The sequence below is a fragment of the Mirounga angustirostris genome, unplaced genomic scaffold (assembly GCF_029215605.1).
Source record: "Mirounga angustirostris isolate CCGP_5_RB_7025 unplaced genomic scaffold, mMirAng1.0.hap1 SCAF_22, whole genome shotgun sequence".
In the NCBI taxonomy this organism is placed as follows: domain Eukaryota; kingdom Metazoa; phylum Chordata; class Mammalia; order Carnivora; family Phocidae; genus Mirounga; species Mirounga angustirostris.
This window is the reverse complement of record NW_026991730.1, coordinates 1-72,089: the sequence shown is the minus strand read 5'-3', so window position 1 is coordinate 72,089 and position 72,089 is coordinate 1. Positions and strand designations below refer to the sequence as shown.

The window sequence follows — 72,089 nt, the reverse complement described above, 5'->3', positions numbered from 1 at the left end:
TCTCAAAGTAATGAGGAATATAAAACACACACGTACATAGCATTTCAGATTTCATTTTACCCTCGCCAAAATTATCTTCTTGCTAAAATGACCTAAATCTTTTGAATTAAAACAAGAGGAGTTTCTTATGATACTCAATATTCAATATTCTTGTGATATTAGTAATATGTGCCAACTCTAGAATTTTAAGTAGTGATATGATATACTTTTGCAAATGCGTATCATTTATTGTAGCAACAGATTTTAAGCAATTTGTGGGACTGGGAAGTCACAGTAGCTGCTTTACTTCTTTTTGTAACGTATATGTTAGGAAATTTAGTCCCACCATCCTTCCTCAGGCTCTTCTTTGACTATGTACACATACCCTTCCAACATACTACGCACTTTCTTGTCTCTGCATCTCCCCCTTAACTAAGTTTGCAAGGAAAACTTCTAATCATCCTGCAGGGCGTGATTTAAACATCACCGTCGGGGCAAGTATTCTCTGCACTTTCTGTCTATAGCTCTCTGAGCAGAAGCAATTTTTTACTTCCCTTTTATTTTTCGTCATATCACTTTGTAAAAACATCTAGCATTTTTATATCTGCTCTATTAGTAATTTCAGGCCTGTCACCCCAAGTTATCTGTAAATCCCTTTATGGCAAAAACTAGGTCACGTTCATAATCGTGTCTTTCTAGCACATTAGACAACTTCTCATTGATGACTGACATTTAGTACATGTTTGTTGTTGTCAACAAGGAATTTCAGTTCAGAAAAATGTGAGGAAAGTGTCAGGTGGTCCTGGAGTGATGGTTTTGAGAATTACTAAAATGTTATTAAATATAGTACTAGGGCCTTTTCTGGTTTAGACCTATTTTTTCGATTTATGATTTTATTAAAGCTTGCCAAAAGTTTTTCAAAGTAGTTTTATCAATTTCTATTCCAAGCAACAGTGTGTGAGAGTTCCAGTTGTTCCCTACCTTACCAACGCTTAGCATTTTCACATTATATTTTTATACTTATATACATACACACATATTACTCGATTTGGTTTGACATCTTATTCAGCACTTTTGTTTCTAATGTTTATAAGTGAAGTTGGACTAGATTAACTAAACTTTTCCTAATTTAATCATTTCCTTCATTCCACTTTGGGTACATGCTTCCTTTTTTCTAGTTTCTTAGAGTGAAAACTTAGGTTCACACAGATTCAATAGTCTTTCTGGATTTGTATATGTATGTGTGTATACACATATGCATGTATGTATACATATATTTATATATTAGATATCATTAGATATATATCTTAATATATTAATAGTATTTATAGTATATAATATCAATCTTATGTCTTACATATTCTTATTAATATCTACTTTTTTACTGTATTAATTAATATGTAATATAATTAGTATATTAATATTAGCTATAGTAATATCAGGAAAAATATATCTTAAGGTAGAATTATTTTCTGAAGAAGTTTAGGTTCTAATGATAAATATTTAATATATGCAATATATATGTAATATACGATACATATAATATATAATCTAATATATAATAAGATATATATTAATGACATAAGTTTATCATATATCTTTATTTATACATAATTAATATGCATATATTAAATATATATTACATATTTTATATTTGTATTTGTATGTATATTGTATATTTATATTGTATTTTAAATGTATATTATATATTTTATATATATTACATATAATATATAAATTATACATTAGACTATATAAGTAAATAATATATAAGAAGTTTAAGATCTAATGATATATATCTAATATATACATAAATATATATTAGATTTATGTATGTGAAAGATATATTCAATTATATATTAGACTATAATTTCATACTTATATGTCACTTAATATATAATGTACACATATAATGTGTGATTGATATATATTATATGCCTATACATTATATATTATATAATTTATACCTTTTGTGCAATCTGCCAAGATAGGTGGGATTCTTTCTCACCAGATTAGCTTTCTGTGCTTATGCTACTGTGTTTTCTCCCAATTACTTAAAACAAATAAAACCCAGAAGTTCCTTACTTCTGAGACAGCTAGGATTGCTTACAGTTACCCTAATTTCTGCTTATGTTCATTTATAAATATTGTGCCGTCATTTCAATTACCAAGAAACCAAGCTACAACCATTCATTGTTCTCAGGTACTTATGCATCCATGTTAGAAATCAAGTGACCAACCTCCTCTGCTAATGCTTTTGACTCTTCTCAAAGCCAGCCACAGAATTCAGGAAAATCAAAGGTGAATGAATAAGCAAATTCAAGATGCCTTTTTAAACTATTTTGTTTTCTTTTTTTCTTACCCTACAAAGGAAACACTACTAGAAATAAACTTTATTTAATATTCCATCTTTCACAATTAGCTCAATAGTATCATAAAAGCTACAAGGGAAGAACTGTGAAATCAGACAAGTTTCACCCTCATTGGTTGTTACATTCTGGTAAAAGTGTTATTAATTTAATGTATGTCAGAGATTATATACTTTATAGAAAAGCACTCATATATCATACATAATATGTTACTATCCTAAAGGGAAACTGATGTAATCCTTATGTAACCTTTGCATATTCTACCCAAAAAGAGGATTTTACTTTCCTCCATTCTGATGTTGTTGGTTACTGATATAATCAACCACAGTCATTCATCCTTATCCTCCACAGGTAAAAATTTCCTTTCCTGCTTGCCCCAAAGCTCTGACATTAGGCAGAGAGGCCAAACACTGTCTTCTGTAAGGAAGGACAGTTTCAGAGCCTCGTGAAAAGGATTGTACCAGGCACTCTAATGACGCTTCAAGGAATGGACTCAAAATACAGCCCAGAAGCAGCAGTTTGAAAGACACCTGGAAGGAGACTGATTTCCTGATCTTGCAACTTGTGCTCGGGGTATAGGGATCTTTAGGAGATTTCTCCAAGAACAAAAGAGCTGGTGGGTGCAATTTCCCTCCCCCGCGCCCCGCCCCCCAGTCTAAATATCTAGACAACTGCAGGATCCAGCATGAATACTCTTCACTTAGCTTGCTAACACCGTATGCCTCACCCCTGCATTCTCCTGCGGACCTGCCCACTTCAACACACCCTCAGCCAGAGTCCATCCAAAGCCGCATCACAAGCCTGGCAGTGTGCAAGCAGCCCTAACAGGGGCCAGCACCACTCCACAGTGACTCCTGCCCTGGGGAGAGGGCAAGAAAACCACATACACCAGTTTGTCTGCAGCCCCAGCAGTGGGCTGGGGGCAGACATATGGTCTGACTGCAGGCCCCACCCCCCAACAAAAGCTCCTCGGGGGACAACACAGGGAAAGTACCCTACAGTTCAGTGAGACTGAAGCTCTGGCAAACTGCTGATCTGAGTAAACTCAAGCCCAGGAGGGCCTCAGACTGGCCTATTAACAGCACAGAGACCAAACCCTGCCCACAACAGACAAAGAGAGCCATTGCAGATGACTGGACTAAAGACAAACACAGGTCAGCCACAACAGTAAGGCACATACAACACACATAGGAGACGCCTCTGAAGCATCAGGTTCTGGGCAACAGGGGACATTGCACTGCAGGGCACAACAGGAACTCTTCTTCATAAGGCCACTACCTTCAAGAGCAGGATATGTAGCTGACTTTCCTAACTCAAAGAAACAGAGAATTAGACAAAATAAAGAGATAGAGGAGTATGTCCCAAATAAAAGAACAGCACAAAATCACAGCAAGAGAGCTAAATGAAATGGAGGTAAGTAAAATGCCTGATAGAGAATTTAAAGTAGTAGTCATAGAGATACTCACTAAATTTGAGAAAAGAGTGGAGAACCTCAATGAGACTCTCAACAAAGAGATAGAGAACATAAAAAAGAACCAATCAGAGATGAAAAACTCAATAACTGAAATTAAAAATACACTGGATGGAAAAGAGGCAGCACGCTGGAGGAAGCAGAAGAATGGGTCAGTGACCTGGAGGGGAGAGTAACAGAAAGCGATCAAGCTGAACAAAGAGGGAGAAAGAAGAATAACAAAAAATGAAACTAGACTTAGGGAACTCAACACCACCATCAAGCATAATAACATTGCATAATAAGGATCCCAGAAGAAAGAGAAGAGGGGGCAGAAAATGTAGTTAAAGATATAATAGCTGAAAACTTCCCAAATCTGGGGAAGGAAACAGAGATCCAGATTTAAGAGGAACAGAGGGCCCCCAACAAAACCAACCCAAGGAGGTCCACACCAAGACACAGAGCAATTTAAATGGCACAAAGTAGTGGGAAAGAGAATTCTTGAAGCAGCAAGAGAAAAGAAACTAGTTGCGTACGAGGGAAACCCCATAAGGCTATCAGGTGATTTTCAGCAAAAACTTTGCAGGCCGGAAGGGAGTGACATGATATATTCAAAGTGCTGAAAGAAAAAAACCTGCAACTAAATACTCTATTCAGCAAGGCTCTCATTGAGAATAAATGGAAAGATAAATAGTTTCCCAGACAAAAAAAGTTAAAGAAATTCAGTACAGCCAAACCAGCCTTACAAGGAATGTTAAAGGAGATTCTTTGAGTGAAAAGAAAAGACCATAAGCAGGAATAAGAAGCACAAAAGCAGTAAAATCAAGTATATCTACAAAAACTAGTCAAAGGAGTCACAAAATAAAAAGATGTAAAGTATGTCACCATACACCTAAAATGTGGGGAGAGAGGAGTAAAAATTTAGTGCTTTTAGAATGAGTTCAAACTTAAGGGGAACCATCAACTTAATAAAGACTGCAATATGTGTATAGATGTTACATGTAAACCTAATGGTAACCACAAATCAAAATCTGGTAATATATATGCAAAAAATAAAGAGAAAGAAATCCAAGTAATCCACTAAAGAAATCCTCAAACTGTGAGAGAAGAGGGGTATGTTCCCTCTAGACCTACTTTGTTGAGGGTTTTTATCATGAACGGATGTTGTACTCTGTCACAACTTTGTCTGCATCAGTTGAAATTATTGCATGGGTTTTATCCTTCCTTTGTGGTTGTGATGTATGATGTTGATTGATTTGTGAATACTTTAGTATTTACCCTTGCATCCCAGGAATAAATCCTATTTGATCGTGGTGAATGATTTTTTTAATGTATTGTTAGATTCTGTTTGCTAATATTTTGTTGAGGATCTTTGCACCTATGTTCATCAGAGATACTGGCTTGTAGCTCTCTTTGCATTTTTGGTAGTGTCTTTATCTGGTTTTGGTATCAGGGTAATACTGGCTTCATCGAGTGAATTTGGAAGCTTTTCTTCCTCTATTTTTTGGAACAGTTTGAGAAGCATAGGTATTAACTCTTTAAATGTTTGGTAGGATTTGCCTGTGAAGCCATCTGGCCCTGAACGTTTGTTTGTTGGGAGTTTTTTTTGGTTACTGATTCAATTTCATTGCTGGTAATCAGTCTATTCAAATTTTCCATTTCTTCCTGATTCAGTTTGGGAGATTATATGTTTCTAGAAATTTATCCATTTCTTCTAGGTTGTCTAATATATTGGTATGTCATTTCTCATAATATTCTTATAATCCTTTGCATTTCTGTGGTGTTGGTTGTTATTTCTCCACTTTCATTCTGATCTTGTTTATTTGAGTCCTCTCTCTCTTTTGATGAATTTGGTTAAAAGTTTATCGACAAAATTGATAACTTTGTTGATCTTTAAAAAAAAACAAAAACAGCTTCTGGTTTCATTAAGAAAGACTTTTTGAGGTGGCAACCTTTGAATACAGACTTAAAGAATGAGAGATGACAATCTATGTGAAGACCTGGGCAAAGTATATTCCAAGCAGAAGGAATAGCAAATCTGAATCTCTGAAGCAGCAACAAGTTAAGGGAAGAGCAAGAAATCTGGTATGGCTGAAGCAGAGTAACAAAAAAGGAGGAAGTAGCAGGTAAGTTCATTAAGGAGGTAAGGACAAGATCATATAGGGCCTTGTTTACCATGGTAAGAAATTAGAATACAATTCCAACCAAGATTTAAGCAGAGTAGTAACATGAGGCAATATAATTTTTAATAAGATCACCCTGGTTGATATGTGGAGGACAGACTGCAGAAAAACCAAGAGTAGAAACAGGGAGATAAGTTAGGTAGTCCAGATGAAAAATGATTATGAACTGAGCCAGAGTGGCGGCTGAATAGACGGTGAGAAATAATTATATTCAAAATATACTTTGAATATAGAATTAGAATGGTCCATTTTAGAGCCCAATCCTAATGAAGAAGAAGCTCAAACTCAGAGAATTGAGTTCTCTCCTGCTGGCTCACAGGACAACCTTAAGTTTTCATGATAGGTTAAGGACCTTGCCATAGCTTAATGGGAGCTGAATTTCTAAAATATCTGGGCTGGCCATAGTGTGTCCTCAAAGCTGGGACAAGAGTTCCCATAGCTGCATATTTGACTGAGTGACTGACAATACTGTTCTCTGTGAGTGCCAAAATAAGCAGTTCTTTTTCCTCTCATTTGCCCATGAGGATCCATTATTAATACTTCATCTTTTTCATATACCTTGTTAATTGGTGGAGTAAATGATTTTGTAAAAAAATAATTTTCCTTTCCTTGGTAATGGAAAAGTCTTCGTGTTATCCAAGCATAATAACCATCATTTATTAAGTGTTTATATAAGTCAGACCACACCAAATTTCTTACATATTTTATCTCATTTATTCATCTCAATATGCCTATGAAGTAGGTATTGTTATGACCCTATTTTTTTTTGCACATGAGGTAACTGAAGCCCAGAAAATATAACTGACCTGCCCAGAACCACATGGCCCATAAGAGTAAGAGCCAATGTTCAAACCCAGAACTTTTTCCAAAGTCGTTACTCTTAACCTGTATCATATGCATACACAAAAATAGGCTGTGGATAGCAAGAGGAAACCGATATAAATATTGTGAGACGGAAGATTATTCTAGCTTTCCCTTCTCATTCACATGTTCATCCAAGTCCATTATACTTAAACAAAAAATTCCCCATTTCAGATCTTTGGGGGTCTTCTAGGGATTCTTTTACCTATCAGGAAAATTTTCCTACAATGGTGGAGATTTTTTTTAATAAAAAGGAAGAGAACAAAAGTTAGAAGTTAAAAATGGAAATGGTAGAGAATAGTTTCCCCTCTACGTCTAGGTAAATTCATTTCACTTAAGAGCTCTCTTTAATCTTGGTGAAGATAGAGACCCTGAGCGAGTAAAACCAGTATTCTTCCCAACACCTGCTCTCACACAACGAGGACTAAGGATAATCAGGGAAGAAGAACCTACTCAATCTGCATCACATGCTTCACTAGACTGGCATTGTTCCAGACAAATAAATTACTTGACTACAGAAGGAGCAGTTATATTGGAATTTCAACTAAACAACTACAATAAGAGCAAAAAATAACAATATTAACAACTATGGATTTGTGCACTTATTAATTGTTCAGAAATGTGAGATCCACAACTCTGATGTGTCTGTTGTCCAATGCTTGGTCTGTGGTATACAACAAAAACTTTTCCCTGAAAATTCGTGTGAAATTTACATCCAGTGAGATTCACAGAACCCAATTTTTTATTGTCCATTTTGTCCGGGACTCACTGCCTTATTAAAATCACCCTCTGTCAGCTATTTTTTTCTAATGTGTATTGGTTTCTTATTTAGTCAAACTTACACATTTTATTTCCACTGAATATGGAATTCTAATTCCTTATTATTTAACCTTAACTCAAATCTTACCCTTTTTTTGATAAATTAGGACACACTGGTCTTATAAAATATTATTTGTAATTATCTGCTAGTACATTCCTCTCTCTTCTCTCATTTGACAAGTGAGACATACAATAACTCAATCTTTATGTAAAGATATTTGATGAAATAATATAGATTTTACAGAATACTGTGTATGTTATTTCTATTGAATAATTCATTTTAGTGTTTCCATCCATCAAAATATAGCATTCATATAGAGTTTCTCGAATAAATTTTTTGCCCCTTATGAACAGACATATATAAATGAAGTAACTGCCTTATAACATGAACTTGAGTTGACTTATTTATTTGTATGTGGGGGTTTATACACTGATTTGTCTCCAAAGATCAGTTGAATTAATTTTTAAAAATGGAAAACATAAAAATTTTAATGTGAAGACTACAGGGAAGGTTTTAATTAAGGAGAAGGCTGACAGATTTTCCTGGTGATGACAACACAGACCTTGTTAAATTTCTTTGTGAGGACAATGAGAGAAAAGATAGGAAGGGTGCTTTTATAAAGTTATTGTTATTATTACTCAAGTCAATGAGCTGGTAAGTACAAGCTTAATTATGACCTCTGTTCGTCATCTTGATACTTAATAATGCACCAGATGTGCTTTTCCTGCTTTGTCAATTGCCTGATCTATCAGTTGACTGAGTATTCCCTGCCAAATGTGTAACTATCTTCCATCTCCAGAGGAGATAGATGGTTTATCCACATCTAGCCTCCAGGCAAGTGCCAACTCATTTTCTTCTCAAAAGATCTTGCTCCCTGGGACAGGTTCCATCAGAAATTAAGCTGGACATTTGTTGCTTACTCACCACATCTTAGGTCAGAAGAAACATAGGAAACAGTATCTCAACTTGATAAGTGATTGAGCTATGTCAGATGGCAAAATAACTTTAAGTTAAACAGTTATTTTTGACATGGAGTCTTTCCAGAAGATTCACTAGCTCCAGAAGTTAATGAAATGAGTGTCCTACACAGATACAGCAAAGGAGCACTACTAATTCAAGTGCTGCTCTGCAGCTAACAATTCCGTGGAAGTCTTTCATTTATTTCTCAGAAAAGTTGAGCTCAAATTGAATAAAGAATTGTATTTTTTAAAAGATAGAGAATGAAAGATTATAAAAAGGAGTATTTTAGATTCTTATAAATGGAAAGATATAAATTATCATTTTTTCATTTTAAACTATCCTTTTACTAATGAAGAACATAATTCTCCAATTTTCAAAGAGTAAAAACTGATATTAAATTCCAAATTTACTTACCAATTGAATTACCCTTCAGCTATTTCAGGTGCTCACTATTTTTTATTTTTGGTCTTCATAGGAAAATTTAGATCATAGTTTAGGTCAAACAACAGCCTTACAATTTTTTGTTTTGTTTTGCTTTGGTTAGGTAAAGTATTCTTTACTCAAAACTCAAGAGTTAGTCGTCAGTATTGTACTGACAAATACAGCCTAGGTAACATACACAATTATTTTTGCCTTTCAGAGTAAAAGACCTTTGTTCTTTAGCAGATACACACTCATACACACACACACACCTACAACTTGAAAACCGAGCTTCCGTTAGGCCCTTTCGCCATCTGTCTGTAGAAGAAATCAGTCATTTGATAGGCTTTGTCATATAGACTGACCATCTGCAATCCTGGTAACAGTATTTAAGCTATGAGATCCCAGTAGGAAATCTGTTTAAATGTGCTTTCTCAGGTCATCCAATGTTTCATGTTTTCAACTATTTTAAAAGTAAATAAAAGGGGGGCGCCTGGGTGGCTCAGTTGGTTAAGCGACTGCCTTCGGCTCAGGTCATGATCCTGGAGTCCCGGGATCGAGTCCCGCATCGGGCTCCCTGCTCGGCAGGGAGTCTGCTTCTCCCTCTGACCCTCCTCCCTCTCATGCTCTCTGTCTCTCATTCTCTCTGTCTCAAATAAATAAATAAAATCTTAAAAAAAAAAAAGTAAATAAAAGGGAAAACTTGGTTATATTGGGAGAAGTTTCCTTTTCAAGCAGAATGATCTAAGTAAACACTTCTGAAGATGATATCTGGATGCATACAATTTGACATTGTGCATTTCTGCAAAAATACGAGATTAGTTGAAGGTATCAATTAATAAATAGGGATTATGAAAAGTCATTTTAACAAATATAGAAGATTTTGATATATTCACAGAAATAATATAATTTTGGATATAATATTAGATAATTTTAGTTCTTTAAAATTAACATAAATTAACACAGTTACTTTCAGGAAATTTAATCCCAGAGCTGAAATAAGGCTGTCTGTGCCATACTATCAAATATATAGCTAGCACAAGCCGAATGTACTAGAGAACAAAATTAGAAGATGACTTCACGAAGAGTTCCATGGCAAAAGTCATTTCTACAAATTATAGAAAGAACTATTAGTTTCCTCTCATAAATATACAGTAAGAATATTTAGTTTAAGTTGTGAAAGGCTATCCACTCATGAAGGCTATTCATTAGATACTTAATTAAATATAAGGCATATTTTACAAAGGTACATTTTATGTGTAGCATATAATTCAATATTATCAAGATGCCTTAGTGTCCCTCAATCTTATAAAACTTAATATTCAAGAATGGGTCTGATTTCACTGTTTGTTCTTCATAAAACCAGGAAAGAGATAGTTGCAAATAATCCAAATTGTTCCTTCTATTATTAGGCATTACAGAGTCACTGAAGCATCTGTGGCCCCAACAGTCCTGCTTTCTAACTATAGACAGTCACCATGGGCTAGTGGGTACCTATATCCTCTAGATAACATAGAATGGAGCAGAGAATAAACACCTGTTCTTCAGGATCAGCACTCACTACCAGCCCTGGAGTCCTTCCTAGCAATTCCCCTATCCCTTCTACTCTACAGCTGGCCTTTTTTACTCATCCCTAACCTCAGCCAAGTTCCCTGAAGGTTATTCTTTGTCTCCTTAAATCTTTTACATACAGGTCTCTCCTCTCAGCCAGACTTCCTATTGAACTCTCTTGGCCATCTTGCCCAAATGCCACTTAACAGCTCAGGATGATCATCTGTGTCTTGTCTCTCCTTCTAGATTTAAAGTTCCTTGAGGGTATATACCATATTTTATGCCTCACTGTGATCTCATGTAAACCTACAAAGTACACTCAGTAAGTTTACATTAAGTTGATCCTAGGGCCATACAATTTCAGCATAAAATTCATTGGACTGGATCAGAAAGAGTCAGACTTGACTTTACATGTTTTATTGGAGTTGGCTGCCTGAAGAGCTGTGTGGATAAAGACTGAGCAGTGGTTATCTGCTGTTTCTGTAGGACATGAGAAAGATGACACCCATGCAAATAGTTGTGATCTTAGCATGAATTCGAGGCAAAGAGTTGCAGCTTCTCATCTAAATGTTTTCGAAAGATTCTGTAGAAGTGGTCTTGCGTGAACTTTTATAGGATAATATGTACTCTTGGTCACGCTCTGCTTCTGTATTGGTCAAATGAATATTTATTTATTTCCTTTAGACCAATGGGACCAGTCTCTGGCCAGGAATCTGGGAAATGGGCTAGGTAGCGCCCAAAATGAATGCTGGCTTTTGGAGTGTAGGCTTTTAGGATTGCATAATACTATCCTTTATAATTACTGCACTCCTAATCTGTAATGATAGGCCATGTACAAGGATATTCAGCGTCCACAAAAGACTGACTCTTCATAGTTCCTGGCTTAGTAGTAACAACCACAATGAGAATTTCTTGATTCAGAAAAGCAGAATAAAATTCTCTAAATTTCAAAGAGTAAAAATTATTATTAAATTCCATATTTTCTTACCAAGTGAATCACCCTTCAGCTACTTCAGGTGCTCACCGTTGTTTTATTGATTCCTTGCTTCAAGTTTCGTTTTATCATATTTAATAGCAATTATTGACATTTTTTATGACTTCTCATAAAACTGGAGGCCAAAGCAAGTGGACTCACTTGCAAAAATTCTGAAAGTAAGATTAGTACTTCCATCTTCCAGAACTTCCTAATCCTACATACACTAAAGGAACCTGAGTGTCACTAAATGTGTGCCTTGGGTTCTCACCTCTCCATCTCACATCCTCCAGCTGCACCAACAGTTAAAGCCAATCTTGATAAAAGTTCTTTATTAGTGTGTTCTCATCAAAAAACACCATACTCTACACTAAAAAGCTAAGGAGTCAGCCAAGTTACCATTTGCCTTTCATCACTGTCTTAAATCTTGGAAGTTTAGATTTCAGAAGACCAAACAGTATTCCATTTAGAATTATAAAGCATTATGAAACCAACAAGGTGCTTTAATTTCACTCAATTTACATTTAGGACCTCTCAGCTGCTATTTCTCAAGAGTTGCTGAGAAACAGTTTTTACTAAATCTACAGAGCATTTTAAAAAGGGTGTAATTTTCCTCCTACAACATGGAATGTAGAGAAGCTAGCTAATCAAAAGCAGGCTCTTTACTAATGTAACAGTGATACAAACAATATTAAATATTAAAAGTTTTATTCTTGGAGAAATATTTATGAGTTATGGGAAAAAGTAACACATAAAAAGTATAAAAAGTAACCACAGAAACTTAAAATATTAACAGCACATACAAACAAATGGGTTAGCCTGTACTGTGAAATGGTAAATGGACTGAACAAAGTATTATGTTCCATTTTCTCTTATCTACACTCATCAGAGTTAATATTGTGCAAAATGCTGGGCTATGCTATCTGTTCCCATTTGTAAAGAAGACTTCTGCACACTTTTCAATGCTCTCTTTTTCTTTTTGATAGGCAGAAAGTTTCATATATACAATTTGCGTATTTTTCTGTCAACGGTTTCTGCAGGTCAGTGTAAAAATAGAATGATTTGATCTTTTTAAAAGTGTGCTGCTTTTTGAAAGAACTTTTAAAGAAAATTTTTAGAACTGGGTGTTATACGCAACTAATGAATCATTGAACATGACATCAAAAACTAATGATGTATTATATGTTGGCTAATTGAATTTAAATAAAGAAAAAAATTTTTTATTTCATTTGTTTTTGAGGGAGCAGGCACAAGAAGTTTAGAAAGATTAGGCATACTTTATTCAATGTATTGAAATGATTTTATTTCTCTTCTGGTACACTGAGGTATGAGCCACTTAAACACTCAAATGGGGTGATCCTGTGGATGGTACAATGACAAATACCTTTTTAAACAAACATCTCATTGGTACTTAGCTGTGAGGGCAGAGTACCAAACTGAAGGCAGAACCTAAATTCCTTTTTCAGCATATGCATTAAGAAGTAATTGTACATCTAAAACCTTTAGAGTCTTTTCAGTTTCGTTGCCCTGTCATTATAAATATGCACTGTATGGTTTCTCTTCTTTAAGAGCTTAAATATAAGGCAGGCATATACAATTCTGTCAGCACCATCCCAGTCACATCATCTCTCTCCCACATATAAATACTTACATAAGGTTAATTTATACCTGCATTTAAGAATGTTTGTATTTTGTATCCATGTGATTTTAATTTTGTAGAATATTAGGTTACTTTACATTCTCTATATCATAAATCCATCTGTATCGCATCCCTCTGTCAGGAAGGCGTGTCTAGTATCTGTCCAAAATCCCTCCTGTTTTCGTGGACGTCCGTTTCCTCTGTGTGTGACCTTCGCTGATACAAAAAACAGCTGTTCACCATTTTCTATGTAATGTCTTTTTACATGGATCAGACTTTGTATGTCAAACTGAATTCCGGGGTGCCACAAGAGACTTGGGTAGAAAACCCTACGTTTGATTTGGGAAAGAAAATTCTCTGTACTGATGGGAATAATTGCACCATTATACAGCTTTATTATTCATAAGCTGGCTTAGTCTTTGAAATGGAAAATTATGATCTAATTTAAATTCACACATTTAAGATATTAAGCGGATCCCTGCTGTGCAACAGCTTGAAGCGTGTATTCCAACACTGTCCTCAGAAAACTATTTCACGTGAGGCCAGGGCTGCTAAGAGTAAAAGGTGATTTTATTAAGTGTGATAAGACTTCCAAAGACCATGAAAAGAAATAACCCTTCCTCAAAGATCAATTGCTAACATATTTACATACAATACACAAAAGAACTGCCGAAGTAATTTAAGAAAACTTTTTTTTTCAAATTGCCCCCACAAATATCTACTGGACACATGCTACATCGCACTCACTATGCTTTATGACAGTGTTATTCTAGAAGGATTCCTGAGGTGGCCTCCACGGATCCTTCTCCTGGTGTTCACACCCTGTTGTGATTCCCCTCCCCTTGTGTGAAGGCAGAAGCTTGACTTGTTCCCAACAAACAGAATATGGCAAAGGTGATGGGATGTATGTAATTATGTGTATGTGATTGCATGGTTATGTACATAAGATTATAGTCCCGTCTCGCTGGGGTCTCTCTCCCTTGCTAGATCCAAGGAAGCAGGCAGTCATGGTGGGATAATGAAGGCGGCTTCTTGAGGCAAAGGGGGGCTCCCAGCCAACAGCCTGTTAGGGTCTCCAGCCAGAACTCAGCAAGAAAAAGAATCCCTCGGTTCTACCACCACAAAGAATTGGATTCTGCCAACAGCCTGAGTGCACTTGGAAGCAGGTCCTTCTCCCACTGACCCTCAGATGAGGCAGCTCTGGCTTCCCGCCCGGTTGCCTTGTGAGACCTCCCCTGAGCAGAAGACACTGTTTAGCGGAGCCTAGACCCCTTATTCACAAAAACTGGGAGATGACAAATGTGTGTTGCTTCAAGCCACTAACATTGTGGTAATATTGTTACAAAGTAGTAAATAACTAGGTCCTCACTCTTTCTTTGTCTTTCTTGACCTTGAAGTCTTGGAAGCATACAGGCCAGCTATTTTGTACAAAGTGCCTCAAACTGGGTGTGTTTGTTTGGAAATCCCGCAATCCGATCCTCAGGATTAGATTTAGATTCAGGAATAACATAGAAGTGATGTTGTGTCCCTCTCAGAATATCCTATTTAGAGGTTTATATGCTTGGTTTGTCCCACTATAAGTGATATTAAATTGATCACTTGGTTAGAAAGGTATCCATAAGTTCTCTCCATTGTAAAGATACTATTTCCCCATGATGACTAATAAAAAACTTATGAGGAGATACTCCATTCATCATCAAACTCTCACTGATTAGTTTTAGTAACCATTCATGATCCTCTTACTACATAATTCCTTTTGTATTCATTAGTTAGCATTCTACTGTAAGGAACATTCTCTTCTTTCCTATTTACTTACTTATCTAGTGATTGATTTATACCAGAGTGAAATTACAGTTTCTTATTTTAGTCAGCTGTTAAAATTTGTTACTATTACTGTATCCCAATTTTGATATTTAAGTTGCTCTAGATTTGTCCATTGGAAGCTCCCTGCAGATATATCCTCTGTCCTTCTGACATATTGCCATCTTTTCAAGCCTTTCTAATTTTCTAGCAAAACAAGATTTTCCAGGCTTATCTAATACTTTCTGTGTCCTAGACCTGGAATTTTTTCTCCACAGACTTCTGATTCCTTTTAAAGTGAAGAATGGTTTTTAGACACCAAAATCTGGGTACTAACTGTACTCATTGCTACTGGAATGTCATAGCTTCTAGTACTTCTCAGTGACAGGGCTGAAGTAGATACAGAGATATATCCAACAAAATATGTGTAAGACAAATATACTAAAAACTACATTACTGGGAGAAATTTTAAAAGACTAGAATAGATGGATAAATCCACTATGTTCATGGATTATAAGACTCATCATTATTAAGTTGTCAATTATGAAAATGTCTTAGCATCTTACAAAGCTGCAAGTCTATATATTGGCTGGGATTGTGGTCACATCTGGGGCTCGAATGGGGAAATATCGACTTCTGCACTCACACAGGTTGTTAGCAGAATTTGGTTCCTTGTATTTGTAAGACTGAGGGATCCATTCTCTTGCTGACAGGAACTCCTTGTAGGCTGTCAGCTGGAGGGTACCCACAGCACTTAGAAACTGCCTGCATTTCTTCATCATGTGGGATTTCTCCCCGTGATACAACTCACACCCACACACAAACCCACATATTTAATTTTTAACCTCCAATTCCATTTCAACACCACAATGTACCTTCTAGTCTTCCCCCTTCAATAGTGAGGAAACTGGATCCCATTATAAGTGCAAATATATTAATTTTCTCAAGCCTGGAATACACTGGAAGGTTGCAAAGGGGACAGAATATACTGTATGGGATTTGAATGAAAAAAAAAGCAGGCCAGTCACTGATATGAGGAATTCTTAATCGCAGGACACAAACTGAGGGTTGCTGGAGTGGGGGGTGGGGTGGGAGGGATGGGGTGACTGGGTAATAGACACTGGGGAGGGTATGTGCTCTGGTAAGCGCTGTGAATTGTGCAAGACTGTTGAATCTCAGATCTGTACCTCTGAAACAAATAATGCAATATATGTTAAGAAAAAAAAAAAAAGGAAGAAGAAGAAGGTAGCAGGAGGGGAAGAATGAAGGGGGGGAAATCGGAGGGGTAGACGAACCATGAGAGACGATGGACTCTGAAAAACAAACTGAGGGTTCTAGAGGGGAGAGGGGTGGGAGGATGGGTTAGCCTGGTGATGGGTATTGAGGAGGGCACATTCTGCATGGAGCACTGGGTGTTATGCACAAACGATGAATCATGGAACACTACATCTAAAACTAATGATGTAATGTATGGGGATTAACATAAGAATAAAAAAATTAAAAAAAAAAAAGCAGGTCAGGAAAGATTTCATGACTCCTGTAACTCACATTCCTTTTTTTGAGAATTTGATCATCATTGATTTATTTTTTTCTAGTTGTATGATCAAAACCTCAACAGTAGAGGTAGGTAGAAGTCAAATCATGCAGAACTTTGTAAGCCACATTAGAGAGTTTGGGTTTTATTCTACTACGATGGGAATTGGAGGCCTTTCTGTTAGGCCTCCATTGTGCATTTGTTTGTTGTAAATAGCATTAACAGCATTTTTAAAGTTATTTCCTGATAATGTTTATTATTTACTCAATCTTCAACTCATTCTAAAACAAGATTGGGGATGCTTAGGGCAATCCATACCAGTAAGTTAAAACATTAAAAAATCTATCAGATAGGGATAAAAAATAAAATGGAGCTGGGAAACAAGAGGTCAGGGTGAGGTCACCTTTAAGAACTTTAAAGTTACAGAGATTTGTTACAAATTTTATCTGAGATCTCTGGAGACTAGAACAGTTTGAAATAACTCATCCCCCAAACCACTGTGATATGCTCACTTCAAGTAACCAGCCTTCACAAGAACCCCCAATCTGCCATGTATACCACACAGAATTCAGACTCGCTAATGGCAGAATCCACGGATTGTTTTTCTTGCAGTAACTTTTCAGAAAACTCTCTGGTTTCTGATAATTTAACCCTTTCAGGTTAAGAGAAAAATGGACAGTTAGATAGTGCTTGTTTATTTAATCAAGGCAGCCAGCTGAAGCAAACAATTCAAGCCAAAAATTCACTTCATTTTTTGTAGGAAAGTATAGTTTTAAATTATAACTGACCCTCTGTTAGGAGAAAGGCATGGATTTCCACAGGGAAAAACTGAGCACTGAGGACAAAGTCTCGAGTTCACGAGCACTGTAATCACACATCAGGATCACAGAACTCGCATTTTAAAATCTGATATAATTTATTGCACATTATTTCACATTCTACTGCTTTGCTTACTTTTTGTTGGTTTGTGGTTACTTGCATACATCAGTAAAGTTTCAGAAAAACTATAATTATAGAAGGACAATTATTTAATGCAGGAAGGATAAACCATTGCATTGGCGGATTGGAAGACATTTTTTAAAGTTCTTATATTATCAATTTAATTATGCATTTCTATGTAGTAATACTCATTCTATGAGTAATGTCTAACATTCTTGCCAAGAATAGTTTGAAAGGACTTTGTTAAAAGTATGTCAGCTAAATCACTATGGCTATATCACTGCTAATGGTGTCGTTCACACGTTGTGAAACATACAACTCCATATTTCATTCTGCCCCCAAATTAGGTCATTGCAAAATACCGTTATTAAAACTGCAAATTGCGGGACAAGGAGATGGAGATGAGAACAAAGCAAAAGGAAGACACCCATTCCTTTTTGGAAAGCATGATTGGGATAGGACAAAATAGAGTAGGAAAGCTGAGCCCTTTGAAACGGATACTTTTTTGTGGGGTGTGTGTTAATTCCATTTAAATATAAATGACTAATAAAACTTGGGCTAACCAGTCTGCTCTGTACTATCCCCGGGTAGCGTCTATGCTCTCTAACCTAATTGTACAGAGGTTCCCTTGTCTTCTGACTTCATACACAAACCATGATGATTATTTCAGTTTTACCTTTTCCTTTTCCCAGAAAATCTTGTTGCAGTCATAAAAAGGGAATGTTTGATGCAAAGACGCCTAATTTATAATTATTTGTGGTTATTAACAACATAGTAATTACGGAAATGCCTTTGTTGGAAGTTACCCACCAGGAGCCGCAAATCCGTGGCACACACCCCCGGGCTGCCTGGGCTCGGAGGAAGGTCGATCCCTGCACCTTCCAGACCCCAGCCCTGGGGAGGAAAGCGAGGCCGGTCGGTCACTGTTCACTCAGACCTGAGAAAAGTCGCCAGGGTAGCCGCACCTCTTACTTTTGGTGGAAGGTTCCCCTGACTCCAGCTTTCAGGACTTGGGATGGGCGCACACATCGCGACTCTCCCTTTCGTACTGCGGGGCACTCTGCGAACACACCCCCAGTCACCTCTGCGCGCTCCCCGGAACCCGCTCAGCCCACAGCGCACCCCAGCGGCCGAGCGGCCTCCTTCCAGCGGCGGCCACGTAGCTGCCGGCGAGCTCGCCAGTTGCCTCCGCCGCCGCCTTGGAATCTGGGGCCCCGACGGCCGGCGAGACCCCGCCTCCGCCCGACCCCGGGGAGGCCGCGCGGCTGCTGCGCCTGCCCCAGCCGCCGCACCTGGGAGCGGTGATCACCAGGAGAGGTGGGGCGTGGCAAGAGGCTGGCCGGGCGCCGGAGCAGCTTCGCCAAAAGCCAGCCGGACCGGCGCAAGGCGGAGGGGGAGGGTCTCGGGGCAGAGGCCGGCTCCTCCGAGGGAGAGACCCCAGCTGGGGTGGAAAAGGGCACAAAGCAGCTGCACAGACGCTGGGCGCGGATCATGGAGCGGGCCAGCCCCGGCTCCGGGGAGTCGAAGCTGCAGCGGGACCAGGATTCCGTGGAAGCGTGGCTGGATGATCACTGGGACTTTACCTTCTCTTACTTTGTTAGGAAAGCCACCAGGTAAGAAGAGGGCCCCTGGAAGACCCACCCGGGGCGCTGAGAGTGACCTGGGGTCTCATCTCTCTCCCTTACTGAACTTTCCTCTTCCTTTACCATTAAACGACCTCGGTTCCCAGGCCCTTTGCTTTTGAAGTAGGTCTTTGGTCCTGCTAGGGTGTAGACACCTCGACTTTATGGCTAGTACAGTCGAAAAGCCCAAGCGTGGGATTCGATCCAACTTGCTCAAAAAGTTCAATGCAAAAATGTACATGCGCACCCCCCCCCCCCCCCACACACACACAGCCCGGCTGCCCCGGTATTCCCTGAGAGCAAGATTATTTACATACATCCGCGCTCACGGGCCTTCCCCCAGCCCTTCTTTAGCCTCCCAGTCCCCCTAAATCTCCTCAGCAAAACCAAAACAGTTTTGAGCCCCTTCCCTGCGGCTCCGGAAGCACCATTTCCAACTCGGTCCCAGCAGCTCCGCTCCTCCCCCGTCCCCCCTCGCCCTGGCCCTTGGCGGGGCGGGGAAGTCGGGGTAGGGGCGAGACCACGAGGAGCCCAAAGGCAGCAACATGCCGGAATCTTCCCAGAGTAAGCGCTGTCGCCTTTTGCCCCTTTCCAGTCCCTTGCTTGGCCCGGCGCTTCCTTTCACTCTCTCTTGCTCCCAAGGCGGCGCCGCTGGAAGGGCTCCGCAGAGGGGTTCGCGGCGCGCACACAAAGGGCGCTGGGGAGGCGCGGCGGGAGCCGACAGCGGGGCGCTGACGGGTCCCGCGCAGCCCCAGCCGACCCCAGAGGCCAGCTCTTCCCGGTCGAGAGCCAAGCGCCGGGGCGGCCGCTGCCGAGGGCGGGGCGGAGGGTGCCTGTCCTTTGGGAGGTGGCTGCCCGGGGGGCAGTTGGGGCGCGCGTGGGAAACGCTCCCGGAGAGTTGGGGAGGAATTGAGGTGGAAGCCGAGGAAGGAGGGGCCGGAGCGGAGAGTGGAGGCGGGCGGATGCCCTGAAGCCTGAGGAGTTGGTGGGAAGCCGCTGGCGCGGGCAAAGGCTTCTGCACGCGGACTCCGACTGCCTCCAGGACGCGCCTCTTTGGAGAAGAGTCCCGAACCCGCCGCCGCCGCCGCCGCCGCCTCCAGGCAGCGGCCGTCGGGCAGCTGGGGGCTGCCTTGGCCGCCAGGAAAGCGCTCTCAAGGCGGTGATGGTGGAGCGGCCGGCCGAGGCCCGGCGCTGGGCTCCCCCCCGCCGGCGGTCGGCCTCCGCTCTGCCGGGCGCTCCCCGCCAGGGGGCGGCGCAGCGCGGAGCGAGCGGGCTGCGGCGGGCGGCGGCCCGGTGGCGGGGTCGGTAAGGGAGCAGGCGTCGAGTCACCGCCTCCCCTGGGCACGTCGTCGCCCCCCGGCGCCTCCCGGAGTCCAGAGTCTGCGGAGGCCGCGTGGTCTGCACGTGGACCTTCCTATGTTTGCTGTGTTGCCCTTTGGAGACAAAACAAGGTAGTCCCTTCAGCCTCCCCCCACTTGCCACTTTACCTTGGGGGCGCCCAGCGGGGGGCGGGGGGGCAGAGGGATGCTTCATTGAAAATGGACTGTCTGATATTTTTGTCTTCCTTTATGCTCTTACGGTGTATTCCTTTGGGATTTTAGAAGGGGCTCTTTTTAAGGCAGTTTCTCCTAAACGAGTTTGTGTCGATTTCATCCCTTTCGGGGGTTTTGGACCGAGGCGATAGCTTAGGGCAAATCTTATCTCTTCTGTTTAATTACTCCGCCCTCCTTTTAAAGTCCTCTTTCCCCGCTTTGGCTGTCTTCCTTCAAAATCTGAATCTGGAGCAACCAGAGGATAAACCCTGAAAAGAAAAGTGGTTTCTTTTCAAAGGACAGTTTCCTGCGAGTTCGGGGTGAGGCACGAAGGCCATCTAGATCTGGAACTATTGATTGTTGTGGGCCCCCAGTTTTCAAAGGTCACCTGCTACTCCGAGGCCATCTGTCCCTAGTTTCCTTTCACCCTTGCACACTTGCACTTTTCTGCCCCCATTGAATGGGGAGCGGGCAGGAGAGCTGGGCTGATTTTTTTCAGTGTGTCAGGCTGTTCTTTGGAGATGTTCTGTAGGCAGATTATTAGTAGTTGAAAGAAAAAAGTGATTTGTCTTACAAGTCAACATCAGTGTCCTCTTCTTTTTTTCCTTCTCTCCCTTTAAAGACAGAAACTTAGGATAGTTTGGTGATCTTTTTAAGTAGTCATACATAAGAACACTTCACTCAGAGCCTGCCAAATCTTTGAAAGTAACATTTTATTGGAAGTTAAATGGAAGGGGTTACATTTAATTTTCTTTTCACATTACTTTTTCTCCCAAGTAGCACAGGATTACAGTCCTCATTTCTCAAAGTTACACTTTTCTGTGTAAAATTCAGATCATCTGAAACTCTGTATAAAGACTTTTTTAGTTACGGTTTTTATATTATAGTTGATGTTGACAATAGGCTGACCACTTTCTATGACATGTATGTGTATATATATTCTTATATATTTCTAAGAGTTTATGTTGAGTAAAACGTGGAAAACGAAAGTGTAAAATATTTAAGAGTAGTACAGGCCCTCCTTAAGTATAAAGTGCTGAAAGTTGTCAGTTTAAAGAATACGACCTAAGAGCTTGTGTGTAGTCAGAGGTTCCTGTTTGGGCTTATATTTGGTGGCATTAACTAGAGATTTAAGATTGAGAGATTAGACAGTAGTTGATTATAAAAATTCCAAACTTCTAAACCCAGTGTGATTCATATGGTTGTGGTAAAAACTTATTGCAGACATTTTAACTTTATAGCTAGGATTTTTTTTTTTCTTTTAACTAGAAGCTGTTACTCTGCTTTTATCCTTTTTGTTACACTCTGTAAGTGTAAAATGAGTACTGTGTGTGATTCAGGACCCCATGAGACAGTTCTGTAGAAACATTTAACATGTTTTTAAATTTAAAATAAATTTGGATTCACTTAGATTGGCCATCTGTGCCGGTAAACAGGCATGTTGATGGAACTACTTCCATGCATGACATTCATGCATGCTTTTTTATCCTATTCCCAAACTGAATGATCTGTACTCAGTAGTAGTCACTGAACAGAATGAAGGTTTCTGGCATCCCTAAATTCTCATTTAAATACCCGTGAATTTTGGTTGACCTTGAAAGCAGTTCGGCTGCTATATTACATTGTTTCCTATAACTATCTTCAAATACAGAGCTAAGCACCTAGTTCAAAGCTACAAGCTTGGAGCATAGATGCTTTTTAGTAATCACAGCCTGTTGATGTGAATTTGAGTGTCAGTTGAACAATTCATAACATAATCTATTGGCATAAAAATTAACTGGAGACTAGTAAACTACAACATACGGAAACTCCCACCCTCACCATTCTAGACAACTTTGCAGTTCTACCCGCCTGAGATACTACTGTGTTAATTAAGGGCTCCAATCTTCATGCTTTTGCAAATGAAGGCTTCCGGGTGCTAATGCCACTTTAACAGCTGTTGTTATTCTTGACAGCATATTAAAATAATGTTACCTTTCATTAGTTACTAATCATTTCTGCCATTGTGGGTTATGTTTCAGATCATTTAGTATTGTAGGGGTAACGTGATTGACTTCTTATTGCTTTGTTTTGTACTAGGCAAAAGCTTGAGAATATTTGACATATAATGGAAATAGGAGTTACTAACGAGGACCAGTTTTTATGACCGCTTGGATCAAAGTCCAGAAACCGAAGTTTTACACTTCCATGTAACTTTCTATGAGAGACTTTTTACTTGACACTGCAAAACTGTGCTGAATTAGTTGACATTCTGGGTCCTGTGTTTGAGACTTTTTTCTTTTCTCTTTTCTTTCTTTCATATTTTTTTCTTATCTCTAAAAGCTGTAACATTTTTATTGGCAAGATATTTGTATTAAAATCAGATGATGGATATAAAATAAATATTGCCATCCACTTTTTAAAAACACTGTTTCTGTAATTACATAGGAATATAGTTTTCAATTTTCAAACAAATGATTTGTTAAGCATATTTTATTAAGCTGTCAGTAGTGTTGAAGATAATAAAACCCTGTGGTTATTGACTCAGTGTGACTTTAATATTATTTATAATATTTTTTATGATGGTAATTCTGATGCAGGAATGACCTTTTCTTTTTGTATTGTTTATAAACAGGGTTCATATGGTCAGCTTTAAGCTGCTTTTTTAGTGCCCTGAAAGTACTCATGTGTATCAGATTCTTTCCTCCTAAAAGAAGCTGTAGGAGCCCTTATAATGATGTTTCCCATTGCCCTTCTATCGCTAGTGTTCTCAGGGTTTCAAATTCAGATCCATTTTAGAGTCTGCAATGCAAGGTCATGATTCCTAACAATGTGGTAGAATTAATGCAGTGGCAATTATTCATAGTTGCAGATCTCAAAATAAATCTATTTGCTTAGCTAACAAAAACTTAAGTAGGCATATAGTACAATTCAGTAGCTTTTTTCCAGATCTGTGAAAATGGCTGATATTTTCATAAGATCATGTTTTCAACACCTCAAGGTGTACAATTTTTAGCATTTTGAATATGGTGTGCAACAAAATTTTCTTTTAAAGTAATTCCACCTAAATATTTAAATATTTAAAATATCTGAAACTGACCCTCCCCCCTCTCATGTGCTCTCTCTCATTCTCTCTCTCTCAAATAAATAAATTCTTTTTTTTTTTTTTTTAAGATTTTTATCCATTTATTTGACAGAGAGAGACAATGAGAGAGGAAACACAAGCAGGGGGAGTGGGACAGGGAGAAGCAGGCCCCCCGCGGAGCAGGGAGCCCGATGCGGGGCTCGATCCCAAGACCCTGGGACCACGACCTGAGCCGAAGGCAGACGCCCAACGACTGAGCCACCCAGGCGCCCCAATAAATAAAATCTTTAAAAAAACAAAAAAACACACCAGGTTTTGGCGTCTTCTTCCCTCAGGCCGGTCTAGTAGACCACAACTACACACGCCCAGCCGGGACCCTGCGGAGCTTGACCACCCAGAACTGGGCGACCACGCCTACCCCCTGCGCCTGCGGACAGGCCAGCTCCGAAAAGCGCCCAGAGGACCTGCAGGCCCCGCCCCACGGGGCGGGGCCTAGGGGCTCATCGCGCCTGCGCCGAGGCCCGAGGGCGTGCTGCGCCGTTACTTTTGAAACGAGTGGCGGGGAACTGCTGTGGGCGTCTCTGCTGTCGCTCTCTGCCGGGGGGAAGCGCACTCCTTCGTCTGTAGGACTGGCCATGGCGCTGCAGCTCTCCCGGGAGCAAGGCATCACCCTGCGCGGGAGCGCCGAAATCGTGGCCGAGTTCTTCTGTAAGTCGTCCTCGCGCAGGCCGGAGGGCGGGGTGAACTGAGGCCAGGCCGCCCGGTAGGCCCGGGGCTCAGCCGCGGAGGCGGGGGAAGCGGGAGGGGGTGGAGGGGAGGCCGCGAGGCCGCGAGGCCGCGAATTAAGCTCTCTCTGCCCCAGCCTCCTGCCCGGCGGGAGAATCTAGGAAGAAGCGGATGCAGACGCCGCCTCCGGGCTCCTTGCTAATGGTGGAGCTTGAGGCCTAGGTGCTGCTGAGGCCTGCGGCGCGATGTAGCCCCTCCACCTGCAGCGTTGCTTTCAACTACAGAGCCAGGCACTTTCCGCCCGCCCCCAGCCTCCGCGACTTCAGACGGAGTAGGACCGGGGTGGGGGCCACGTATATTTTTAACAACCCCTCGGCCCCTCTTTGATTCTGGTATTGGCGGTGATGGACTAGAGTTAGGAAACGCCATTCCGGACCAGGACAGTTGGGCCTTCTGATAGGATCTGGCAGGACTTGTGAGGAGAAAAGGAGGAAAAAGAGGGAAAGGTTTGCTGAGAGCATTGCAGAGAACAGTTAATCAGTTGCTAACTGAGATGCAAAAGCCTATTTTGACAGCCTCTAACCACATAATCTGAATTGGGACTTGGATTACAGTGAGTTGTAGTACTACTTTGACAGTAGATTAATGCAGTTTGGCGTTTTTCTCTTTTTTTGCCACAGAAATGCAGGTATCGTGTTCTCTCTTAATTAGAAGCAAGGTTTTAAGAATGTTTAATGCCACTTTTTACCTACTCTGCTTTCAGCAAAACACCCACAAACACGTTAAGGCATTTATGGTTTTATGCCATTAATGAAACGTAGCCACATCTAAATATGTTTTATTTTCCAGAGTTACAAAGTGATAATGACTTTTCTTTAACATTCCTTTTGTTTCCAGCATTTGGCATCAACAGCATTTTATATCAGCGCGGCATATATCCATCTGAAACCTTTACTAGAGTGCAGAAATATGGACTCACCTTGCTTGTAACAACTGATCCTGAGCTCATAAAATACCTAAATGATGTGGTGGAACAGCTGAAAGGTATTTAATTGTTGCAAACCATTTTGAGTTTTGCAGGCCTTGTAGAACCCATATTTTCTGGCATCTTGGTGGTCATTTTTCAGCTCTGTACAAAAAGGTATAAAACACTACAACCTCAAATATAGTGATTCTTAATTGGAAGGAAGCAAATAATATATAAATTGAAAGAAAGTCCACCCTTCCCATACTGCAGTTTGAGTGGGTTGAATATTTTGATATTAGGAATCTGATATGGCTTCACAAAACTGTCTCCATCAACTTCCTTAGAAATGATTTTTGCAGTTCATGTAGCCAGATGGAACAAGTTGGAATTTTCTGTCCTTATGATGGTGTTCACTATTGGAGAAAAATCCACTGTATATTTTTAACATACATTTTCTGTAACTGCCTAGAGTTTAAAGCCATCATTACTTAAAGGAAAATAAAATTGGATCCAACCTGGAAACTAAACTTAAAGAAAAGAACTACTAAGTAGTAGAGCACCCAGTAGAGTTTTATTTTTTATATATTTCCATTTGTCTTTTTTAAAATCCTGCCTTTAATCAGTAAGCCTTTTCTATCTGAGCACTCACTGTTTTTCTTTAGCTCAAGAAATTACTATATTGAATCAATACTTGTTCTCCATCTATTCCTTTTTCCCCTCATATTTTTCTCTACTTAGGATTCCCACTTCTAATTTTTCTGTTGTAGGATGTTTCTCCCTAGCTCCCCATTTGATCTTCCAAAACTAGTTCCAAAAAACACTAGTCATCTTTTTTTCTTAATTCATGAGTCATATATATTTCTTTGTATCAAGTAGCTTTATTTTTAAAATTAGATTAATTGTTTTTTTTTTTTTTATTCAGGGCTAAAAAGTAAGATTATTAGTAAGCAACTAATAATCTATGTCCTCTTAATTTGATGGAGAAGCAAGCCCCACCTAAGCTACTGGTTTTTGGGTTGTCTCCTTTAAGACTACACTGAGGATATTTCTTCACCTCGGATGTATGCAGACCTTCCTATTTAATTTCTCCCTTTTATTTTAGTTAAAATGGAGGAATTGCTCTTCTTAGAGGCAAATTGTTCAATCTGAATCCCCATTCCTCTAGCCTTAAGGATTTTATCCTAGTTCTTCTCTGGTATTTTTGATTTCTTTGTTTTGATCTCTCTTCAGTTTTAAAAGAAAAAAATTTCCACCCACCCCAAATCCTTAAGTTACTACCCAATTTCTTCCTTTTCAGAGCTAAATTGAGAAAAATCGATATATGTCAAGAAAAAGTTGATACATACGACAGCCCGTGTCTAGCAAGTGGCTATTTTTGTACTGCCTGCAAACTAAGAATGTTTTCAGATTTTTTTTTTTTTAAGATTTTATTTATTTGAGAGAGAGAATGAGATAGAGCATGAGAGGGGGGAGGGTCAGAGGGAGAAGCAGACTCCCTGCTGAGCAGGGAGCCCGATGCGGGACTCGATCCCGGGACTCCAGGATCATGACCTGAGCCGAAGGCAGTCGCTTAACCAACTGAGCCACCCAGGTGCCCTGTTTTCAGATTTTTAAAGGGCTGTTTTTTAAAGACTATGCAACAGAGACCTAGGTGGCCCACAAGCCCTAAATATTACAAAATTGTTTTGTCTCTTAAAAAAAGAAAAAAAACCACTACAGATTCCTGAGTATACTATCCCAATTTCCAAGATTAATTCAGGGCTTGTCCTGAGGCCCTCTTCTCACTATAATCTCTCTCTAGGATGATCTCTGACATGTACATAGCTTCACTAACAACCTTGGTGTAGTTGACTCACAACTGTACATCCAACCCAATTCTCCTAATTGTGCTCATATATTTCGTGGCTCCGTTGATATCTTCATCTGGCTATCGCAGTGATACCTGAAAACTAAACTTAAGGCGCTCCTGGCTGGCTCAGTCAATGGAGCATGCAACTCTTGATCTCGAGATATGAAGTTGCAGCCCCATGTTGGGTGTGGAGATTACTTAAAAATAAAATCTTAAAACTTAAGCATCATCTCCCATTTGCATTCTTTTTCTCAGTGAATGGATCAGCCATCCAACTAGTGATATAAACTAGGAAGTTGGGAGCTATCTCAGTCTTTCTTCTTGCTTACTCATAAGTAGTCAATAAATCCTAACAGTTTGAACCATGAAATCTCTTGAATCTATCTACTGATCCATCTCTACCAGCTTATCCTTCTCTAAGCCTTCATTACCTCTTGCTTGAATTGCTAATTAATTGGTGTCTCTAGATCCCCTCTTTACCTCTACTCTACTTTCCACATCACAGCCAGAAGGATAGTTCTGAAATACAAATTTAATTACATCATACCATACTTCAAATACAGTAATGACTTCCCTGGTTCTTGAAGTGTAACTTCTTTAATTTGGCCCATATGGCCTTGCATGGTCTGACCCCTGTGTATCGTACACAAACTGACCTTGTTCATTCTCCCCTTTCTTTACTGCAGTTGTATTACCCTTCTTTCAATCCTCTGGTCAGATGCTCTTCCCTTTTCAATATTTAAGACCTGTACCCTTTTCTGTATCATTTTGCATATTTAATGATAATTTATTTGTAGAACTGAAGTCAAGTGAGAACTCCCTGAGTGAGTCCAGTTTTCCTCTATTATGCTCTCATTGCGTCACATACTGCACCTTCATAGCGTTTATCACAATTATAATCTTATATTTATCGGTGCAGTGATTAGATTAATGGCCATCTCCTGCATCTTACTTGGATTAGGGTGTACTTCATGTTTTCTACTCTGTCTTCAGCACTCAGTACTATATCTGGTACAAATACTGAGAATTTGAAAACAGGAGCTAGGTTATTGTGGGGCAGGTTTTCTGTACAGGTTGGCAGAGTTCCGAAATACTAGCGGTAGGAATTTGCTGAGGATAGAAAGTGAGACCTGGGAAGAGAGTTGTTTTGTAATGCAGTGAAACAAAAAAGATTCCTTGTTATGTATTGCAGATTGGTTATACAAGTGTTCAGTTCAGAAACTGGTGGTTGTCATCTCAAATATTGAAAGTGGTGAGGTCCTTGAAAGGTGGCAATTTGATATCGAGTGTGACAAGACTGCAAAAGATGACAGGTAAGTATGAAGTAAATTGCTTCCATTTTTACAGATCTTTTTCCAAAACTGTTTTCTTTTACTAGATGAGTTCTACTTATATTGAACTAGTTTCACATAAAGTAGTTTGTTTCTAAGTATGTTAGATGTGATCTTTAATCTCCTGTGGAGAAGGATTGGGCTCACAAATTGTGCTCACGAAAGAATTTTGCCTATCACGGACTTTTAACATAATTGCGCTTAGGCTAAATCCATAAATTTCAAACTTTAGTGTTTATGATGCTATATGTAAAGCTACCATGGTGTCCGTCCTAGGTGGGCCATTTCATGAATTGTAGAAAGGTACTTTTAACCATGAAGTATTATCCTAGACTTTCTCCCAGCTTACTGTGCATCTCTACTGTATTTCATTTAATGCTACAGACTTCTTAGACATTCCCTTTTTTTTTTTTTTTTAGGATTTTATTTATTTATTTAATAGAGCATGCGAGAGAGGGAACATAAACGGGGAGTGGGAGAGGGAGAAGCAGGCTTCCCGCCAAGCAGGGAGCCCGATGTGGGGCTCAATCCCAGGACCCGGGAATCATGACCTGAGCCAAAGGCAGTCGCTTAACTAACTGAGCCACCCAGGCGCCCCTCCTTAGACATTAAACTGAAGTTTTTAGATTATCCGGATGGGAGATGCCCATCATTATATGCTAATTTCTAGCATTGTCCTAGGCATGCTTACCTGTAAACTCTGAACTATCTCTCATAATGAAATGATGGAGTTTGCTCCTGAAGCCTTTGGTCTGTTTTAGAAAATGTTTAATTATTAACGCCATACACGAGTAACATCTTATTTGAGGCAATAGGAAATTAGACATTTAGGCATTACTAAAAATGCCAAAATGATTATACCGATTCAATATTTTAGATACTGCTTGTTATCTTTATTTTAAGACATGCTGAAGCTTTCCTGACTTGAAGTACTTGGCAGGTTTTCTAGTCATCTGTTATTTAATGACCTGATACTAAGAACAACCCTAAAAAATGATTGGAAGGATAAATGAAATAATAGAGATACATATTGTGCCTACTAAGTTTCTTAAGGACATATATTTATTTTCATTTAAAAAAAACCTCCTTTTGAATGCATTACTTATTTGATTTTGGAAGCATTTAATCAGATAAATAATCTTACCTGTGTTTCAAATAACTTGTTAAAACTTAAAATGAATTAATTGGTTTCTTTGATAGTGCACCCAGAGAAAAGTCTCAGAAAGCTATCCAAGATGAAATCCGTTCAGTGATCAGACAGATCACAGCTACGGTGACATTTCTGCCACTATTGGAAGTTTCTTGTAAGTATTATACAACTTCACACTGGCTTAAATTTGTTGTGGAAAAGACTAAGCTACTACTTTAAGAATTAATGCGCTCATTAAGTTTTTTCTTAATTATAAATGTCATGTTATATGAATGAGAAAACTGTGATAAAGCTAAAGTAATGCTATTTGCATTTTATTTACAAGTGCTGAAAAGGAAAGGAATGAAAGTATTCTACAGTACTCACTCTTGAATATTTTGATGTAATTTCTGTCATTATTTTTATTTTCTACACATTTCTATGTATATAATTAAGATTTATAGCTATAATTGTGTCTTTGTTTTCTTAGTTACTCCTTCATTCATCAGATATATCCTAAATACCTACTACGTGCCAGATGCTGTTCTGGGCACTGGGATACAGCTGTCACAGAACCAAGGTATTATCTTTTCTATGGCTTAGATTCATGCTGTCTCATGATTAATTGTATACTTTCTACAAATATTTTTAGTGGTTTTCTCTTTAAAAAAAAAACTTGAGTTTTTCATAAAGTAAAAGGAGTACAGTATTTTCTGTACTAAAATTTCCATTGAGGAAAAGCAATTAGTTAATATAATTGATTAGAGATCAAGGTAAACTAGCTTTTCTGACACTATAGATGGTTCAAATGTGAAAGACACAGGAAGGGTGGTTGTACTTTAGAAAAAAATAATTGTACTTTAATGATCTTATCCCCAATTTAGGTTCATTTGATCTACTGATACATACAGACAAAGATTTGGTTGTACCTGAAAAATGGGAAGAGTCGGGACCACAGTTTATTACCAATTCTAAGGAAGTCCGTCCCTTCGTTCATTTACTACTACAATCCACAAAGTAAATAGCATGGTGGCCTACAAAATTCCTGTCAATGACTGAGGATAAGATAAGGACAGTGATGTACTTATAACTCTCAGATGTGGTTTTCCTGAAACCAAGTCAACTATAGTTGATACATTTTGTTTCACTGGTTAATTTTTAGATGGGGAAAACTTAACATTATACTTCTATTGAACTGTGCATAATTGTTCCATTTTTTGGTACCCGTATGACTTTATACAGGGTTGGTATAAATTATTGCACATTGTTCAGAAGGGAACTAGCAGATTACATCAGCATTGTTAATGTCAATTCCTTTAAAGGTGGTAACTGTAGATGGAAAGCTTTTGCCATAAAGCTAAATGCCTTCTTAAACCTTTTGGTCAAGTACCTTGATTCGGAATATAGGTAGGGAGATATTTAAATATAAAATACAGCAAAAGAAGTCCGAAAATTCAGAGTCTTTGTTTAGATCCTGAAATTATCTAATGATAATCTGTAAGTAATGAAATACTGCTCCTGTTAGGTCCTTTTGCCATTTATTTTATTTGTATATTTTCCGTATTAAAAGCATTTCCAATTATTTGATTTTAATTTATATAACTTGAACTTACAAAGCTATGTATATTGCCACTGTTTAAATTCCTGTGATACAGAACACTTAAACATTTTTTTTATGTTTTATAAAATCAAGCTTTAAATGATGTAATAAAGTTAAGTATGTATATTTTAATTTGTCTTAACATATTTTTATATTGGTGTGGTATTAACACAGTTAAATAGCAGGATGGATTCAGTATAGCAAATAATATCTTGTACCTACCAGGGCCTAAGAATACAAACTTGAGTCAGTCTGGAGGTGCTTTCAATTTAATGGACAAGCTTTGATTATACCCCTTTAATCTTATAACTGTGGACTTAAAATAAGCATCATTCTTTGTATAAAATAATACATGTCATTTGGAATTAATTCATTTTAGCATATGTTGGGCTGTAGAACTTTTCTATACTCCTAGCCTTATTGCTAGCCTAGTCTTCCTTATTTTGCCAAGGTCAGTTGAAGGCAGACTTCTAAAAAGTCTCTTCTAATCTCTGTTCTAAATCTTATCTCATTTTGTAATAATTAAGTGCTTAGTATCAGACACTGTTCTAAGCTCTTTATATGTATTAACTCGTTAATCTTCACTATAAAGTAAAAACACATAGCCTGTATCCATTCCTTCAAAAATTACAAAGTGAACACCTGTTAACGTGCCAAGTATTGGGATGAATGAAACAGGGTCCTGGCCTTTCTGAAGTTTGAGATATGAAGGAGAGGAAAATACATGGCAAGCTTCCAAGAAGTAACTACACGGATTTATCACATATGTATTTGTCTTTGTTATTTCACCTGAATGATCTGTTTGATCCTGTTGCCTGCTTGTTAAGAATAAAGGGCAATTCTCTCACTACAAGACAAGTGTAGGTCCCCGTATTTGATGATGGGTGTAGTGAATGCTGTTGCGAAAGCCCATTCCCTTGAGAGTTGAAGCTATCTAATTTTAGAGGTCCACCCACAACTCTTGCCTGAATAAGAAAAGTAGTTATGCAGAAATGGAAATGATTTTGAATTAGGTATGGTCAAGAGTCTGGTTTTCCAACATGAGATATAGTACAAAGTGGTCACTAGTAAGATTAAAACATTTGAATTCTTGGCTGTACATAACCTTCATAACATGACACATTAGGTTGAGAAAGAAAGCAGAAATGGAAGCTCAGTAAAAATATGGAGAGAGTTGAAAATTCTGGAACTACTTTTGGGACAAAAGTTTGAAATTCTTTTCAGAAAGCAGTAACTGCTTTAGGAAACACAATGCCTCTGCTAAGTGGCCGGAAATAATGTGGTTCTTCCCCCACAAAAGCTCACTGGTAGCAACTTTCTTAATATATCATTGGTAATACTTAAATTTCTGTCATTTGTGTTTTTATTTACCAAATTAAATGACCCTAATATTATCACTTTTAATTTGTGATTTCTAACATTGCTAATTTCCCCCCCTTATAGATTATGTATCATTTAAGAAATACAAATACAAAGCTATGAGCTTTGTTGGTAAAGCTCAATTGGAAAAGCTTTGGCCTATGGCTCCAACTAAACTTGTCCTGCCTTCTTTCCTATACCCGAAGCTCACCTTAGGAGGGAGCTATTTAAACCAACAGGTTCAAGAATTGTGAATGACCGATGAGTACTGGGTGTTACGTGTAAGTGATGAATCACTAAATTCTCCTGAAACTAATATTACAGTACATGTTAATGAAGTAGAATTTAAATAAAGATTTGGAAGGAAAAAAAAAAACAAAAACAAAACGTGCGTGACTTCCATACCATGTTAAACAGAGAAGCCAAGATTCCAAGAGAGTCTGATAGGCCTCTGATAGGCCTGGCCTGGACTCTGACTCGGTTTTGCTTACCGTAGGTACAGGAATGAAAACAACATGTTCCGATTGGGCCTGTCGAGGTCTGAAACAGAGCCCCAGATGGGACTGAACCACACCCGGTCTTCAGGACTCTTCTCCCAGTGTCATCAATTGGACAGAGAAGTCAAGCCTTGATGGGAATTTTACACAGAGGTATAACGATCTCATGTTTTAGTTGGCTTTTGCTTCATAGCAAACAACCATAGAATAACCGTAAGCATTTTTTTTTTTTTCCTGTAAGTCTGTGGATTATCTGGGGTGCTTGTTTTATTCTCATGCAAATCTGCAGGTCACATGTTTCATTCTACCATTGAAGGGGCAATAGCTAGCCAGGACTTTTAAAGCTTAGTTTCCAACTTTGACACTGACATTTTTGCCCACATTCCACTGATTTTGGCCAAGTCTTGTGGCTGAGCCAAACTTCAGTGGGGCAGGGAAGTATACTCCTCCCATGGAGTTGGGGAAAGGGGTATGTGAAAATGTGATGAAAGTGATAATATTATTATTAGACAGGAAAGATCAGAATAGCTATAATGCCGCATTGTAACTCATTTTCCACCAGATGTCACTAATGCTGCAATATTCAAATTAAGGTGAACTTTTGACTTTAAAGGCTGTAATATTCAGCTTTTCTTATTGGAAATTAACAGTGGGATTTCTGGCTACAAAAATATAGACATCCAAGGAAGGAAATACAGCATCTGTAATTGGCTAAGCACTTCACATGAATTATTTAATTTAATTCTCATGCTTTAGTGCACAAGTAGAATTGCGGAATCAGCGGGCATGCAAACTGCACTACATTTTTTAGAGTTTAGATGGTCTCTTCTGTCCATGACCAAGGAAGCTCATCTGGCTCCTCAGCAAGCACATCAAAAGGAGTGTTTCTTCACCCGTTTCCTAATGGCTCTTACCTTTGACATCCTCTTAGCAATTGAGTGTCCAGAGCAAACTGGTTTTCATTTACTCCGCTTTACAAAACTCTACGTTTCTTTGGGTGCATTTGTATTTACACTTTCCTCAGATGACTTCCTGTAACTTATCCATATTGTGCAAAGAATAAATCAAGTGTGCATTTGTGAGCAGTTGTGAGACACTTGACCCACTAGTCAAAAGAATTGTTCGTTAAGTAACCTCAGTTACTCTTTAGGGAATTAATTTTTGGCTAAAGTTGTAAATAATAATTTCTTATTCTTTTTTTAATTAAATATGTGAAATTAGATTTTAAGTTATTTTGTTCAGTGTAACCGTGATAAAAATTTGTGTTGGAATAACTATGGAATAGAAATGCTGCTAAATTCCAAATTTTATGAGCTACATTTTCTAAGAACAGATCTTTAAAGATCTTTCCATTCATCACGAACATGGCTTTGAAAGCCAGCAGTATTAACTGATGCTTATTAAAAAAAATCTAGTTGGGAAAGCTACTTAAGCTTCATTAGAGTGGACAATGCTGTTCCAATCTGGCAAAAACACTGTAGCCTTAGCAACAAAACTATTAGAAAAGGCCTAGGGAGAAAAATGTCAAGAGTTGACCCTCTGATTACACAAGTCAGTTTATGTTACCATTTCACCTATTTTTGTGCTCTTACCATTTGATCTATTTTTATACTAGAGAAACATAATTTCATTTATTTGTATAAAGTCCATTGTCATCTGCGTTTATCTGCACCATTTTGTTATGTAAGCTTGTTTGCACAAAGGTACACATCCTATCAAAATCTTAATTGTTTTGGCATTTTATCTGTGCTGAAAAAGGCCTCTGAATATAAGCACGACCGCTCAGGCTCCACTTCCATGCAGGGGAAAGATGTCAAACCTCTTTAAAAGCTATCTAGATATGGACATGCCCAGTGGATACCTAGACATGGATGTGAATTTCTTTCTGAATGGCAGTCTCACTGACTCACACTCATTTCCTTTAATCCTCACAACAACCCTAGGAGGGTTATTGTTGCCATTTTACACACGTAAAGCCTGAGATTCAGGGAGCCTAGGTAATTTGCCCAACTTCAAACATCCAGAATCTGTCCCCAGGCCCGACCCCAAGGCCAATATTCTTTCTAGTATATCTCATTGCTTCTCAGAGACTAGGGAACAAAGGAGGGTGCCCCTGCTCCAGTGTGCACAGACTCAGCCAAAAAGACTAGACTGCTACATGACTCTAACCCCAAGTTGGGGAAGGAGAACTCAACAGTATTTGAGTATCAAGTTTCATTAATTTTTTAAAAAACACTTTTTCATAACAAGCGATCATTAGATGTTTATATACACACAGTATTTTGCTGTACGATAGCTGCATGCATCTTCTTCCATCAACAGTTTCTTCTCTCATTCTTTCACTTGTTTTTGTAACTACATGCTGTGTTGGAATTTGAACGAGTGAGAAAGAGGAGACAGAAGGCGATTGAGATGTATGTTATCATCCAAATCATGGGGTTCCCTAGCAAAGCTGGGTAGAGTGAGGCTTAGATCTCAAGCAGAAACAGGGTTTGCTACTACACCTCCAGAAATGAGCCGGGAATGGCCAGGCAACTGCAGGCATCCTCGCGCAAGCCCACTCCAACGTGGGAGCAAGAAGCCCTGCGTCCTGAACGCCAAGGGCACAATAAGAAAGCACTTGACTCGAACTCCTATAAGTCTTAGAAAGGTCTTTTCTCTGTTGCTTGGGATGGTGTGAGAGAGAACGTGGAGAGAGGGGCCCCAAATCTCTGCCCAACACCACCTTCTGTCATCAGGATTGGAGTGGAGACCCGGAGAGTGGAGTAGCATGCATCCCTCTCGTTGAATATTTGCCAGCTTTTTAAGCTTTTTAGTGTATTACACTGTGCGTTCCACAGGCGTCCTGTGAGTTGCTTTAGGTAGCATGCTCACGGGCATTTTTTTTTTAATTTTAGTAGCTATGTATTTTAGTCTGTATTCAGAAAAACGTATAACATGTTCTAACACGTTACCATGAGCGAAGATTCTACAGTCCACTCTGAATATTTAAAGAAAAACCGATCAGTGTTTTGTATGGATGATGCAAATGTAGACAAGGGAAGAAGGCCGCGCACTCATGATGGAAGGCTGCGAAGCAGTGTCGTAGCCCATGGTGCTCCAGCCTCCGAAGGGAGCCAGGGCAGCAGTCCCCTTAGCGGAGCCGCGCCTGCTCCCGCTACTGCTGCGCTCACACACGCCTGAACTCGCCTCCTCCCCACAGAGTCCTTCGGGAACTGCTGAAGGGCATCTTGCTTTCTGCCCACAAAAGACTCCGGCCCCATGAGTCCGGTAGAACGCCATGCAGCGCCCTAGGCTGAAAGTTAACTCGCCGTTCCATTTCGTATCACTAATTAGGTCCAGTCATGTTGTCCAAAGGGGCTCACCAGCCTTTGATGAAATGAGCACAGAGACTGTATCCACATGAAAATGTCCCAGATTTGAACACTAGGACACTCTTTGTTTATGACTCCACTTCCCCCCAAACTAAATCCCCTCACAAAAGCCCATAGAAATTAAAGTCCAAGTGCCTTCATTCTCAATCGTATACAGTTGGCTCAGTGTCAGCCAGAGGCTTTTACGCAGAGCCTGGGTTCCGGTAGCTGTAGCGGTGTCCGGGGATTTCACAGGAATGGGCGTAGCTTCTTCAGCCTCTTCAAAGTTGGTTCGAACCTCGAATTAGTTCTAGTCTCCAAGGGGTCAGCAGTCACCAAAGAAACTGCATCTCCCCTATAGAAGTTGTCACAAACAAAACTGTGGTCCCCCAATTAAGTGAATAGGTAATGGCGTGGCAGGTAACTTAGTGCTCCCTCTATTGGAGACAGCGAGGACCTGGGAACTGTTGGGTTTCAGTCCCACGGCAAGCCAGCCAGAGGCACCCGCCTTGAGTCCACAGCCTGTGAGTCCGTATTCACTGAGCACACAGCGCCCAGCAACTGTTGTGCTTCCACAACGGTTTATGTTTAATATGTGTGTGTATTTCTTTGTGTTTGTTGTTGTTACTGTTTTGTTTTGGTGACTCGTGTGTAGTTATCTCCCATATATATTGCCTACTTTCAGGGAGTGACCTTTTCTTTTTTTTTTTTTCTTTCTATTAACATATAACGTATTGTTTGTTTCAGGGGTACAGGTCTGTGATTCATCAGTCTTCCACAATTCACAGCGCTCACCGTAGCACATACCCGCCCCAATGTCTATCACCCAGCCACGTCATCCCTCCCACCCCCCCACCACTCCAGCAACCCTCAGTTTATTTCCTGAGATTGAGAGTCTCTTATGGTTTGTCTCCCTCTGGTTTCATCTTGTTTCATTTTTCTCTCCCTTCCCCTATGATTCTCTGCCTTGTTTCTCAAATTTAGAGAGTGACCCTGAGACATTATTGCCTTCTTCGAAAATTTAGATATTCTGGTTTCATTTCCTTGTGTCTCGTGTCCCATGCTTTTGGCACTTTGGTGCAAGATTGTGGTCTAGAGAAAACGTCTACTCCCAAATTCCTCCGAGTGTGTTCTCTCCAGAACAGTGGAGTGAAACACATTCTCCTCTGTCAGTGCATGAGGAATGGGGTAATGAACGTCACCCTGCTCCCTTAGCACTATGTTTAACTTACTAATATGCCACGTCTTACTTGTTCTGATAGTAGTAATTGTCATCACTCTTCCATAGACTTTTCATTCCTACCTAGGCAGGCTGAGTTGGACCTGGCTAGGAAGTAGTTGACCAGAACCAAGATTCTAAGAAAATAAAATACCACGGTCGCAGTAAGAGCCAATGAGTCAGGATTACTCTTTGTCAAGAAGGAACAGAAGGATACCAAAGTTTAGCAAGACTTTAAGAAGATTCTAGACATCACAGATGAAAGTAGTCAAAAGTTAGTATTCCAAAGAGTGGCGCCATTTGAAAAGACAGAACACAAGCACAAACAAATAAAAAAGATTCCAAGACACTTAAATTAAGGGCAGAAACTTTTCTTTTCTCTCTTACTCCTTCCTGTCTCAGTAGGATCTGACCACTGGTGTAAGGAAAGAGACTGCAGCTGGGAAGGAAATGATGCCAAGAGCTGCAGCTGCAAAGAGGGTTTGTTTTTTTTTTTTTAACTTTTATAGTGTAAAATTAATACATACACACATTTTAAAAAACAAGCAGTACAGAGTGGTACCAAATGAAAAGTAAATTCCCTGCCTGAACCTGTTCCCCAACTCCTCATTTCCAGCTCCCTATTTTTAAATATTTTCTGTTCTGCTGGTGGTTATCACAATACCTCTGAAACCTATGTTAATACTTTCATTTCTTGTTTTATGAACTTGAAATAGCATCTATTGAAAGATGAGAAACTTATTTCTTTTATCCATCTGCTTCTACATTTTCCAGTTACATTGTTTTGGTTTTTCTGGTTATTACCATTTTAAAGAGTATGCTTACGTCTGTATTTTGTTACATCAATTTTAGACAGTGTATCTTGATTTTTTGCTATATAAATAAATAGGTGAAAAAGATCTGTGACATTATCTCTTCCACGTCTCTGCTGCCTTAATATTCAGACTTCCATTTTTTTTATATTATCAATGTTAGTATTAGTCAGATTCTTTTACAGTTGTTGTCTTCCAAGTTTTGTTTATACGTTGATTCTACAAATTCAAATAGCATTTCCATTATTCCAATGATTAAATTACTCCTTACCGAAGGACCAAATAGCTCTACTTACTGAGAAAGAAAGGGTAATCTTATGTCATTAAAACTGAAAGATGAATATTCCAAGTGTCAAAGTCAAGTGGGATTCCTTAAACTCAATCTTCAAGACTTTCTAGTACATTTAATTTGGTCGATGATATCTTTAATTTCCAAAAAATCTTTTTCTTTGTTCTTATTTTATAGCCACCCATTCTTTGGCTTCTTGACTCTGAAGATGTTAGTTGGTTTTGTTTTCTTAATCAGTTTTTTTTTTTTTCCCCCTGTTCTCTTACTTGTTTTCTTTAGGATTCGACTGTTAACAGTATCTGTTCCACTTAGACCTTCTCATTTTTGTTTTTCACTTACTCTAAATTTTCTGGGTTTTTTTCCCCCATATATGTGAGTGATGAAAAAGGTTGACCAGTATTGATAGCATGATTTGCCACTGCAGTATTAGACCTCTTTCTTGAATGAAAAGATGGATGGCAGGTTCTGTGTACATATAAGCTAGTAGTACTGTTTTAGGGTACATTTAGATATTTTGTTCACCATGTATTTTTTGCAAATTGACTTTTTAAAATACTATATTAAAATTAAAATATCATATCTTATTTACTTAGTTTTTTGGTGCACCTCAAATTTTGTGTGCCTGGTTTCACTCACTGTAGTATCTATTTGGGCCAAGGGCCTGAAAGGTTAAATGTACTTTCCAGGTATGGTCAGTAGAGGGCAGCAAAGGGTAGTGGAGTGAGCACTCGCAGCCAAGGCCTGGGCATCCCTTTTTTCCCCTCTATAGAGATAAAAATCCATCAGTGGTAGTAGAAAGTCCAGAGTGCCAGAATCAGGAGAGAAATTACTCATAGGGATACTGATCCAGAATGGGGATCAGCTGAGGAGGCACAATTCACAGCCTGGTATCTATCTTAGCGATGTGAACCACTAGACATCAGGAGGGGAATCATTCGACTTTCCCAGTCCTGACTCCTCCTACTCCCTGCCTGTCTAAAACCTCAGATCTGGCTCCGTAAAATAACAGGAGTCTCCTGTCCATCTTGGGAGCTGATGCAAACTTCCTGACTGAGAGTTAGGACATGGTACCAGCAGTGGCTAAGTGTTCCTCAACCAGCCATTTCAGGGAGGAGAGACTGAGTGGGATAGGGGCACCATAGGCAAACACTGACAGCTGATGAAAACACTCACATATGTGTCAGTTAAATAATTTGGGAGCCAACCTAAATGGGATGTGGCTTAAAATATATTTTCTTTCCTCCTCCAGAAGGAAAACATTGTTTAGGTGAGGAAAAACTATATGACTTTGAAATTAGACAAACTTGACTCTGCAGATTATTTGGTATGTGGTTCTCAGTTACTTCACTTTATTGAGCTTCAGTTTCTCCATCTATAAAATGGAAATAATGATTCTTACCTCACAAATCTGCTGCAAGCAAATGAGATGATGTCCATAAACTGCCTGGCAAAGAACTTGGCAATTTGTAGTTACTCAATTGGCATTACTACCTGTTCTCTCTCCCTGTCTTTATTCATGGGGGGAATACCCATTATATTGTTGCTATTTTTGAATAAAAAGTCTCATTGTCTCCTGTAAGCATAACTAAATTATTTGAAGGATTAATCTTTTAGGTACCATACTAACATTTCTGCAGTATGATCTCATTTAATTCTCACAACAACCCTATGAAGCAGATGCTTTTATCATCATTTTGATTTTGCAGATAAGGACATTGAGGCTTTAGAAGTATAACTGGTTTACCCAGTGTCATGTAGGTAGTAAATCATAAGGAAGGATTAAAACTAGGTAATTGGATTCCAGAGCTCATGCTCTCGACACTACATAATGTTTTCCAATATACACATTTAATCAAAGATTTAAAATTGTAAGGGAATAAATCAGAGAAGAAATTAAAAAATACATGGAGACAAATGAAAATGAAAACACCATGGTCCAAAAACTTTGGAATCCAGCAAAAGCTGTTCTATGAGGCAAGTTTATAGCAATCAAGGCCTACCTCAAGAAGCAAGAAAAACATTGAAGAAACAACCTAAACTTACACCTACAGAAGCTAGAAAAAGAACAAACAAAACCCAAAACCTAAAGAAGGAAGAAAATAATAAAGATTAGAGCAGAAATAAATGAAATAGAAACTAAAAAAAACCCAATAGAGCAGATCAATGAAACCAGGAGCTGGTTCTTTGAAAAGATCAACCAAATTGATAAACCTTTAGCCAGACTCATAAAGGAGAGAGAGAGAGAGGGAGAGGACTCAAATAAACAAAATCAGAAGGGAAAGAGGAGAAAGGACAACCAACACCACAGAAATATGAAGGATTATAAGAATATTATGAAAAATTGTATGCAAACAAATTGAACAACCTAGAAGAAATGATAAATCCCTAGAAACATATAACCTCCCAAAACTGAATCAGGAAGAAATAGAAAACTTGAACAGACTGATTACCAGGAATGAAATTGAATCAGTAATCAGAAAACTCCCAACAAACAAAAGTCCAGGAGCAGATGGCTTCACAGGTGGATTTTACCGAACATTTAAAGAAGAGTTAGAAGGAAAGCTTCCAAAATCACAAATTCATTCTGTGAGGCCAGCATTACCCTGATACCAAAACCAGGTAAAGACACTTAAAAAAAAAAAAAAAAAAAGAGGACGGCTGGGTGGCTCAGTCAGTTAAGCGTCTGCCTTCAGCTCTGGTCATGATCCCAGAGTCCTGGGATCGAGTCCCCCATCGGGCTCCTGGCTCAGCGGGGAGCCTGCTTCTCCCTCTCCCACTCCCCCTGCTTGTGCGCTCTCGCTCTCTCACTCTTGCTCTATCGCAAATAAATAAAATCTTTTTTAAAAAAGAGAGAACTACAGGCCAATATCTCTGATGAACACAGATGCAAAAATCCTCAACAAAATAATAGCCAACCCAATCCAACAATACATTAAAAAATCATTCACCGTGATCAAGTGGGATTTATTCCTAGGATGCAAACGTGATTCAATATTCACAAATCAATTAACATCATACATCACGTCAACAAGAGAAAGGATAAAAAGCACATGATTATTTTAATAGATGCAGAAAAGCATTTGACAAAGTACAATATCCATTCATGATAAAAACTCTCAACGAAGTAGATTTAGAGGGAACATATTTCAATATAATAAAGACCATATAAAAACCTACAGCTAAAATCATACTCAATGGTGAAAAACTAAAAGCTTTTCCCCAAGATCAAGAGCAAGACAGGGGTGTTCATTCTCACTACTTGTATTCAGCATAGTACTGGAAGTCCTAGCCCCGGGAATAAGACAAGAAAAAGAAATAAGTGGCATCCAAATGGGTAAGGAAGAAGTAAAACTTTGACTATTTGCAAGTGACATGATACTATATATACAGAAAACCCTCCAGACTCCACCAAAAATAGACTAGAACTGGTAAATGCGTTCAGGAAAATCACAGGATACAAAATCAATATACAGAAATCTGCATTTTTATACACTAATAATGAAGAAGCAGAAAGAGAAATTAAGAAACAGTCCCATTCACAATTATACCAAAAATAATAAACTACCTAGGAATAAACTTAAACAAGGAAGTGAAAGACCTATATTCTGAAAACTATAAAACACTGATGAAAAAAAATTGAAGACAACATGAATGGAAAAATATTCTATGCTTATTGATGGAAGAACAAATATTTTAAAATGTCCCATACCCAAAATGATCTACAGATTTAATGCAATCCCTATCAAAACACCAATAGCATTTTTCACAGAACTAGAACAAATAATTCTAAAATATGTATGGTACCACAAAAGGCCCCAAATAGCCAAAGCAATCTTGAGAAAGAACAAAATTGGAGGTATCACAATCCCAGATTTCAGGGTATATCACAAAGCTGTAATAATCCAAACAGTATGGTACTGACGGAAAAGTAGACAATAGATCAACGGAACAGAATAGAGAATCCAGAAATAAACCCATGATTTTATGTACAAGCAGGGAGGCAAGAATATACAATGGGGAAAAGATAGTCTCTTCAAAAACTGGTGTTGGGAAAACTGGACAGGTACATCCAAAAGAATGAGACTGGACCACTCTCTTACACTATACACAAAAATAAAATTCAAAATGGATTAAAGACCTAAATGTAAGACTTGAAACCAAAAAAGTCCTAGCAGAGAGCACATATAGTAATTTCTCAGACACTGGTTGTAACAACATCTTCCTAGATATGTCCCCTGAGGCAAGGGAGACAAAAGCAAAAATAAATTATTGGGACTACATCAAAATAAAAGGCTTCTGCACAGCAAAGAAAACCACCAATAAAACGAGAGGACAAGTTACTGAATGGGAGAAGATATTTGCAAATGATATAAAAGGTTAGTATCCAAAATATATAAAGAGCTTATACAACTCAACACCAAAAAACCAAATGATCCAATTTAAAAATAGGCGGAAGACATCAACAGACATTTCTCCAAAGAAGACACAGATGGCCAACAGACACGAAAAGATGCTCAAATCACTCATCATCAGGGAAATGCAAATGAAAACCACAATGAGCTATCACCTCATACCTGTCCAAATGGCTAAAATCAACAACACAAGAAACAACAGGTTTTGGCAAGATTGTGGAGAAAAAGGAACTCTTGTGCACTGTTGGTGGGAATGCCAACTGGTGCAGCCCCCTGTGGAAAACAATATGGAGGTTCCTCAAAAAATTAAAGATAGAATTGCTATATGATCCATAACTGAGTATTTACCCCCCAAATAGAAAAACACTAATTTGTGGGGTGTCTGGGTGGCTCAGTCGGTTAAGCATCTAGCACATGGTTTCAGCTCAGGTCATAATCTCGGGATCATGGGATCGAACCCCACATTGGGTTCTGCGCTCAGCACAGAGTCTGCTTGAGATTCCCTCTCCCTCTTCCTCTGCCCCTGCCCCCACCTGTCTGCTCACCCTCTCTCATTCTCAAATAAATAAATAAATAAATAAATAAATAAATAAATAAATAAATAAATAAAATCTTTAAAAAGAGAAAAACACTAATTTAAAAAGATATATGCACCCCTATGTTTGTTGCAACATTATTTACAGTAGCCAAATTATGGAGCAAGCCCAAGTGTCCACTGATAGATGAATGGATGAAGAAGATGTGATATACACACACACACACACACACACACACACACAATGGAATATTATTCAGCAATAAAAAAGATGAAATCTTGCCATTTGCAACAACATGGATGGATTTAGAGGGTATAATGCTAAGTGAAATAAGTCAGAGAAAGACAAATACCATATGATTTCACTTATATGTGGAATTTAAGAAACAAAACAAATAAAAAAGAGATAAACCAAAAGACAGACTCTTAGCTATAGAAAACAAACTGATAGTTATCAGAAGGAAGGTGGGTGGGGGGATGGATGGTAGGTGATGGGGATTAAGAGTACACTTATCATGATGAGCACTGAGTAATGTATAGAATTATCGAATCACTATATTGTACACCTGAAACTAATAATAACACTTAATTATACTGGAATTGAAATAAAATAAATATAAAAAAATTAAAAGAAAGAAATTGAATTAAGAAAATAGTCTAGGGTCACCTGCATGGCTCATTCAGTTAAGCATCTGCCTTCGGCTCAGGTCGTGATCTCAGGGTCCTGGGATCAAGCCCCACATCGGGCTCCCTGCTCATAGGGGAGTCTGCTTCTCCCCCTCCCCCCGACCCCCCTCCCTGCTCATGCTCTCTCTCTCTCTCACTTCTCTCTCAAATAAATAAAATCTTCAAAAAAAATTTTTAAATAGTCTTGTCTTTGCAACATGCTTAAAAATATTGGTATTATGGGCATAGGATTACCTTATACTATCTCTTCTATTTGATATTTAGGGTGAAAAGTTAAGTGTTCAATGAAATAGATGAAAACAAACCCTATCACTGTGATTCTATTTAGAGCTCATTCATCAAATTAAAATAAGTAGCAATGGTATTTTAGAAGAAATTAAGCTTTAGCTATTACTGTAAATGTAACTATTACATGACTAAGGAAAGCTCCCTTTATCTTTCTAAGAAAACTTTTCTCTCCTTGGCTTTACTACAAGGGGAAGATAGAATCAGAACACTACATCTTTCTCAATTAATTCCTGAAGATTAGTAACTCACAATCCTGGTTACATACAAGAATCACTCAAAAAATTTTTCAAAATACAGGTTTTCTGGATCTGATGAATCAGAACCTCTGGGGGTTAGAGAGGGAGTGCCTGAAAACTCCCCCAAGTGAGACTGATGCATATCAGTATTGATAAGCAGATACTAGATTCTAGAAGGAGAGTTTTCCTGGTCTCTAAATCTCTAACCTCTCTGAAGGGAGAGGCAGAGAAATGGGACATAATCTGGGAATTGGGGAAGGTGCAGAGATAAGTTTGCCTACATTTTTACATTAAATAACTGTTGACAGATGCTTGAGGGGAGGCCAGAAAGTGTTGCCCCATGAGCCTCCATGGTTCTAATACAATCAAACATGTCCAGACTAGCACTTGTCCCTTTAAAAGTGGTGAGAAGGGGCATCTGGGTGGCTCAGTCGGTTAAGCTTCTGACTCTTGATCTCGGCTCAGGTCGTGATCTTGGTTCAGGTCATGATCTCAGGGCTGTGAGATCGAGCCCCAGGTCAGGCTCCACTCTCAGCACTGTTTGTGCTTGTCCCTCTCCCTCTGCTACCCCCCACCCAAATAAATAAATAAAATCTTAAAAAAAATAAAAGTGGTGAAAAGTCTGAAGGCCACTATCTACATGTCACTTCTGTGCTAGTTTGGTTTTAAGATGAGAGGCCTCAGTAAAGTCTAAAAGGTCTACCAGGACTTGTGCTCTTGCCTCTACCTACTTTTTCAGGCATATTTCATGCTCCTGTACCTTCTGCCTGTATCTCCAAACTAGCAAACTCTTCCATGTCTCTGAAACGTCACATATTCGCATTCTGTCCCTTCAGCTGAAAAATGTATCTTCCCTTCCAATACACTTCTCTTCTTGTCCCTTCCCTCTGCCTTCCTCTTTTCTCTCCTCTCTCTAATCAATCCCTAATTATTCTTTAAAGCTCATTTTAAAGGAGCTCTTCAAAGGAGACTTCTTCACAACTGAAATCAGGTGTCAGGTCCCTCTTTTAATTTCTCATCTCACTCTTTAATTTTTCTCTGCAGTACTTTCCAGAGTCTGGTGTTACACAGTTATTGATGACACTCTTTGTTTAATTTCTGCCCCCCACCCCCCCATTTAAATCCTGGTTTTGTGAGAGTTGGGCCTGGCTCTCTGTTGCCCAGACCTAGCAAGTGTCTTTCTCCTAGTACAGGTTCAAACACTATCTGTTGAATGAATGAAGTAAATGAGAGAGAGACTAGTTTAGGTCATGCCTTTTCCCCATCCATCCATGCCAGAAAACTATTTCATTCACCCATTCAAGAGAATTTTTGAATTCCTCCAATGTGCCAATGTTTGTGAGAATTAAAATGATAAATCAGACATAGACTCTTTCCTTGAGGCCCATAGAGTCGAGTGGGGAATAAAAGAGAGGGATTCACATACCTGTTCGAGGTGCCTATAAGGGAAACCATGAACTTTGTTAGTAGGATCAAATTTCAGTCCTCCACTGTTGTCAAAGGAAAGACACTGTCCGTGTGAGAAGAGTGGGGGGCCCTCACAGGAAGCTGAGTGACCTCCTGAGTCAGCTGGATTTGAATCCTTCATGTTATGTCGCAGCTGCTTGAATTGAAAGCGTCTAACCTGTCCGTGAAGCACCTCCTCATCTGTAAAATGGTCAGTTTTCTAGTGGACAGGGAACACCGTCTCCACGGAAAATGTTTTTAACAGACTACTGTAGGTTCCGTCACACTGAAGAAGATGTCCGCACGGCAAATAGATGTTTAGCATCACTAACCATTGGGGAAATGCACGTTAAATCCACAGTGAGATATCATGACACAGCTATCAGAACAGCTAAAATAAAAAATGACAACACTAGTTGCCAGTGTGGATGCTAGTGTGGATGTGGGGAAACTGAATCACTCCCACAGTACTGGTGAGAATGTGAAATGGCAGAGCCATTCTGGAAAACAGTTAGTGTCTTAAAAAACAAAACAGAGCAGCTACCCTAGGACCTGGCAATTGGACTCCTGGGCATTTAGCCCAGAGGAGAGAAGACCGACGCTGACACAAAAACCTGTACACAGATGTTTACAGCAGCTTTATTAGTGAACGCCCAAGCCTGCAGACAATCCAGAATTCCTTCAGCAGGTGGTGAAGCAAACTGTGATACAGCCATATCCTGGCATACTACTAAGAGACACAGAGAAATGAACTGTGAGCACCTGTGGCAATCCGGATGACTCTCCCGTTATGTTGAGTGGAAAAAAGCAAATCACAAAAATGTTACATACTATATGATCCCCTCTGTATACCATTCTTGAAATGTCAAAATTATACACATGGAGAACAGATTCGTGATTGCCAGGGATTAAAGAGGTGGGGGAGGTGGAAGGAAGTTTGTGTGGTTGTAAAAGGGTAATAGGAAGGATCCTTGTGGTGATGGAAGTGTCTGGAAGTCTCTATCTGTAGAAAATTGATGTAATCTCTCTGTATTATTTCTTACAGATACATATGAATCTATAGTTATCTCAAAATAAAAAAGATTACTTTTAAAAAATCAAAACGTGCAGGCCAAATCAGGGAAACAAGTATGTCAGTTTGGCAGTTACGGCATGAGCCTTAGATCCGTGACATCATAATGGTAGTGATCTCAGGTTACTATGGAATCCTCAGGCTTCAAGCATTTTACAGTACTCTGCCTAGTGCTGTAGACTCACTTGATTTTCAGTCCTGAGAACTGAAGACAAAAGGATGTTCACATCATTCAGAAAGTATGCAGAACTTATAGGTGGTCATTCAAGGCTTCACTGCAGAAGGTAGTCTTTTGATATACTATTTTTGAGCCTCAAAACAGACTGACAATAACAGGAAGTGTTGTTCTCTTTTGTTTCTTCTAATACGTGTACACTAATGAGTAACTTCAGCACCAGCTTCGTGAAAGGCTACTCAGGTTCGTAAGATTCAGTGCTGCTGAGCTGAAGAGAGCAGGGTTTACATTCTCGGAGGAGACACTTTCTTGGCTCCACGAGAGAGAATTTTCCCAGGTCTATGAAAATATCTGTCCTATTTATGAAAGAACTTTTGCATTCTGTTCAATTTAGCTGTTTTACCTATGATGACCAGAAAGTCCTATCAGAGCTCAGTCAGAGCTCAGCCAAGTAATAGCTAAACTCTTGTGTTTAGAAACTTTTTGATGTTTCCAGTATTTTTGCCGATCTTTGAGAATTTTTCCCCCAAGTTTGAATATTGATTTAGATAAGATTTAGATAGATTTAGATAAGTAAATTTCCAGAATCTTCAGTTGTCTTCATTTTTATCTTAACATGAAAGCAAATTGTAATTAATTCTTCACACACACACCGTATCATTTTGTTTTATATTAGGCCACCAATTGTCCTGTTTGTTGTTGTTGTTTGTTTGCCTTCTTGTAATACACTCTACCTCTTGATCCTCCCCTTCCTAAAAGCTCATGATTAGCTTTGCTGCTTTCTCCACCCCACGTCTAAGTGTTGGCATGCCCAAGGGCTTTGTCCTTGAAACTGTTCTCCATCTGCATCAATTCACCAAGTGACCTCATCTCTCTCTCCTTTTTTAAAATATTTTGTTTATTTATTTGAGAAAGAGAGCATGTGAGAGAGAGAGAGAGAGAGCTCAAACAGGGTGGAGGGGTAGAGGCAGAGGGAGAAGCAGGCTCCCCGCTGAGCAGGGAGCCCGACGTGGGACTCGATCCCAGGACCCTGGGATCATGACCTGAGCTGAAGGCAGACGCTTAACCGACTGAGCCACCCAGACGTCCGACCTCATCTCTTTCAATAGCTTTCTATAACTCAGCGATCCCTGAATGTGAGCTCTGGAGCTCTGCTTTCGGGGTTGAGACTAAATTTTAGTGTTATGCGAACCTTGACATTTAGCATAAAACTCTATTGTATATTTGACTAGTAACTAGCTGCTCCGTGGTGTTTGGTGGGTTGCAGGAAGAGCTCTTCTGTTGAGGTGGATGCCTGCAGCAAAAGCACTACATCATCTGAGGGTGCCGCCCATACCCTGCTTATCCACGGCCCCGTCGAGCTCAAGAGAGGCTGGAGGAGGCAGAAGCGGCACCTCTTCTTATTCAGCGATTTCTTGCTGGTGTCCGATACCAAGTATGTATACTAAGCAACGTGCCCTTGTGATGATCACGAAGTTACATTTCCATTAACCCTTACCATAAGAAGACATGACATTTTTTTTCTTTTGTTTTTGCCCATGTTTGGATCCTTCATTCATTCAACAAGTACTTATGGAGGTCTTGTTTTGTGCCATACCCCCCTCCCCCCCCCCCGCCTGCAGAGAATACAATAGAGAATGTGACAAGCAGTGTGTCTCTTGCCTGGAACTTACAAATGACAAAAATAAGAGGGGCAATTATAGATTGTGATTAGTGCTTCTGATAGAAAGTAGACAGGGGGCCGTGTGGAGATGATGGGAACGTATGAGAGAGGGGTAGTCCAGGAGGGTCTCTCCTAGGTGGCAGCACTGAAACTCGATCTATGGGATGAGAAGCAGCCACAGTCCTAGACAAGGTGCCTGAACCTTCTAGGCTGAGGGACCGGCAGGCTACGTGGGTGCAACCTGACCCCTGGGGGGAGGGGCTCAGGAAGGCTGATTTGATGGGAGCCGAAAGCATGGGGCATGCGATCAGATGTGAAACTGCGCTCGGGGTCCAGTCACACACGGTCTTCACAGGCCATGGTGAAAAGTGGAAATATTTTGCCAAAGCATTTTTAACTAGGACTGACTGAATCTGATTTATAGCTCTCGCAAATTTTTCTGACTGTTGGTAGGTAATGGATGGATGGTTGAGCAAGAGTGGGAGCAGGGAGACTGGTGAGGGGAGGCAGTAGTCCTGATGCCTGCTCTCAAGGGCTCCAGGATAGGAGTGCAGTAAAAAGGAAGGAGGCAGCAGACAGATTGGGAATATATGCTGGAGACAGAACTAACTGCGTGCACTTTCCTCTCAACCCTGAACACAAAGGTAACTGATAGCCAGCCTGGAACCTGATGATTGCTCAATAAATGTCCAAAAGCAGGTGGATGGGAGGTCAGCTGTTTACTTGCTCTGTCTCTGTTTTCATTATTCACAAAACATCATGAAAGACAAAGACTATTCCAACCAACCAAATATCAAGAAGCTTTTTAGTCACCAGAAAAAAACTACGCCCCCTTTATTTTGCTGCCCTCACCAGCTCCCAGTTATGCCATGCCATTAGTAAGCCATGCAAGTACTAATTTGGCAAAATGCTGTACTCAATCTGAGTGACATTAATGATAATTTATCAGGGGCTTACTACATGACAGGTGTTATGCTAAGAACTTCATGTATGCAATCTTCTCCAACCTTACAACTACCCTGTGAGATGGGATTATTTTTATTTTAGAGAAGACCTCTGAAAATCAGAGGTCTGAAGGTTTTGCCCAGGTCACCATATTAGTGATGAGTAGAGTCTACATTTGAAATTAGGTCCGTTTCTTTCAAAGTACAGGCTTTTACTCTACGTGTGGTGCTGCTGTTTCTATTATTTCTATTTTTCTGAATTTCATACAACATTCCATGAACACCTAGATTCTCTCTCATTATTGAAATCAACCTTTCCTTTATGTTGAGTAAACAACTCCAATCTGCTTGGTATCTGGTAAGAAATAGGTCAGAATGCTTAGTGAACTGAGAAATGAAGGTAGTGTAGCTGTCCAAAAAAAAAAAAAAAAAAAAATCAGAGGCAAAGACAGAAATAGTAAAATATATTTGAGATGAGTGATATTGCCTACAGATGTAGCCTTGGAGGTGGTGATGTCATGAGGAGGACAGAGAGAAAAAGACTGTCCAGGTCCTGGCATGAGGTCCGTATGACGCACTCTGCTCCTCCTGATAGAGGGCCACATCATTATTTTTAAAAAAGCAGACTAGTTACCATTCCCTTTATTTAACCAAGGTGAGTACAGGAGACTAAAATGTGTGGGATGCATGCTGGGGACCACACGAGGAGCATTACAGATTCCTCGTGTAATTTCCCCACAGCCCTCCAAGGCCAGTATTGTTACCATCCACCGACTGCAGAAATGAAAGTGGGGATGGAGGAAGTCTCAGGAATGGACCTGTCATCCACAGGGAAATGGTGGGAGAGACTCCAAGCCAGGCCTGCCTTCATCCCAAGGCCACACTCTTCCTGCCACACCATGCCACACCTACTCTTGCATGCTCAGCCCGAGACACGCTAACAAACAGCAAACTCCTTTCCTGCTCCTTGGGACCTTGCAGACCACTCACATTCGATTTATAAGGGGAACAGGTTGTCCTTCACTTTGTTTTCATCTTTGTAATTATTATAGCACTTAGGGAGAGGAGAAGACCTTTCTTTTCTTACTAGAGCCATTTATTGTCCTGGATACTGCTTACCTCTCAGCGGGTTTTACAGAACCTACGGTGTTCTGCTGAAAAGATTTTATATAAAGGCAGTGTTCTTTCCCCATGAGAGAACTGCATCCTTTTAAGAGCTGAATTTTTTATTTTGATTGGTTCACTATTACAAAAGAAGTGCAACATTTTTCCTCTTCACATATTGCTTTTGAGATAGGTCTTTGTGTCTACGCAAGGGTTTTTATGATGTGACAAAATCTACATCAATGTATTTAATAATGTTCTCTTTAAGAGACTCAGCTCCTGAAAGATTATCTTATATACTTTTTACATCCATTTGGAATATTAGAAAATGTAAGTGATCTCAGGCACTTGAATTTGGCTTCTAAAACCAAGGCCCTTGACAGAGAGAGAACACAGATTTTTGGAAGTCCAAGTTCGGGACACCATCAGGGTCAGGTTCCCGCGAGAGCTGTCTTTCTGCGTGCAGATGGCTGCCCTCTCGCCTATGCCCTGTGGGGTTTCCTCAGCGCCTGCATGTACACACACACACACAGAGCTCTCTCTCCCTCTTCTTACAAGGGCACCAATCCTACTGGATTAAGCCCTTACCCTGATGGCCCCATTTACACTTAGTTACCGCTTAAAAGCTCTCTCTTCAAACATGGTCATATTGGCAGAGAGGGCTTCACGGTAAGACTGTGGGGAGCAGTGGGGGAGGGGACACAATTCTGTCCCTAGCAGTCACGAGCAGCACTTCATGCTGTGGCCGCGTACAAGTTTTTGCCACAGTTTTTAGAAAACGACCATGAGAACATTCCCATAGTAAACATTTGGGTATATTTATGATCACTGTGAATATTGGACAAGTTTACATTTTTTTTTTCTAGAAGGAAACAACTAAAAAGAAATAGCTCCTGCATTAACAACCTTGTTTCATCCCTGTCATCCTTGTTCTTGGAGGATTGTGTTATGCCCTGAATCAATCTGTTCAAATTAATCATCTGAATTTAGGGCCTACGTTTTCCAATTAGCCATAAGAAGGGGTTGGGGTGACCCAGGTTCTGTTTTACCTCAGCTCACCTGCAGGCTTCAGCTGGAAACTCTCATCTTTAGGTTGACGCTATAGAAATTAACACAAATTGGGTAAGTAGTTGACTAATTGCTACCTCTGTATTCTGTCAAAATTAGTGAATTTTAGTTTGTGTGTAATAATAAAAGGAATTTAAATGTTTGTTTCTTCACAAAGAAATTATATTTCTCTAGTCGTACAAGATGTTAATAATAGTGAAAATTGTTTGGGGATTCTTTTCATACGCCTTCAGAAATTTCTCAAGAATTGAGGTCAGATGGAACCTTCCTTATTACTTTTGATATTCATTAGAATACTAAATAAGTTATTTTTCAAAGAAAATTATTACTTTATTTTTAAGAACAGTATCTGCTTGATAAATATTAAGATATTAATACTAGTAGAGGCCCATGAAGAATTTACAAAAAGGAAGGGACTGAACTTAGTTCTTTAGACATCACATCCCTCATATGTAGTTATTAAAGAATATAAAATGAAACAAAAAATGAATTTAAATTAGGTCAAAAGATGAAGATGACTATTAACTCATTATCCGTGAAATTACAAAGAATTACTTACAGAATATAACAGGACCCCCACTCCCAACATCTGTAAAAGGATACCCCTATCTTAGAACAGGGGAAATCCCCCTAGAATCCTGTAAATTTCCACAGTGCACTGGGGCTTCCCTTCTGGTATAAAGGTTGAGGTAGCAGAAAGCAAGAGTGATATCCATCATGTTAATACAAATATAATAAAGGACTATTTTTAGAAATAAAAACCACAGTTCTTTCTCCTCCTCTTTCTTCTCCTCAAGTCAGTTTACATTAGATTAATACTTTCTAATTTCTACTGAGATAATCCAGTTGGGTCAGTGATTGAGAGTGAAGAAATGCAGTAAGACCCTAGAAGAATCCACTGAAGTATGAAGCTTTGTTGTAATAAACTTTAAATATTTCCAAGCTAGTAACCAGCTTTGTTAATATAATGTCTTGAGATTTATCCTCTCACTCCCCAGATAATCCAATGAGAAAGCCTGATGGCTCTGGGGATCGAAGTGAGGCTGAGTGAGGGTAGGAAACATGAGAAGGGTAGTTCATGGAACGATAGGTCAGCAGCCACAGAGGCCAAGTGGTTACAAACATGGGCTCATGAGTTAGGCTGTCTGGGTTCAAACTCTCTTGCCTTTGGCAATTTAGTTGACCTTTCTGTGAGTTTCCTTATTTGTAAAATGGAGCTAATAAAGACCACCTAGTGTAGTTGTTTGAGGATTACATTTTTTATATTTGTATTTATAAAATATTTAGAACAGTGCTTGGCATATGATAAGTGCTCCAAATGTGATAGGACAGTCGAAACCATGCTCTGGGCTTTGGGATAACTCCTTGGTTTGGAGTAGATAATCTTGGTGCTTTCTTGAACTAAGGAGAGAATTACTGAAATGCCTTTTTCCAGGTCAATGTATTTGGAAGTCCCCACACAGTACCTTGGGTGTCTGTATACACACAGATACCTACATTAGAAAAAAAAAAAAAAAAATCTTAAAAACCAACAGATATATGTCTATCTTTCCCATTAGCCATCTATTTCTACCCTGACAATGCCTTTGGAGTTACTATCTAGAAAAATGATTTTATCTGATAATCAGACATCTGATATCTGATAATGATTTTATCCGATGACTTTATTCATTGTGTCATAAACTTTGAATCTAGATTATCCTTCAAGTGTGCGTCCAGCAAAATTATTTTTATTTCATAAAACCCATTGGAGAGTCTTAGCTTTAATTGTTCCATGAATCACTGGAGTCACAGGGATTTTTGCACATGAGGTGTCTTTGATCTCATTTTAGTTTAGTGTTTCCACATGTGTTTCTGAATAGTAAGGAGTTCCAGAGTGGTGTGTCCAAGTTCCCTAAGCATCCCTCAGAGGGCTTATAACTATTTAAATCCCAAGCCCACCTGAGAGTTAAAGTTGTGAATTAACCAAATCAATCAATATGGTGGTTTTCATGTTAGAGATCAAAGAAGATTAGGCAGAAATTGTCAAAAAGCAATTTCACCACTGACAAAGTTGATCACCTTCTGACTCCTCAGAGAAATGGGAAGTATCCATCACTCACATATAAGACCTCCTGACCGCTGATCTGGGATTGATTGATGGATGGATTGATGATTTTTAAATTGGGCTCAATCTGTAGGCTAACAGTTTTTCAGTTTTAGCCAGAATCTAAGGGAAAATGATATGGATAAAATTTTAAGAAGGGAAATTGAAAATAACCTATGCTTTAAAGGCTAGAAAGTATTTTTTTTTAAATTAAGGTTGAAAATAACTTTTAAATCTTTCTGATCCCCCCCCCCCCAAAAAAATCTTTCTGATCCAAGTTTATTTTTTGTTCTTGGTTTGTCTCTCTCTCTCTCTTTTTTTTGAAGATTTATTTATGTATTTATTTATTTTAGAGAGAATGAGCGTGAGCGGGGGGAGGGGCAAAGGGAGAGGGGAAGCAGACTCCCCACTGAGAGGGGAGCCTTACATGGGGACTCGATCTCAAGACCCTGAGATCACCACCTGAGCCGAAACCAAGAGTTGGATGCTTAACCGACTGAGCCACTCAGGCACGCCCCCTGGTTTGTGTCTCTTAAGCAAAAAATTGTATGACTATTTTTATAAATCGTGTATCAGGTAGCTTTGTTCAGCCCCTCAAATACTTTTTGAAGTAAGCAAGTCATAAATGAATAATTAACTATAATAATAACCATAAAACTATATATAATAAGAAACAAATTCTAACAATAATAAATGAATTGGTTTTCTTAAAAAGCTCTGGAATATATAGTCTTTACTCAACACTCAACATTCAGAAAAATGGCCACTTGCTGCCATTTGAGGAAGTGTTTTCAGGGCCTTCCTAGGGCCAGACTTCGCTCAACACACACTTTGTAAAGGTCATGTCACCATTTGCTGTGCTGGGCACAGAGGGTAATAGAGACAAGGGAGGCATGCTGTGCCCTGGAGCAGTGAGAACTGGTCTCTGATGAGCACAGCTGTTCCCATAACATTTATGAAACAAACTAACAGAGGTCTTGTTTGGGTATCTTTCTAGGTATAAGAAAAAACTTAAGATAAAAAAGAAAATACCACTGAACACCATGTGGACTGCCAACTGTATGGACAGAGTGGAGGATGCCAACATCTGTGCTGGGAGGTCCTTTATCCTGGGCTGGCCCACGGTGACCTTTGTGGCCACCTTCGGGTAAGACCGACCGTTTGGTCTTGTATTTACATGGGATAAAAAGAAAAACATTTTAATCTGATTATATGTCAAGCCAGTGACTCCCTTTTTGACTTCCCATAATGACACTCATTTGCCTTGTACTTTCCCCCAAAAGGTATGTACAAATGGGAGCAAGTAGATAACATAGAGTGGGAACTATTGGAGTAATTTCTTTTGGTTTTGATCAGTGGTTTTTCCCATGGGCTCTAGGAGCCACTTGAGGAATTGGGTGTTTTAGGCATATGGAAGGAGAATCAAGAGAGTGAGGTTCTAGAACCCCTCTCCAATATCCTGCCCCCTAATTCCCAGGGGGTATGTGTGTTTCTAAATCACTGGCATATTTTTCTTGAGCAAGTACTATTAAAGAGTCCAATTAAATTTGAAAAATTGCTCTTATACTCCCAAGGTCATTCCTTTAAAAATAGTATGGAATTATACAAATAAATTAATCATGTCATTGAATATGAGGTTGCCTGAATTGCTGTGTACTGATTATCTTAGTTGGTGTCTCTAGAGAGGTGACCATCTAAAACAAAAGTATGATTGCATTGAGTAGAGGTTAGTTGTGCAAGACACATTCTTAGGCTGACACGAGGATGGGGAATGTGACTCTCTACCCCGGACATCCTGAGCAGACACTCCTGAGTTTACAGGGGTGGTGCAACACTTACATCTGCTGTTTGAAACAACCACACCCCAAGTCTCATTCTTGTGTTGCACAATGAGTGTTCATCACATGCACTTAACACCCTTCTTTCTTCTCCTCACCCCACTCCACCAAAATGTCACACGTCATCACAAAGGGAAGACAACGAAAATGTTTACAAGTTGTTAATTTATTAAGCCCTATAATGCAGCGTTGACTTAAGGAGAAATTTTCAAAGCTTATTGGGAAGAAATATGTATTTATATGCTCTCCGCATGTCTTCTTTTCCACGACGTATTTCTGTAAAGATTCTCAGTTCCTCTTGCTTCCTGTCTTCTCCATGTTGCAAATGGAAGGAAACAGTTTCAATTGGGAATGTATAAAGTCTTTGACAGGGGAGTTTCCAAGAGACTTTTTTTCCCTAACAAGGAGGAAAATGTGGAAGCCAGGCTTATACATGTTATATTAGTTAAAAAGCTGTGTAAACATATAGAAGGCATTTATAACAATTCCTGGCACCTAGTGCTTTTGCTATTTGTGATTATTACTGTTCTGCAGATCAGCATGGCTAACTAGAAGCTGTGTCCATGCGCATAGGCAGGCTGGGACGCTAAGTGGGCGTTCCATTTTCCAGATGGGACAAATCCTGAAACAGCGATGGAGGGGTTGGGGAGCAGTGTTGCTGGGAGGAGTATAAAATGTGGCAGCCACTGTGGACAGTTTGATGGTTCCTCAGTAAGTCAAACAGAATTACTATACGACCCAGCAATGCCACCCCCAGATAGATACCCAAGAGAAACATAGGTCCACACAAAAATTGATACACAAACGTTCATAGCAGCATTGTCGACAATAGCCAAAAAACAAACAAACAAACAAACAAAAGTAGAAACAACCCAAGTGTTTATCAACAAATACACAAAATATGGTACAGGAGCTAGAAACAGGAAGGAAGGAAGAGTGACTGCTTCGTGGACACAGGTTTGCTTTTGGGTGAAAAAATGTTCCAGAACTAAACAGTCACGGTAGTTGCACAAAACTGTGAATGTACTAAAGGTCACTAATGGTCAATTTTATTTTGTGTAGTTTACCACGGTAAAAAAACGCTAGTAAGTGGTAAGGCCATGTATGCATGAGGCTTAAAACATTCGCAACTTTGGGTATTAAATGCTGTGAAAACTTTAGTTGAGAAAAGACTAACCTTTAGTAGTTTAGCACTAGCTGGATCGATCTTGCTCAGAGGATCACAGTAACGAAGAATGTTTTCTAGAAACTAATTTAACACATTCCAATCTGCTATGTGTATAAAGAAATAAAAATATTACAGGTGTTTCTTCCTAAAAAGCTATTCTTGTTTCTGGGCCAAGATAGTTCCATCCAAATGCCAAATTCCTTAAGTATGATTTAATTTGAATAATAATGTTCTTTATATCTGAATAGCACTTGCAGCTGCAGGAACACTCGGGGTATAATTAACCCTTTTCCAGTTCTGGAAACTGAAGATCAGCGCAGTTAAGCAAAGTGCCCATGATCACATAGCTTGCATCACATAGTTACAATTAAGTGTTCAGATTCAAAACCAACTTTTCTCCCGCTTTAGGATCTACTTCCCATTGCTTTAATACGCTCATAAAAGAGTGGGGTCCCTCCAAAGCGCAACTATGAGGACAGTATGATATTAACACATGCATCCACATCCTTAACAACTGGCTGCTGCTATTTTTTTCTGGAATGGTGATCTTATTTTGCTAGTATAAGTATTGTATGTATCTTAATTTTTTCTTCCCATTTTTTTTAAATTGCAGTTCTTCGGAACAAAAGGAAAAATGGCATTCTTTCCTTCAAAGGTATCTTGTCACTATACATATTATACATCTTTAACCCATGAGAAAAGAATAAATCTCTTCAAAGCAGTGCCCCCACACACTATGCTTCCCCTACTTAGTAGAAATTGTTAGACTATCCTCAAATAATTTCTTATTTAGATGTACCCTGGCTGCTACTGCAAATAATCTGCTCTTATTTACATGCACATATTGCTTGTTTTTGATGAAATTCTGGTTATCACTCTCATCTTCCCCTTCTCTCAGACCTAATGATTGGAGCTAACATTATTCTCAAAAGATACATATTAAATTTTCTTAAGTGCAATTTACTCTCCTGAGTGATGCTCAAAGCACCTTCTCATTCCTACCCTTGAAGGTGCTGGGCCCTCCAGTCTAGGCAGGAAAGCTTTGATGACTGGATCCGCTACTCACATCTTACATGACAAGAGCAACCTGTTGTTTTCTGAGTCATGTCTTATTTTCCTGAAATAGTTTTGCATGTTTTCTTCCAACCCATAATTTGATGTTGCTGAGTTTATTTACATGCATTTAAAAATAACAGAGTATGTTGAAAATTTTAGCCACATAGATCAATTTGAAAGTAAGCTAATAGCTAATTCATCCTACTCTATTTGGGGTTATTATTGAATTTGATTAGGTACATCAATCTGGCCAAAGAGAAGGACCAGCCCAAGAGCATTCCTCTCAGAATCTTCACTGAGGACATCAAGAACTGTGCCTGTGTAAGTGTTTTTAAGACCAAAAATTAAATTCCATGTTCCTGATTCAGATAGAATGAAAGAGATGGAGATGGAGATGGAGATGGAGATAGAGAGAGGGAGGGAGGGAGAGATGGGGAGGTAGGAAGGAGAGAGCAAGAGATAAGAAGAGAGAGAGTATTTGGAAAAGTACCATGTGGGAAAATGTATTTTCCTGTCTACACGTGTCTTTGTATACATAAAGAGTGAATCCTAGGTAATATGAAGCGAGAGGAATCCATGCCACAGTACTTAAGCATGGAAAGAATATTGCATGTTAAATATCCATAATATTTCCCTGGTTCTTTCTAATAGCAACAACACTGGCTTGTAATAAGGTGATTTTCACATGCAGGTATTTCCTACTAGAAGTAAACATTTTTTCCCAATGGTTACTACTTATGTACAGAATGGTTTGGATTGTTTCCACAGTTCTCCACCCTCCCCCCATTGACGCTTTATTTGGTATAACTGTAAACTCACAGAAAAGTTGTAGGTATAAAAATAAAACAAAAAACACCCCATGCACCCTTTACCTAGATTCAGCTATTAGTAACATTTTACTCCACTTGCTTTATCATTTATTTTCTTTCTCTGTCCCTATTATGTGTATGTTATACTTATTTTTGAGGGTCATACAAATGCCATGGCCCTTTATCCTTAAACCTAGGTATTTCCCAAGAATAAAGATATCCTCTTATATCACCATCACACAGTTATCACCTTTAGTAAATTTAACATCGGTGTAATACTTTACTCTGCCTTCCATGTTCCCATTTTGTCAGTTGACCTCAATAATGTCTCCTTTCCAGTACAGGATCTACTCAAGGGTCAGGTATTTCACTTAGTAGTTATATCAACTGCAGAGGGGTTTTGAAAGGTCTTTTGATCCAAGGAATATCAGGGTTGAATTGAGCTCAGAGGGATGACACTTTTAAGGGATCAGCATATTTCTATCTCATTTTCTTTTGGCTGTTGGGGGAAAAAAAATCAAACCAGTTGCCCATTCTTGGTATAAAATTTGATTTCTGAAATTGTAGTGCAGTAGCCAAGACATTTGCAATGATGAACAAGATACTTTGGGTATCTTTAAGTGACATTTTTTTTTTCCTGTTATACTTTACAGTAGCTCTAGGTCACACAAAATAGTATTTGAAGGTGGAAAAAGGGGTAGTTATTCCTGGCCAAAGCAAAAGCCATGCAAATATTTTGATTGGTTTCTAAGCACCAGGTAGATGCATTGCATGAAGGAGATAAGGCCAGAGGGTTCTCTAGCAGCAGAGCACACTCTTGTCTCTGCCTGCTTTGATTTCAGCTGTGGCAGTGGGTTACACTCAGAATTTTCCATGGAAAATTACCTTGAAATCTTTAAAAATCAACTTTATTTATGTATAATTTACACAAAATAAGCATTTCTAATGTTCTTCACTTGTTCCTGAACATCCAAGTTTCCCTCTAACACTGTTTTCATTTCATCCTAGAGAGATGATCCTTAGCATTTCTTGTGCAGACCTGGTGCAAACAGATTTTCTTAATTTCTCTTATCTGAATATGGCTTTATTTCACACTCACTCTTGAAGGATATTTTGAGGGATGTAGAATTTTGTTCGCAAACTTTTTCCTTTCAGCTCTTTAAAGATGTTCCACTGTCTTTTTGTCTTTGTGCTTTCTGATGAGTAGTCTGTGATCAATCAAACGTTAATCCCCTGTAGGTGATTTGTCATTTTTCTCTAGCTGCTTTCAAGAGTTTCTCTTTATTTTTGGTTTTTAGCAGTGTGGCTATGAAGTATCAAAGCATGGTTTTCTTTGAATCTGTCCTATTTGGCATATTCTGAACTTCTTGAATTTATAAATTTAATTTCACCAAATTTGGGAAATTTTGATCATGATTACCTCAAATATTTTCTTCCCCATTTTCTCTCTCCTCTCCTCCTGAGAGTCCAGTTATATGTATATTAGACCCTTTCATATTGTTCATAGATCCCTCAGACTCTTAATTTTTTCAATCTTTTTTTCCCCTTTTCTTCTTCAGACAGGATAATTTCTATTATCTATTTTCAAATCACTGACTTCTTTTTGTCATCTCCATTATGCAATGTAGCCTAGTCAGTAAATTTTTTCTTTAAGATATTTTTCAGATAAAAAATTTCTGTTTTTAAATATTTTTAGTTTCTATGCTAAGATGCCTCTTTCGTTTATTGTGAGCATATTTTCATTTGTATCATTGAGCATTATTGTAATAGCTGTTTTTGGCTAACAGTCTGAACATCTAGATCATCTCAGGGTTGGCTTCAGCTCTTGAGAATTGATCACATATTCCTTGTTCTTCATATATTAAGTAACACTTTGACTCATATAAAAAAAAGTAACATTTCTTTTTCTTTTAAATTATTTCAAAAAGCAGCTTATTTTTCTGAAGTCATTTGTTTACAGAGAGCTCTATCTACTGGAATTTATCTGTTTTGGAGAACCTACAACATGCAGGAAAATATACATACATCTCTGGAATTACTATTTTGAACATAGTATGTTCCTTATACCATGAAAACCATTATCTTGCAGACCAGATAAATTAAAAAGTGATTATTAGTATTTCAAAAGAGATTTTTTTTTCTTTAAAAAGATTTCATGGGAGGGATGCCTGGGTGGCTCAGTCAGTTATGCATCTGCCTTCGACTCAGGTTATGATCCCAGGGTCCTGGGATGGAGTCTTGCATCAGGCTCCCTGCTCAGAGGGGAGCCTGCTTCTCCCTCTGTCTTCTCTGCCTGTGGCTCCCCCTGCTTGTGCTCTCTCTCTGACAAATAAATAAACAAAAATCTTAAAAAAAAAAAAAATTTGTGGGAAACTTTTTAAGTTGTACTGAAAGGCTTTCAGACATCTTAAAAAAAATAGCAGAGCCATTACTTCTAACTAAATTTCAAGCTAAGACCCAGTCTTGAATCCTCTAGACAATTTAACATAGGAAGCCCCTCCTAGACAATTTAACATAGGATATCCTTGAGTTTGGGTGCTCTGAGTCCTACTGCTAGGTTCTGAACACTTTTTTTTATAATCCTTAAAGCTCAAGTAGTTTGAAATCAATGAACACTTTTGTTTATACAAGTTCGATTATCAAGCAACTTTTGGGCCATCTGTCATATCAAGCAATTGCATTTCAATTCATAAGAAGAAAAATACAATGAAAGAACAAGTTTCTTTTAACTTTGTTTTTAATATTTTTAAGGACTGTGAGTGTCCACTTCTGTTGCTTGTCTTCTTCATGCACTGTTTCTCAAAGAACACAGGCCTCATTGCCTAATAATGTTATAAAAAGTGTATGCGTGGTTGGTTACATATTGTCCTCTTTTAAAATGTCTTTTGGAATTCGGGTACTTTTATCGATATCATCTCAGATTCCTATCCATCCCTTTCAGATAATTTTCAATAACTGTTTTCCTTGTTGTATGGAGCAGTTTCTCAATATAAGGTGTGATAGAGAGATATTATAAGTAACTACTCACTGTCAGAGTTGCGAATGGAATATAAACTTCTAAAATTTTCAGTCTCATTTCCTAGACTCATTGGTTTTATTTGTCTCAACAGATTTCAACAATGGAAATCTTAGTAACCATGATGACACAAAGAAAGTATTGACTAAATAGTAGTTTGTTTTTTTTTTAAAAAAATGTCTGTCACAGACGGTTCTTATTCTGATTTTGCTGAAACTGAGTATGTAATTGCGAAGAGAGAAAAGTATCTAGCTCCTCCTTTTTAAACTATCTCCCCTCTCTATTTTGGGAATAGCCTTATGGAGCTGAGGGTCAATTCATGTCCCCTCGTGGAATTCTGTTTTTCTCTTTCTTGCTTAAGCTGCTATATTTTGTAAGCCACAAATCCTTGAAGGGAAATATATGTTTCACTGAAATGTTTCCTACTAGCCTCATGTTATGTAAAGAAATGAAAATATTGTAATCAAGGGTGTGTGCTCTACATATGCTTTACTTTGTCATTAACTGAAAACAAGCTTTGCCTTTAGAGTATGGATAATAATTTGACAATAATTATTTGGTCACCTGCTTTAAATTTTTAAAAATTTATAGCAATTTTTCTCATTTCTTTTTTACAGTCTGTAACTGTAACAGTAACAAATTCAGACACAGTGAATGACATTATCAACATGTCACTACCAATGCTAGGAATAACTGTAAGTTCCCTTGCAAACTATTTTTAATTTAAAAACCATCTTTGACTTTTGAGATTTGTGTGTGTGTGTGTGTGTGTGTGTTGTGTACCTCCCGTTATAAGACAGCTGATTATTATACATATCATAGTCATATTTTGTCCCCCAGATTTAGAAATTGAAGGCAGCAAAGCTATATTATTAGCCTATACATGGGTGCTCTTCTTGTCTTCCCATTTTAAATTTTCTGCGAATTCAAAATCATAGCATAAAATTGGGCTATAATTTTAGAGTGCTAATAACAACATGCAGTTTATTGTATATATTTTATACACAGACAATAAAATATTTCTAAGTTTCTAAATATTTCCTCCTCTATTGGACTCTTCTGTCTGTGTCTTCATTCCTGATTCCTCCCCATCCCTGTTTACCCTGGTCATCACCCAAGGACTCAATCCCAGTTAGATGAATCCTAAATTATATGTTTTGTTGTACATTTTGACATAAAGACCACATGGCTAGAAGCTACCTCCTCTTGATGCAGTTCCTTGGGATGAGGCGGCTCACACCCCTTATGAACTGGTAAAGAGGACAAGTTCTGAATAAGACCATGATCTGGGGGCAGTTGCGTACATATCACTTTCATCTTGTTTTGGTTTTAACGGCCTGTTCCTTTATGTTTTGATGGCGCTGGTGTGAGTTGCTGGATTTTTTTTTTTTTTTTTTTTGATGAAAGACATGGACATATTTGAGGATGAGGTTTTCTAAGGGAAAAGAGAGGGAGAGTGATAGTCAGATGGACAGAACTGAAGGGAGCACTTGTAAAGCACAGCTTCTTATATAAAATCCTCTATAAATGCAAAAATGTCTTGCTATTATGACATGACATAATTACAAGGTTCTTACTTAAATTCTGTCTGACCCAATGGTATAATAAAGCCCCTTAAAAATTCAGGGCAACTGGAATTTAGCATAAGAAATCAATGATTTCTGTACAAACAAAATTTAATAATATATCTGAAATAAAATTGAATTTATATGTACTGAGTAAAGCACATATCTACATTGATTTCTAACCTGTATGATATATATACCCTAAATAGGAATTAAGTCTTAGAAAGAGAGTGAGTGGTTTTAGGGATGAAGTTGAGGAGATTGATTAATGATGAAGCTCATTTTATTTCATGTTTGTGATTTTCCTTTGCATAAAGTGATCAATCTCACCACACAAAGAATTTCTGTTTTAATGAAGAATTGGGGTTATTTGGCTTTATGTATGCCTGATTTAAGGGATTCCAGCATAGCATTTCCAAACCCTACCCTACCTTACTAGCTCTCACGAGTTATTTGCAATACAATTTTGAGCAGATTTAGCTATGTGTGTGTGTCTGTGTGTCTGCGTGTGTCTGTGTGTGTGTCTGTGTCCATACCTATGACCTTTCTTCATAAGGGCAAGACCATGATTTTTAATCAGGAGTCCAGGTCAAGCATAGTACCTATCACCAACAACTCCATGTCAAACATTTTTTGCTTTAGTCTCCTGGAAGACTCTCTAAAATAGTTCAGCGGTCTTTATAATTTAGATGTGTTTGTTTCAAGTAGGACTTCCAGGTTTACTGGGCGGTAATTCTGCTGGGAGTAATTGTTTTCTGCATCTGATATGTTGTCTAGGTTACAGTCCTTGTTCTTTCTCTCCCTGAAGTGGGGCTTGCCTGCACCAAAGCCAGTGGCTGACTTCAGTCCACTATCTCCTCAAGGCCTCTTGGGCGTTTGTCTCCTTTTGCCCAGGGCTGCGGAACTATTGATGCCTTTCAAGTTACTTTGCTCAGGAATAGTCATAGCAGGGTATATGGCTCTCTGGACAATATGCATGTCAGGGCAGGGACATTTGGCGGCAAAAGCCAGCATTATCCAAGGAATCTAGAGACAGCGGAAGGCAGGACTCTGAGATTAGAAGTTTCCTCCTAAGCGAAGGGGCACAACTGTGATTTCTTAGGCCATGGGCCACCCACACCGTGAGGGGCTGATTGTACTGTGGTTTCCTGGCCTTTATCAAAAATGACAAGAACCTGGGACGGTCCACTGGAGGCTATGAGGGAACAAGTTAACAAGTACTGTAGCTACCTCCATGGACCAAATGGCATTTATACTGGCCCCAATTCTTTCTTTCTGGAAACAGAGAAATGCAAAGGAAATGTGTTCTTCAAGTACTGTGAAAGATTTGTTATGATGCATAGTTCTTTTTGTTTCCAAGGGCTCTGAGAAAGACTACCAGCTGTGGGTGAGTGCTGGCAAGGAAGCGTCCCCACACCCACTCACTGGTAAGTGTCAGGGAAAATCTAAGATGGGATTGATTAGGTTCAAAATTGTAACTCTACATCTCAAAGTAATGGTTGTTCTGTCTTCAGCTTAAATACCCTTAAAAGTGAAAATCACATGCAATATTCACTCTCACGTTTATTAAAGAATTACCAGGTGCTTACTTGTTCCCAGGCACTGAGGACATCTCTTCATTCATCAGCTTAAGGTCTAGTTAGGGAGAGAAATGTAAATTTTTCGTTTCTACTTCATTTTACCTGACAAACGGAGCTGTCTTAAAAATTTTTTTGTTTATTGTTTACTTACTTATTTACTCACTTAGGTATGAAAGCATAGAATTGGAATTTCTTTTTCCCATACATTTATTTTTCATATTCCAGTCTTGAATTCCAGTTCCTAACAACTAAATAGCCTCTATTTTGTGAGAATCCGCTAAAATCCAATCATGTCTCTGAATCCAGGTATAGGTATGTATTTAACACCTGCTCTGTGCCCAGAAGTTTTCTCAGCATCATAAAGAGAATGAGATAATCACATTTAAACTCCTCAAGTCTTCACTGACTAAACTACCTGCACTTTGTTGTTTCTCAGGCTTTTTCCATCACTGTTCTTAAGGTTATTGATAAACAGATTACACCTCTCCTAAAATAGTTATTAGCACAAGTCCTCTAAAAAAAAATCTTTGGATTAGCAAAATTGTTCAGTGCTTACCAAAAATAGAAGGATTAAAAAACAAGAGAAAAAAGAGAGGATCTGTAGCAGACCTTGAAGTATAGTAATGTATGGTAATGGTGACAATGATTTCTGCTAGAAATCTTAGAGCATTCCTTCTTACATGCGTTTTTCAAAATCTTTTTAATAATCCTGTGAGGCGGGATGCCTGGGTGGCTCAGTTAAGTGTCTGCCTTTGGCTCAGGTCATGATCCCAGGGTCCTGGGCTCCTTGCTCAGTGGGGAGCTGCTTCTCCCTTGGCCTGCCGCTCCCCCTGCTTGTGCTCTCTCTCTCTCTCTGACAAATAAATAAATAAAATCTTAAAAAGAAAATAATCCCGTGAGGCTATTACTCTTTTTCAAGTTATCTAAAGAATATTTTCAAGTGATCTGGAAATCTAAATAACCAATTTCTTTCTACGAAATGTATATTCCCAGTCTTAGAATACAGAGAGTCACCAAGGGCATAGCTGAGGAAAAAAATCCCCCCCACCATTTCATGTTTCATATTAATATTGACATCTCTGTAAAAGTCGGCCAACCACAAAAAGGAAAAAAGTCAAATACTTAAATATATTTATTTTAATAAAGTGCATTAATTTAGGTAAAACAATATAGATGATAACTTTTTAGACTTTGAGCAGCTTCACACACCAAGGCAGCTCTAAGGAATCCGGAGAGCCTGTCATTCATGATGATCCATTGGCAGCATTCAAAATGCATTTTTTACCAATGCTCTCAATTCTCAATTGCGGATTATCTCCTGGTTATCTTTGTGATTTGGTTGTATTGCTGTCGTAGAAGCTTCTTTTTCCTTAAAAGAGGGAAGTCACTGTGATTCTTGTGAACACATCACTGACACTGCATCTATGACAGATGAGAAGGAACAGCAAAAGCTCCCCAAGTTACATTCAATAATAAATCAGAAATGACAGAAAGAGAACTTCCATTCTGTTCTTAAAAAATGAGATCCATATCCTATAGCACAGGGTCTTTGAGAATTCTATAGAGAGGAAACAATTTAAAGCATACAAGAACAAAACAAATCACTTGGCAGGCAACTCTCACTGACTCTGGGTGCAGTTTTCCACTCTGTAAACATCGTTTTGCACTTTGCTTCTGGGTTCCCAACACTGTTCAGCCTTCCCTCTGATCATCACCTGGCAGGACTCCCCTTGGAGGAAGGGCAGCAGTGGGAGGGAAGTATAAAGCATAAAGGCAACCCATCCCACTGCCCTTGAGTAGCTCTGCCTCTAGAAATTGACAAAAGGAAATGAAAAAAAAATCTGCTCAACTGACATTATGTGAGAGAGAATAGCAATTCTTAATATATATGTTCAATTATTTAAAAAATATTACCCACCAATGCATATTAATATATTTACTCTGATCCTTATAAGTTTGTGTGAGGGCAAGCATTTCAAAGGATGAATGTAAGGCTCAGAGGGGTCAAGTAATTTGCCTAAGATGTGCAGATCTCGTTAGTGTCAAGGCAGAAACTAGAAGGCCTTAAATATTCTCAGATGGAAACACAGCAAAAGTCAGCATTGTGCAATGCACTGATGAATCTTTGTATTCCAAGTAAAGTAACATGCTTTACATTTTTTTTCTCTTTTTAAAATCTTTTCCTTGGGCACCTGCTTTCTGCAGGGTGTCTCCAACAAGAGCGAATATGATGCTCACTCAGGAGGCACAGAGTGAGTGCCAGAAGCCCCAGGAGAATAGCAGCATATACCAGTGTGATGCATACACTCATGGGAAGGGGGATTTGATCAGAGCCATCACCATCAGCCTGAATCTATATTTTTTCCATATAGGACATAAACATCCCTATGGAATTAAAATGAGCCATCTTCCATCTACCACACTGCTGCCGCAGACACCAGAGGACTCCATCTCTCCTTCCACCCTCCAGGAGTCCCTCCTTCTGGAGCAGGGGTTCGCAGAGATGCAAGGCCGGTTCATCCTGAAGCCCAGGCACCCGGCGCAGAATGAGCAAGGGAGAGGTGAGCCCCTTCCCTTTCTTCAGGTGTCTTCTCTTGGCTCATGTCTCCACTCTTGCCCACAAATTGAGGACACAGAGCTCACTCTCTCTGTGGGGGGTGGGGAGGAACAGTAGAGGCAAGAACCCCAAAACTGCACAGAATCGAGCTTAGAGAAACCCAAAGGTCTTAGGACCCAACTCACTTCGAGGAAGGTTGTGTGCTTGTTTTAATTCTCCTAGGTAGACTGTTAGCTCCTTTCTCTGTATCCCCAGAACACTTTCTACATATAATTACGTGAGTACACATCTGTGTGTCTTCTTAGAGCACAAGCTGTTTGTGGCCTGGAAACAGGTCTTCCCTATTCCAGGGTTTTATCTAGTATCTCAGGCCATCACAGGATGGAATCAAATGACTGCATGGCTTAGACGCACCTGGAATGGAAGAACTCCAGTGGAGTAAAGAGTTATGGAACTGAATTGGATTTATTCTGGGCTTAGGCTGAAGTGGCCTTGGGCTTACAGTTAGAATTCAAGTCTCAATTCTGCCCCCACTTTCCATGTCTGCTTCAGACACAGGTCAAGGCTGGAGCGAGACTGAATGTTTATGGTCAGGGCTTTTTCATCTTCCTTCTTGCTATTTTTTTCCCTACCATTCCAGTATTCTCCCATTGATATTTTTTTCTCTGATGAAAATGTGTTATTCATCTGAGAAGTATTGGGCCAAAATAGAAAGTATTTTATTGTTATGATTGTTATTCTATAAGCACAAAGTTTCAAAAATTTTATTTTTTAATATTCATACCCTAATTCAAGCATTAGGAAACATTAACCCAAATCTTGCCAGGACTGTTTAAGAAAGAATAGGTTTCCATAAAGTTAGCTTGTTTAATCATTCCTATATTTTTCATGGCTATAGCATATATTTTTATTAGTAATAGAGGCAACATGACCTCTAACAGCAAATAATGTACATTATGAAACATCCAGCTAAGCCTGAAAATACCTTGGAGAAAGTATAGGACTCAATGTGTACTTATTTTCTGTATACTCATAGAGTAGCTAGATATATAGCTTTGTACCAAGGGATACAACATTCTTCTTAAGAGCATTCTTCTTATTAAAGCTGAAGAATGGAATATATTTGGGTAGTTTTAGAAATAATAAAACTAGGGGAAGAGTAGGGAACCCAGGTTGCATACAACAACTCAACTTACATATTAACACGTATCTTCAGCAAATGCATACATTTTGATGTACAGGAATCTCCTCCTGGATTTAAGAATGTGTTTGCTTTCTTTCTTCTCTCCTTTTAAAATGGTAGCGGTATCAATTTCAGAACAGGAAGAAAGAGCCTTAGTTAAGTAAAGTGGTAGCCATCCTTCATGATTGCCTACCTTCTAGAGGTTGCAAAATCAAATAGAGAATGGGAGTGATGTCTGCTTTGGAGGGGGAAGAGACTGATGTCTAGACTGCCTGAGGCCTTCTGAGCAAGGAAATTACTTTTATCAAGGCTGCCACGAGCCATGCCTTGTGCTGAGTAGTACATTACATTTAGTTCAACGAGTTGTAGGCAGCAGCATTTATGTTAAAGTTAAGCAAACCAAAGCTTAAGAATTTTTGAGTAATCTAACTAGGTGGCAGAACCAGGATGCTTCTGGTTCTTAGATCCTGGTCTCTCTGGTCAAGTGCCATGAGTGTTGCCACCCACGTGAGTGGATACGGTGAGGCACTCACTACATCCCAGAAAAGCCCAGTGGACAGGTGTTTATGGGTGTTTGGTGAAATGTTGCTCATTTGTTTATCCTTCTACAGCTTGGCTCCTCTGTGGACTTTTAAAGAATTCAGTTATTTAAGCAGATTTTATAAGCAAATGTTAAGGTATCTTATAAGGAAAACATTCATAGCTGAGCAGTAGAAACTTTCAACTCAGCTTTTCACTGCAGATCACCTTTTCTTTGTAAAGCTCTTCTTCTGCATTCCTTTGATAGGGAATGTTGGGTAATTCAAAATCATCTCTGGAAATTGGGGATAAATCAGGCATTCATAATCTCTCATTGTTTTTCTTTTTGTATGTTTTCTTTCAAGCCTTGTACTGGTATGGTGTATATACATGTATGTTTGAGTATGTGTGAGGAATTGGGTGCAATTCATTGTGGATTAGACTCTTTTCCGTAAATATCAAACATAATTTACAAAAAAAAAAAGTCATCTCTGGGTAGCTTGGTGGGGTATCACAAGAAAACACAGTCACCTGGAATCTTACCACATAGCCAGCATGTAATGACTATTTCCCAAGAACCCTGAATGCAGGGAGTCATCCTTGGGGATGGCCCAGAGCAGAGACACCAGAGGCCGCCTGAGAAGTGGGGTCAGGCGGATCATGTCATGAGAGGCAGATCCTTTTGATCATAGAAAGATGAGCACTCAGGGGCACCTGGGTGGCTCAGTCGTTAAGCGTCTGCCTTCAGCTCAGGTCATGATCCCAGGGTCCTGGGATCTAGCCCTGCATCGGGCTCCCTGCTCAGTGGGAGTCTGCTTCTCCCTCTCCCAATCCCCCCCTGCTTGTGTTCCCTCTCTCGTTGTCTCTCTCTGCCAAATAAATAAATAAAATTAAAAAAAAAAAAAAAGTTGAGCACTCAGAAAGCCAAAGAGGAAACTTAAGACTGGAAGGAGACTCACTGTGAAAGCAGATGATTAACAAACTCAGCTTGATTTGAATACCAGATCTTTTGAGCTTTTAAAATCAGATCTGACACTGGATGAATCCACTAATCATACTTACCAATAGGAAACAAACAACAAGTTAAGTGCCTCATGATAAAGCACAACGGGCAGTAGATGGGATTGAAAGCATTGACACTAAGTCTGATCAAGTCTCTAGGTTTAACCATCAGTTTGCAGGATCTGGGGAACAACTGTTAACACCATAAGAATGCTATTGGCCAATTTCAAAACATGGAAAATTCTACACAAAAAATGCCTCAGTTTCCCTCTTCTAGCCATTGCAGTGAATGTACCGTAGAATGGGAATGGTGAAAATAAGGTTAAGCGGGATGGCTGGGTGGCTCAGTTGTTAAGCGTCTCCCTTGGGCTCAGGTCATGATCCCTGTGTCCTGGGATTGAGCCCTGCATTAGGCTCCATGCTGGGTGGGAAGCCTACTTTTCCCTCTCCCGTTCCCCCTGCTTGTGTTCCATCTCTCACTGGCTCTCTATCAAAAAATAAATAAAATCTTTAGAAAAAAAAAGAAAAGAAGGTTAAGCGAATAAAACAACAACTACTACTACTAATCTCACTTCTTCCTTAGATTACAGGCAGAAGACAGTTAAAAGCGGTTTTTTCAGAGACTGGGCCTGTTGTCTGGGCTCCAGCACTAGCCAGGACAGCCAGTGCACAACCCCACCTTCTTCAAAGCCAGGACAGCTCTTTGGAGTTTCCCTCATGGATGTGTGTAATAAAGACAACTTGCCCTTCCCAATCCTGGTAGGTCATCTCCTTTTGGTCTTCTATAGCCCTTCTGAGGAGGGGACACTCTGAGAGGCCACGTGTCCTCATCCAAATCTATTCCCAAATGGAGAAGTCATTAGACAGCCCCTGGCTTTGGCTGAGAAGCTCTGTTACTGTTATTTCAAAGAATAGAATCTGATTTAGGTCCTGCAGAGTCATGAGGCAAATACAACAGGAAAAGACATTCTCCATTCCACTTGGGTCTTGTTTCCACAAAGACATGCGGAGGCTTGTTCAGATCAGTCAAAATGGACTCTGTGTATGTGAGTCTCTGAGAGTCCACCTCATCTTCACACTCTCCCCTCATTGCCTTCCTGAACTCACATGAGTCTCAAGTCTCCTTCAGCAGAGTCTACTCAGTCTAACAACTGTAAACATCTGACACGAGCATAGACTCATCCTCTGGCAAATAGGAAACTATTAATCCTAACAGAATATGTCAAATTAAAGCCACAGAGTTTGGTCTGTGT

The 72,089-nt window shown here is 39.2% G+C and overlaps 2 protein-coding genes across 9 annotated transcripts; both read left to right on the top strand.

Moving 5' to 3' along the window:
- The first annotated feature begins 18,620 nt into the window (after window positions 1-18,620).
- On the top strand, window positions 18,621-49,117 carry LOC135363123 (mitotic spindle assembly checkpoint protein MAD2A-like). 8 transcript variants are annotated; one of them, XR_010408815.1, is made up of 8 exons: window positions 18,637-19,091; window positions 24,032-24,404; window positions 25,320-25,466; window positions 28,431-28,551; window positions 29,770-29,873; window positions 30,189-30,278; window positions 33,154-33,307; window positions 48,946-49,117. XR_010408815.1 is itself a non-coding variant. In XM_064583804.1 (7 exons), exons 2-7 carry the CDS (start codon window positions 24,332-24,334, stop codon window positions 30,717-30,719), a joined length of 672 nt encoding a protein of 223 aa, XP_064439874.1. In that variant the 5' UTR covers window positions 18,634-19,091; window positions 24,032-24,331; the 3' UTR covers window positions 30,720-36,358. The 8 variants fall into 8 exon arrangements, 6 of the variants coding, with proteins under 6 accessions (XP_064439878.1, XP_064439874.1, XP_064439877.1 ...); XR_010408816.1 differs by lacking the exon at window positions 48,946-49,117 and adding an exon at window positions 37,255-40,754; XM_064583804.1 differs by lacking the exon at window positions 48,946-49,117 and having other exon boundaries at window positions 18,634-19,091; window positions 30,583-36,358.
- Window positions 48,946-71,931, top strand: LOC135363122 (rho GTPase-activating protein 20-like). The gene is made up of 8 exons (XM_064583803.1): window positions 48,946-49,113; window positions 55,541-55,690; window positions 58,163-58,204; window positions 58,842-58,926; window positions 63,048-63,125; window positions 65,356-65,422; window positions 67,948-68,136; window positions 71,420-71,931. The coding sequence occupies exons 2-8, from the start codon at window positions 55,587-55,589 to the stop codon at window positions 71,647-71,649; spliced, it is 795 nt and encodes a 264-aa protein (XP_064439873.1). The 5' UTR covers window positions 48,946-49,113; window positions 55,541-55,586; the 3' UTR covers window positions 71,650-71,931.
- The last annotated feature ends 158 nt before the right edge of the window (window positions 71,932-72,089 follow it).

What these genes read in the sequence shown, in the direction of transcription:
- LOC135363122 (XM_064583803.1), top strand. Translation starts at nt 55,587, where the DNA reads ATGTGGACTGCCAACTGTATGGACAGAGTGGAGGATGCCAACATCTGT. An exon ending in TGGCATTCTTTCCTTCAAAG is followed by an intron (nt 58,205 to 58,841) that starts GTATCTTGTCAC and finishes GAATTTGATTAG; the next exon opens with GTACATCAATCTGGCCAAAG. An exon ending in TACCAATGCTAGGAATAACT is followed by an intron (nt 63,126 to 65,355) that starts GTAAGTTCCCTT and finishes TTTGTTTCCAAG; the next exon opens with GGCTCTGAGAAAGACTACCA.
- LOC135363123 (XM_064583804.1), top strand. Translation starts at nt 24,332, where the DNA reads ATGGCGCTGCAGCTCTCCCGGGAGCAAGGCATCACCCTGCGCGGGAGC. An exon ending in AATCGTGGCCGAGTTCTTCT is followed by an intron (nt 24,405 to 25,319) that starts GTAAGTCGTCCT and finishes TTTTGTTTCCAG; the next exon opens with CATTTGGCATCAACAGCATT. An exon ending in GCCACTATTGGAAGTTTCTT is followed by an intron (nt 29,874 to 30,188) that starts GTAAGTATTATA and finishes TTGTTTTCTTAG; the next exon opens with TTACTCCTTCATTCATCAGA.